This window comes from Leptomonas pyrrhocoris, assembly GCF_001293395.1.
Source record: "Leptomonas pyrrhocoris isolate H10 chromosome Unknown, whole genome shotgun sequence".
Lineage (NCBI taxonomy): Eukaryota > Euglenozoa > Kinetoplastea > Trypanosomatida > Trypanosomatidae > Leptomonas > Leptomonas pyrrhocoris.
In genome coordinates this window covers 574,568-640,049 of record NW_015438373.1, presented here as the reverse complement: position 1 = coordinate 640,049, position 65,482 = coordinate 574,568, and the positions used below count along the sequence as shown (strand labels likewise).

The 65,482-nt window shown below is 60.2% G+C and overlaps 19 protein-coding genes across 21 annotated transcripts; all 19 read right to left on the bottom strand.

Moving 5' to 3' along the window:
* Positions 1–870: 870 nt before the first annotated feature.
* On the bottom strand, positions 871–2,028 carry ABB37_07266 (hypothetical protein; the record flags this gene model as incomplete). The annotated part of the gene is made up of 1 exon (XM_015805837.1): positions 871–2,028. The coding sequence occupies exon 1, from the start codon at positions 1,222–1,224 to the stop codon at positions 871–873; it is 354 nt and encodes a 117-aa protein (XP_015655843.1). The 5' UTR covers positions 1,225–2,028.
* A 1,609-nt stretch (positions 2,029–3,637) lies between these two features.
* ABB37_07265 (putative GP46-like surface antigen) lies at positions 3,638–7,204 on the bottom strand (the record flags this gene model as incomplete). 2 transcript variants are annotated; one of them, XM_015805835.1, is made up of 1 exon in its annotated part: positions 3,638–7,204. In XM_015805835.1, the coding sequence occupies exon 1, from the start codon at positions 6,950–6,952 to the stop codon at positions 3,638–3,640; it is 3,315 nt and encodes a 1,104-aa protein (XP_015655841.1). In that variant the 5' UTR covers positions 6,953–7,204. The 2 variants fall into 2 exon arrangements, with proteins under 2 accessions (XP_015655841.1, XP_015655842.1); XM_015805836.1 differs by having other exon boundaries at positions 3,638–7,197.
* A 1,153-nt stretch (positions 7,205–8,357) lies between these two features.
* Positions 8,358–9,515, bottom strand: ABB37_07264 (hypothetical protein; the record flags this gene model as incomplete). Its single annotated transcript, XM_015805834.1, has 1 exon — positions 8,358–9,515. The coding sequence occupies exon 1, from the start codon at positions 8,709–8,711 to the stop codon at positions 8,358–8,360; it is 354 nt and encodes a 117-aa protein (XP_015655840.1). The 5' UTR covers positions 8,712–9,515.
* Positions 9,516–11,124: 1,609 nt separating this feature from the next.
* ABB37_07263 (putative GP46-like surface antigen) lies at positions 11,125–14,691 on the bottom strand (the record flags this gene model as incomplete). Its single annotated transcript, XM_015805833.1, has 1 exon — positions 11,125–14,691. Exon 1 carries the CDS (start codon positions 14,437–14,439, stop codon positions 11,125–11,127), a length of 3,315 nt encoding a protein of 1,104 aa, XP_015655839.1. The 5' UTR covers positions 14,440–14,691.
* A 1,153-nt stretch (positions 14,692–15,844) lies between these two features.
* Positions 15,845–16,198, bottom strand: ABB37_07262 (hypothetical protein; the record flags this gene model as incomplete). The annotated part of the gene is made up of 1 exon (XM_015805832.1): positions 15,845–16,198. One exon carries the CDS (start codon positions 16,196–16,198, stop codon positions 15,845–15,847), a length of 354 nt encoding a protein of 117 aa, XP_015655838.1.
* A 2,413-nt stretch (positions 16,199–18,611) lies between these two features.
* ABB37_07261 (putative GP46-like surface antigen) lies at positions 18,612–22,178 on the bottom strand (the record flags this gene model as incomplete). The annotated part of the gene is made up of 1 exon (XM_015805831.1): positions 18,612–22,178. Exon 1 carries the CDS (start codon positions 21,924–21,926, stop codon positions 18,612–18,614), a length of 3,315 nt encoding a protein of 1,104 aa, XP_015655837.1. The 5' UTR covers positions 21,927–22,178.
* Positions 22,179–23,331: 1,153 nt separating this feature from the next.
* On the bottom strand, positions 23,332–23,685 carry ABB37_07260 (hypothetical protein; the record flags this gene model as incomplete). Its single annotated transcript, XM_015805830.1, has 1 exon — positions 23,332–23,685. One exon carries the CDS (start codon positions 23,683–23,685, stop codon positions 23,332–23,334), a length of 354 nt encoding a protein of 117 aa, XP_015655836.1.
* Positions 23,686–26,098: 2,413 nt separating this feature from the next.
* ABB37_07259 (putative GP46-like surface antigen) lies at positions 26,099–29,665 on the bottom strand (the record flags this gene model as incomplete). The annotated part of the gene is made up of 1 exon (XM_015805829.1): positions 26,099–29,665. Exon 1 carries the CDS (start codon positions 29,411–29,413, stop codon positions 26,099–26,101), a length of 3,315 nt encoding a protein of 1,104 aa, XP_015655835.1. The 5' UTR covers positions 29,414–29,665.
* A 1,153-nt stretch (positions 29,666–30,818) lies between these two features.
* On the bottom strand, positions 30,819–31,172 carry ABB37_07258 (hypothetical protein; the record flags this gene model as incomplete). The annotated part of the gene is made up of 1 exon (XM_015805828.1): positions 30,819–31,172. One exon carries the CDS (start codon positions 31,170–31,172, stop codon positions 30,819–30,821), a length of 354 nt encoding a protein of 117 aa, XP_015655834.1.
* A 2,413-nt stretch (positions 31,173–33,585) lies between these two features.
* ABB37_07257 (putative GP46-like surface antigen) lies at positions 33,586–37,152 on the bottom strand (the record flags this gene model as incomplete). The annotated part of the gene is made up of 1 exon (XM_015805827.1): positions 33,586–37,152. The coding sequence occupies exon 1, from the start codon at positions 36,898–36,900 to the stop codon at positions 33,586–33,588; it is 3,315 nt and encodes a 1,104-aa protein (XP_015655833.1). The 5' UTR covers positions 36,901–37,152.
* Positions 37,153–38,305: 1,153 nt separating this feature from the next.
* ABB37_07256 (hypothetical protein) lies at positions 38,306–40,131 on the bottom strand (the record flags this gene model as incomplete). Its single annotated transcript, XM_015805826.1, has 1 exon — positions 38,306–40,131. The coding sequence occupies exon 1, from the start codon at positions 38,657–38,659 to the stop codon at positions 38,306–38,308; it is 354 nt and encodes a 117-aa protein (XP_015655832.1). The 5' UTR covers positions 38,660–40,131.
* A 941-nt stretch (positions 40,132–41,072) lies between these two features.
* On the bottom strand, positions 41,073–44,639 carry ABB37_07255 (putative GP46-like surface antigen; the record flags this gene model as incomplete). The annotated part of the gene is made up of 1 exon (XM_015805825.1): positions 41,073–44,639. The coding sequence occupies exon 1, from the start codon at positions 44,385–44,387 to the stop codon at positions 41,073–41,075; it is 3,315 nt and encodes a 1,104-aa protein (XP_015655831.1). The 5' UTR covers positions 44,388–44,639.
* Positions 44,640–45,792: 1,153 nt separating this feature from the next.
* On the bottom strand, positions 45,793–46,146 carry ABB37_07254 (hypothetical protein; the record flags this gene model as incomplete). The annotated part of the gene is made up of 1 exon (XM_015805824.1): positions 45,793–46,146. The coding sequence occupies one exon, from the start codon at positions 46,144–46,146 to the stop codon at positions 45,793–45,795; it is 354 nt and encodes a 117-aa protein (XP_015655830.1).
* Positions 46,147–48,559: 2,413 nt separating this feature from the next.
* On the bottom strand, positions 48,560–52,126 carry ABB37_07253 (putative GP46-like surface antigen; the record flags this gene model as incomplete). Its single annotated transcript, XM_015805823.1, has 1 exon — positions 48,560–52,126. Exon 1 carries the CDS (start codon positions 51,872–51,874, stop codon positions 48,560–48,562), a length of 3,315 nt encoding a protein of 1,104 aa, XP_015655829.1. The 5' UTR covers positions 51,875–52,126.
* Positions 52,127–54,197: 2,071 nt separating this feature from the next.
* On the bottom strand, positions 54,198–54,827 carry ABB37_07252 (hypothetical protein; the record flags this gene model as incomplete). Its single annotated transcript, XM_015805822.1, has 1 exon — positions 54,198–54,827. One exon carries the CDS (start codon positions 54,825–54,827, stop codon positions 54,198–54,200), a length of 630 nt encoding a protein of 209 aa, XP_015655828.1.
* A 1,500-nt stretch (positions 54,828–56,327) lies between these two features.
* Positions 56,328–57,947, bottom strand: ABB37_07251 (hypothetical protein; the record flags this gene model as incomplete). The annotated part of the gene is made up of 1 exon (XM_015805821.1): positions 56,328–57,947. One exon carries the CDS (start codon positions 57,945–57,947, stop codon positions 56,328–56,330), a length of 1,620 nt encoding a protein of 539 aa, XP_015655827.1.
* Positions 57,948–58,623: 676 nt separating this feature from the next.
* Positions 58,624–61,460, bottom strand: ABB37_07250 (putative synaptojanin (N-terminal domain) putativeinositol 5'-phosphatase; the record flags this gene model as incomplete). The annotated part of the gene is made up of 1 exon (XM_015805820.1): positions 58,624–61,460. The coding sequence occupies exon 1, from the start codon at positions 61,183–61,185 to the stop codon at positions 58,624–58,626; it is 2,562 nt and encodes an 853-aa protein (XP_015655826.1). The 5' UTR covers positions 61,186–61,460.
* A 776-nt stretch (positions 61,461–62,236) lies between these two features.
* Positions 62,237–63,266, bottom strand: ABB37_07249 (putative mitochondrial glutathione-S-transferase/glutaredoxin; the record flags this gene model as incomplete). Of its 2 annotated transcripts, none has more annotated exons than XM_015805818.1 (1): positions 62,237–63,266. In XM_015805818.1, exon 1 carries the CDS (start codon positions 63,170–63,172, stop codon positions 62,237–62,239), a length of 936 nt encoding a protein of 311 aa, XP_015655824.1. In that variant the 5' UTR covers positions 63,173–63,266. The 2 variants fall into 2 exon arrangements, with proteins under 2 accessions (XP_015655824.1, XP_015655825.1); XM_015805819.1 differs by having other exon boundaries at positions 62,237–63,263.
* Positions 63,267–63,817: 551 nt separating this feature from the next.
* On the bottom strand, positions 63,818–65,331 carry ABB37_07248 (putative mitochondrial hypothetical protein; the record flags this gene model as incomplete). Its single annotated transcript, XM_015805817.1, has 1 exon — positions 63,818–65,331. Exon 1 carries the CDS (start codon positions 65,273–65,275, stop codon positions 63,818–63,820), a length of 1,458 nt encoding a protein of 485 aa, XP_015655823.1. The 5' UTR covers positions 65,276–65,331.
* Between the last annotated feature and the right edge of the window lie 151 nt (positions 65,332–65,482).

The window sequence follows — 65,482 nt, the reverse complement described above, 5'->3', positions numbered from 1 at the left end:
GCACAGCAGGCGGCACGCAGCAGACTCCGCCCGGTCGGCACAACCCGCTTCGCGTACGTCGCTCAGCATTCATTAGAACTGTTACCGTCAGCGAGTGAGAAAGTGTTTCGCTGACGGGGGCACCCGCCCCCGCGTCTTCACCGGTGCGAGTCGCCCCTCCTTCACAAGCGCTCGGTATGTGCACCGGCAGCACTTGGCCCGTCACAGCCTGCACGGTCCGCCGGTACACACCGGGCAGGCGGCATTCACCCAGCACAGCGCAGCGACCTCGCTCGGCTCCCGCGCCGCCACGCGTGTCCGCCAAACGCCCCGCCCCTCCCGCCCAACGAAGGACCACACACAGCTGAGAGTCAGCGGCGGCGCTCTCGCTCACCGCGTGGACGTGCGCCACCGCCATGCTCGCAGTGAAGGCACAAGGGGGTCATGGTGATCGCATCGTACTCGGTGCGCTACAGGCGCAGGCCAAGACACCAAACGCATTCGCACTCCCCTCCGTCGCGGCCACCACGCCACGACGCGCTGCGGCGGCCTCGCGCGAGAGGGCGTCCGGGTACGCCAGCGAAAAGGGACTGAACGGCCACCAGTGCGGCATGTGGCGTCACGTCTGCTCATCTGCGGGCGCTGAGCAACGCCGATGGTGGCCCTCCGTTCTCCCTCACTGCCGTAGCACCGACTTCCGCCAGCGTCAGCCGGACGTTTTGCACCAGGCATCAAATGCAGCAGGCACAAAGAGTAGCACCGCGCAACACACGAGGGGCGTCAACAAGAAGCCACGAGTCCCGTTGGCGGCTGCAAGCACCAGCGGCACAGCCTCCACGTCCAGCGGTGTCGCCGTCTTTCGATGCAGCAGCCACGCAGCACCAGCCGCCGTCAGTACCGCTCAGTCCTCTCCAGGTGCGTCAGCAGCAGAGAGGTGCGGAGTCGCACGAGGGAGCCGCCGGACGCACAGAAACATCGACAAGACATCGTTGCCCAGCACACTGCCCACACCGCCCCGCGAGTGCCCGGGGCCAAGCCCACCACGGAGCCCCGGACACGAAAGCCGTGCATCACCACTTTGCCAAAGGGCCGTTGGGCACTTCCTTCCTTCCACCTCCCCGCGCGCGGCTTCGACCACCCGATACACCCCACGCCCCGCAGAACAGCAAAGGACGGAAACCGGGAGCGCAATTCGGGTGCGGCGGAAGGAGGGGGCTGGGGGTGCACGGGAAACCGCAGAAGCATCGCGCAAACGCACCTTCGCGTCCTAAGGTGGGACGGTCCGCTTCATGTTACAGCGGAGAGAAGAGAGAAAGGAAGGAAGGAAGGAAAGAGAGGAGAGGAGAGTGAACGGCGCCATCATTCAAAACGCGAGCGCACCCGGCATCCAGCGCAGGGAAACCCGCCCAGCACACCATCATCCCTTCGAGCCTCGTCGCCACAAACGGCGCACCGTGGATGGTGCAGAGAGGGCAGCCAGCGGCACCCTCCATCCACACCACGCCGCACCGCGACACGCTCGTGATGCCGTCGCGGCTCCGACGGCACAGCACGGTCGAGGGACACAAGGCACAGGCGCAGCGGAGTGCGCCGACGGGCGTCGTGTCGGCAGTGAGAAATTCGGAAGGGAGAAGGAACCTACGTGTGGAACCATATAGAAATAGAAATAGAAATAAAAAGTCTCGAAAACAAGAGGGGGGCGGAGGGCCAACACACGCGCACGGGAAGCCAGCGCCCCAGCGCAGACGAGCAGCCGGTCGTGAGAGACGCAACGCTCGCTCCGCAAGCCGCGAAAATGAAGTCAAGCACAGGTGCACCGACGTGCCTGTGCGACGCGCATGAGAAGTCCTCGCCCACACCTCCGCCACACCGATAACCGGGCTGCCACGGCGGACACACCGCCCTGCCCAAGGACGGCTCCGTCGCCCACTCCGGCAAACAGGTGCCACGGTGCGGCGCAGTTCGAGACACAAGAAACAGAATCAGGAAACAAAGGAGTAAAGAAAACTTTGGCCAACGACCGTCGCACTCGCAGAAGCCAGTGCGGCTGCTCGCTTTAAAGAAAAAGAAAAGGTTGTGTGAGAAAATGCTATCTTCATTGTTGATTCAGCGCAGGTCGTGCGGCAGGCAGCGCCTCTGTGTCGTCAGCCATCGACGGCGCTCCAGCACGTGGAACAAGCGCAATGAGGCGTGCTTGCCTACGTGCACGGCTGCGCGCAGGGCAGCGTCGCTCAGCTCCCCAGCTTCGCATTCATTCTGCGAGGGCCCCTAAAGAAAAAGACGGGAGCAAAAGAGGTGCCCTACAGAAAAGAAAGGCGTCGGACGCCAAAAGAAAGTTTTGATGTGAGTTACGGGAATAGCGCCGTTCAAACTGGAAGAGCAGCCGCGACAGCACTTGCGTTGACTGATAAAGTTGAAACACAGCAGCATTAACGATGCCACTGGAGAAGGAAGAGGAGCACAAGGTGACGCCAGGCACCTCTCGCACACGGGTGAGTGTGCAGTGCAGGTTGAACCGGTCGCCGCCACGGAATGAGGTCTCCGCGTGTTTCACCCTCAACGTACTTCACTGCGCCGGACAGCTCCGCAATGGGGAGGTGCGCCGCGGGAAGTAGAAGGCACGGACGTACCAGTGCGAGAGAAAACACACAAGACCAGAAGCCTAAAGGGAAAGAAGGAGTTTGAATTACTAATGTTGAACAAAGCATGAAGACGAGACGCCGCGGTTGAAAAAAAAGAACAGAAAATAAAACAGGGAAGACGCATGTATGTAATCGCGTTGGTGTTATGCAAGCTGCGTGGAGTGCACTCTCCTATGCATGTGGCGGTTGTACTCAACGGCGCGCTCAGCAACGCCTCGCCGCACAGGCAGCAGAGTCACGGGAAACAGGACAATCACAAACACCGCAAAGGCAAGAGAGGCGGCACGCAGTGCAGATGGAAAAGAAAAAAGAAGGAATGAAAAAAAAAAGAAATAAAAAAACGCCGAACGGCTGAGCAGCGAGCAGCGGACGTCTGCACATGTGTGGGTGGGTGGGTTTGTCTCGCAGACGGGAAAGCAAGTAGCCAGGAAAAATACACCGAGTAGAGGAGAGTGAACTCTGTCGCTCTCTGCTCCCCGCACGGCGGCTTCCCTTGGCGGCTCCACACGCACACACGCAGAAACATCTCACAGACGCATATTCACAAGTGCCCACGTCAACCACGGCCCCAGCAACGCAGATTAACTCGTGCAACCACTCCATGGGCACACACCGTTCATCCATATCCACGCAGAGATGCCGGCGTCAATTGAAAGATAAAAGAAAACTACTTTTTAGCAAAAGAGAAAAAGCGGGCGGTCGCGTGAAGAGAGGCTGAAGAAAAACCGATGAATTGGCAAAGGCACTTAAACACACCACTTCACAGAGGAATAAATAGAAAAGGGCCAGCTCAGCTGAGCCTCATTAGAGAATCAAAATCGTTGTCATGTGTGTTCACCGTCTCCGCACTCTGCAGCACGTCGAGTTCAGCGGGAGGAACGGTGAGAAAACAAATCAAGTTAAAAGGGAGAGAGAGAGAACAAGTTAAAAAAAAAATTAACGCGGTCACGCGCATGCGCACCCCCCGCTGTTCCGCAGACGCGACAGCGGCAACGGTGGCGCCTCGCCAGCGACCTTTAATACGGCGAGTCAGGCATCTTTGCAAAAGGCTCCATCTCCGCTTCTTGCACGGTCTGGAATCCACTCACCTCTCTATCACGCTGACGCCGGCGATAGAAGCGCACGCCAAAGCCCACTGCAAGTCCCACCAAGAGCCCACCCACAGCACCCAGCACGCACCACAGTGGGATCAGGTTGCGTCCAGACTTCTTCTTCGGCGGGGCTGATGTGCTCGACACCGCGGGGCACGCATTCGCGCTCGCGCAGTCCCGCGCAGTCAACGCGGCATCCGCAGCCACCGTCTTCGACTTCCACCCCGCGGGCAGGCACCCGCACAGGCCCGTCCCCTTCAGGTCGACGCTCACCAGCTTCGTCATGCCGCCCCAACTATCAGGCACGCCACCGGACAGCGCGTTGCCGCTCACGTTCAGGCTGCGCAGCGACGTCATCTCGCTCCAGGCAGACGGCAGCGTGCCGGTGATGGCGTTGCTCTGCACGCGCACCGTCTGCAGACGCGCCAGGCGGCCCCAGCTCGCAGGCAGCGTCCCCGCGACCCGCGAGCCCTTACCGTACACGCTCAACTCCGTCACCGCAACCTGCTGCCCGTCCACGTCCGCCGCGAGCTCAGGCAGTCGCACGGTCGCCGTCGACGTTACAGTCTTCATCAACGCGGCGACCTTCGTCCGTGACACAGCTGTCGCCAGCGGCAGCGGTGACAGGTCCAGCTGCACCGCACCGTCCGCAGAGCACTTCACGTACGCCCAGTCGCAGTAGCTGCTCCCGGTCCACCGCATCGCCAGACTCGGGTCCATCGTCGAGAACGCCTGCAGGAACTTCAAGGTGTTTCGCTGCTCCTGCGTCGGCGCAGCGGTGGTCGTCGTGGTCGTGTTGTGCACGTCGCACGCGTTCTTATCGCTGCAGTTGGACGAAGACACCGCGGCATCCACGGTAATGTCAATGTTGTAAGTTTTCTTCGACCAACCATCGGGGAGGCATCCGCACAGATGGTTCCTGCTCAGATCAGCAATGATGTACGTCCACTGGGCCGCCCATTGTGCAGGGATCGAGCCTGTAAATTGATTTGCTGCGAGGTATAGGGACCGCAGGTACTCCACGGAGGCCCAGTCTGCAGGCAGCGAGCCAGAGAGGGCGTTGCTCGAAAGGTTGAGTGTACTTAAGCCGGACATCGTCTTCCACTCTGCCGGTAGTGTGCCGGTCAACGCATTGCTCGAAAGCCGAAACCAGCGAAGCTTCGACAGGAACCCCCACTGGCCAGGAAGGCTGCCCTCAAGGCGGTTGCTGCTCAGGTCCAGTGACTGCAGCGCAGCCATCCCGCTCCAGTCCGCAGGCAGTGAGCCTGTCAGTGCGTTGCCGCTCAAGTCCAGCATCCGCAGGCGGGTCAGGCGGCCCCAGCTCGCGGGCAGTTTGCCCGTGACATTCTGGCCAAACTCATTCACGGAGATCTCATTGAAGATGACGGCGGAGCCGTTCACGTCGGCACCCAGCTCAGGCAGCTCCAACGATCCGGTGAACACCGGGGAGTTGAGGGCGCCAAAGTTAAGCACATTCGAGTAGGTGCCGCACCGCACGTACGGCCATTCACAGTAGTAGATGCCGGTCCACCTGCTCGCAAGAAACGGGGTTTTGGCCGCAAAGCCACGCAGGAACTTCAGCGTGCTCTTCTCCTCCTCCGTCATCCCCGCCATGCTGTCAGAGCTGCCGCTGCCGTCGACACACCTGTATGCGGTGCGGCACTTCGGCGATGTCACCGCGTCATCGGCTCGGACGTACGGAGGATATCCCGGCTTCCAGGCGCTCGGCACGCACCCGCAGAAGTCGTTGCCCGCCAGGTAGATGTCCTGCAGTGACTTCATGTTGTTCCATTCTTCAGGAATCGCACCGGCCAGCGAGTTGTTGTTCAGCCGCAACTCGTTCAAGGTCGGCATCGCGGCCCATTCGACGGGCAGCGTGCCCGAGAGCGCATTCGCGGCCAGGTTGAGAGTGTAAAGCTTCGTCATGGCGCTCCAGTTCGCAGGCAGTGACCCGTTCAGTGCGTTGCCGCTCAAGTCCAGCGTCCGCAGGCGGGTCAGGCGGCCCCAGCTCGTGGGCAGTGCGCCCGTCACGCTCGCACCCTTGCCGTGCAGCTCGAAACTCGTCACGTCCACAAGGCTGCCATCGATGTCCGACGTCAGCTCCGGCAGCTGCACCGAGCCAGAGAGCGTGACGTCGTTCAGCGTGACGGATGCAAGTCCGCTGGAACCGCACTTCACGTTCTGCCAGCCGCAGTACCACACGCCACCCCAGAGGCTCCGCAGCTCCCCGCCCACAGCAGCCCGCACCAGCCGCAGGAACTTCAGCGTGTTCTGTTCGTTCGCCGTCAGCATCGCGATCTCCTCGGAGTCGTCCGCCGCGGAGGCCGAGCCGGAGCTGTGCGCCTCGCACACGTTTGCAGTGGTACAGTTAGCAGCGGACACCGCAGGATCAACAGTGGGGGGATAAGAACCGTTCTTCAGTTTGGTAGGAACGCATCCGCACAGCCTGTTGCTGCTCAGCTCCAACGTATACACCCGCAGCTCGCCCCACCGCTCAGGGATCGAGCCCGTTAGCTGGTTATTGGACAGATCCAGAGACCAAAGCGCCGTTAACGCCACCCACGCCGCAGGCAACGTGCCGGAGAGCGCATTGCTGTTGAGGTACAAATCCTTCAGTGAGGACATGCGAATCCACGCAGCAGGCAGCGCGCCGGACAGCGAGTTGTTGTCGAGCCGCAAGTCCTTCAATTCAGACAATAACCTCCACTGACCGGGAAGGCTGCCCTCAAGGCGGTTGCTGTTCAGGTACAGTGACTGCAGCGCAGACATCCCGCTCCAGTCCGCAGGCAGCGGGCCATTCAGTGAGTTGTAGTTCAACCGCAGAGTCCGCAGCTTCCTCAGGCGGCCCCAGCTCGTGGGCAGCGTGCCTGTAACCTGTTGCCCAAACCAACTCGCAGAGATTTCCGTGAAGATCACGGCGGAGCCATTCACGTCCGCACCCAGCTCAGGCAACACCAGCGATCCCGTGAACGCCGGCCGGCTGTAGGCCTTGAAACTCAGCGTGCTCGCTAAATAGCCGCATCTCACGTACGGCCACGAGCAGAAGTCCGTGCCGGTCCAGCTGGTCTCCAGAGTTGAGCCCGCTATCGCAAAGCCCTTCAGGAACGCCAGCGTGTTCTTCTGCTGATCGGCGGTGTAGTCGGTGGTGGAGGCCGCGGAGACAAAGAGGGCGTTCACGCACAGCACCAGCAGCGCACCGGCCACCATCATGCGACGCAGCGGGTACTTGAGACACGCCATAGGTCGCAGTCAGAGAGGTGAGGGAGGAGGTACGGAAGAGGAAGGAAGAGGTCGCGGTGAAGAGCTTCGTACAGCTTGACAGAAACGAGAAAGTCGGTCGTCGCACGTGGGGCTTGCGCTTGTGGAGTGTGCCGCAGTGACGAATGCTGCTGAAACAGCTGATGTATTAAAATTAAACAGAAAAGAGAAAGTGTGTGTTTAGCGAAAAGAGATTATGAAGAGAGGCGTAGTGAAAGAGAAGGCCTTCAAGCTGCGGCGGTCGGCGCCGCGGTGGAGCAGTGCAGGAAGAAAGGGAGGGGAAAAGAGAAGAAGCGCATGGAGCGGCGAGCAAGGCAGCGGACGAGAGAACATTTGTGGCGGCGTGCGTCGGCGTGCACGCAGCAGGCAACGCCGCAGGGCTGCACCACAACCACGCACCCCATCGTGCGCACGCAAACACGCACACCCGCACACCAGTCGCGCTACACCACGGGAGGGCAGCAAGCGATCCCCCTTCACCGCCGCGGCTCGAGAAAAAGACCGCATGGCGGCGCCGGCACAGCAGGCGGCACGCAGCAGACTCCGCCCGGTCGGCACAACCCGCTTCGCGTACGTCGCTCAGCATTCATTAGAACTGTTACCGTCAGCGAGTGAGAAAGTGTTTCGCTGACGGGGGCACCCGCCCCCGCGTCTTCACCGGTGCGAGTCGCCCCTCCTTCACAAGCGCTCGGTATGTGCACCGGCAGCACTTGGCCCGTCACAGCCTGCACGGTCCGCCGGTACACACCGGGCAGGCGGCATTCACCCAGCACAGCGCAGCGACCTCGCTCGGCTCCCGCGCCGCCACGCGTGTCCGCCAAACGCCCCGCCCCTCCCGCCCAACGAAGGACCACACACAGCTGAGAGTCAGCGGCGGCGCTCTCGCTCACCGCGTGGACGTGCGCCACCGCCATGCTCGCAGTGAAGGCACAAGGGGGTCATGGTGATCGCATCGTACTCGGTGCGCTACAGGCGCAGGCCAAGACACCAAACGCATTCGCACTCCCCTCCGTCGCGGCCACCACGCCACGACGCGCTGCGGCGGCCTCGCGCGAGAGGGCGTCCGGGTACGCCAGCGAAAAGGGACTGAACGGCCACCAGTGCGGCATGTGGCGTCACGTCTGCTCATCTGCGGGCGCTGAGCAACGCCGATGGTGGCCCTCCGTTCTCCCTCACTGCCGTAGCACCGACTTCCGCCAGCGTCAGCCGGACGTTTTGCACCAGGCATCAAATGCAGCAGGCACAAAGAGTAGCACCGCGCAACACACGAGGGGCGTCAACAAGAAGCCACGAGTCCCGTTGGCGGCTGCAAGCACCAGCGGCACAGCCTCCACGTCCAGCGGTGTCGCCGTCTTTCGATGCAGCAGCCACGCAGCACCAGCCGCCGTCAGTACCGCTCAGTCCTCTCCAGGTGCGTCAGCAGCAGAGAGGTGCGGAGTCGCACGAGGGAGCCGCCGGACGCACAGAAACATCGACAAGACATCGTTGCCCAGCACACTGCCCACACCGCCCCGCGAGTGCCCGGGGCCAAGCCCACCACGGAGCCCCGGACACGAAAGCCGTGCATCACCACTTTGCCAAAGGGCCGTTGGGCACTTCCTTCCTTCCACCTCCCCGCGCGCGGCTTCGACCACCCGATACACCCCACGCCCCGCAGAACAGCAAAGGACGGAAACCGGGAGCGCAATTCGGGTGCGGCGGAAGGAGGGGGCTGGGGGTGCACGGGAAACCGCAGAAGCATCGCGCAAACGCACCTTCGCGTCCTAAGGTGGGACGGTCCGCTTCATGTTACAGCGGAGAGAAGAGAGAAAGGAAGGAAGGAAGGAAAGAGAGGAGAGGAGAGTGAACGGCGCCATCATTCAAAACGCGAGCGCACCCGGCATCCAGCGCAGGGAAACCCGCCCAGCACACCATCATCCCTTCGAGCCTCGTCGCCACAAACGGCGCACCGTGGATGGTGCAGAGAGGGCAGCCAGCGGCACCCTCCATCCACACCACGCCGCACCGCGACACGCTCGTGATGCCGTCGCGGCTCCGACGGCACAGCACGGTCGAGGGACACAAGGCACAGGCGCAGCGGAGTGCGCCGACGGGCGTCGTGTCGGCAGTGAGAAATTCGGAAGGGAGAAGGAACCTACGTGTGGAACCATATAGAAATAGAAATAGAAATAAAAAGTCTCGAAAACAAGAGGGGGGCGGAGGGCCAACACACGCGCACGGGAAGCCAGCGCCCCAGCGCAGACGAGCAGCCGGTCGTGAGAGACGCAACGCTCGCTCCGCAAGCCGCGAAAATGAAGTCAAGCACAGGTGCACCGACGTGCCTGTGCGACGCGCATGAGAAGTCCTCGCCCACACCTCCGCCACACCGATAACCGGGCTGCCACGGCGGACACACCGCCCTGCCCAAGGACGGCTCCGTCGCCCACTCCGGCAAACAGGTGCCACGGTGCGGCGCAGTTCGAGACACAAGAAACAGAATCAGGAAACAAAGGAGTAAAGAAAACTTTGGCCAACGACCGTCGCACTCGCAGAAGCCAGTGCGGCTGCTCGCTTTAAAGAAAAAGAAAAGGTTGTGTGAGAAAATGCTATCTTCATTGTTGATTCAGCGCAGGTCGTGCGGCAGGCAGCGCCTCTGTGTCGTCAGCCATCGACGGCGCTCCAGCACGTGGAACAAGCGCAATGAGGCGTGCTTGCCTACGTGCACGGCTGCGCGCAGGGCAGCGTCGCTCAGCTCCCCAGCTTCGCATTCATTCTGCGAGGGCCCCTAAAGAAAAAGACGGGAGCAAAAGAGGTGCCCTACAGAAAAGAAAGGCGTCGGACGCCAAAAGAAAGTTTTGATGTGAGTTACGGGAATAGCGCCGTTCAAACTGGAAGAGCAGCCGCGACAGCACTTGCGTTGACTGATAAAGTTGAAACACAGCAGCATTAACGATGCCACTGGAGAAGGAAGAGGAGCACAAGGTGACGCCAGGCACCTCTCGCACACGGGTGAGTGTGCAGTGCAGGTTGAACCGGTCGCCGCCACGGAATGAGGTCTCCGCGTGTTTCACCCTCAACGTACTTCACTGCGCCGGACAGCTCCGCAATGGGGAGGTGCGCCGCGGGAAGTAGAAGGCACGGACGTACCAGTGCGAGAGAAAACACACAAGACCAGAAGCCTAAAGGGAAAGAAGGAGTTTGAATTACTAATGTTGAACAAAGCATGAAGACGAGACGCCGCGGTTGAAAAAAAAGAACAGAAAATAAAACAGGGAAGACGCATGTATGTAATCGCGTTGGTGTTATGCAAGCTGCGTGGAGTGCACTCTCCTATGCATGTGGCGGTTGTACTCAACGGCGCGCTCAGCAACGCCTCGCCGCACAGGCAGCAGAGTCACGGGAAACAGGACAATCACAAACACCGCAAAGGCAAGAGAGGCGGCACGCAGTGCAGATGGAAAAGAAAAAAGAAGGAATGAAAAAAAAAAGAAATAAAAAAACGCCGAACGGCTGAGCAGCGAGCAGCGGACGTCTGCACATGTGTGGGTGGGTGGGTTTGTCTCGCAGACGGGAAAGCAAGTAGCCAGGAAAAATACACCGAGTAGAGGAGAGTGAACTCTGTCGCTCTCTGCTCCCCGCACGGCGGCTTCCCTTGGCGGCTCCACACGCACACACGCAGAAACATCTCACAGACGCATATTCACAAGTGCCCACGTCAACCACGGCCCCAGCAACGCAGATTAACTCGTGCAACCACTCCATGGGCACACACCGTTCATCCATATCCACGCAGAGATGCCGGCGTCAATTGAAAGATAAAAGAAAACTACTTTTTAGCAAAAGAGAAAAAGCGGGCGGTCGCGTGAAGAGAGGCTGAAGAAAAACCGATGAATTGGCAAAGGCACTTAAACACACCACTTCACAGAGGAATAAATAGAAAAGGGCCAGCTCAGCTGAGCCTCATTAGAGAATCAAAATCGTTGTCATGTGTGTTCACCGTCTCCGCACTCTGCAGCACGTCGAGTTCAGCGGGAGGAACGGTGAGAAAACAAATCAAGTTAAAAGGGAGAGAGAGAGAACAAGTTAAAAAAAAAATTAACGCGGTCACGCGCATGCGCACCCCCCGCTGTTCCGCAGACGCGACAGCGGCAACGGTGGCGCCTCGCCAGCGACCTTTAATACGGCGAGTCAGGCATCTTTGCAAAAGGCTCCATCTCCGCTTCTTGCACGGTCTGGAATCCACTCACCTCTCTATCACGCTGACGCCGGCGATAGAAGCGCACGCCAAAGCCCACTGCAAGTCCCACCAAGAGCCCACCCACAGCACCCAGCACGCACCACAGTGGGATCAGGTTGCGTCCAGACTTCTTCTTCGGCGGGGCTGATGTGCTCGACACCGCGGGGCACGCATTCGCGCTCGCGCAGTCCCGCGCAGTCAACGCGGCATCCGCAGCCACCGTCTTCGACTTCCACCCCGCGGGCAGGCACCCGCACAGGCCCGTCCCCTTCAGGTCGACGCTCACCAGCTTCGTCATGCCGCCCCAACTATCAGGCACGCCACCGGACAGCGCGTTGCCGCTCACGTTCAGGCTGCGCAGCGACGTCATCTCGCTCCAGGCAGACGGCAGCGTGCCGGTGATGGCGTTGCTCTGCACGCGCACCGTCTGCAGACGCGCCAGGCGGCCCCAGCTCGCAGGCAGCGTCCCCGCGACCCGCGAGCCCTTACCGTACACGCTCAACTCCGTCACCGCAACCTGCTGCCCGTCCACGTCCGCCGCGAGCTCAGGCAGTCGCACGGTCGCCGTCGACGTTACAGTCTTCATCAACGCGGCGACCTTCGTCCGTGACACAGCTGTCGCCAGCGGCAGCGGTGACAGGTCCAGCTGCACCGCACCGTCCGCAGAGCACTTCACGTACGCCCAGTCGCAGTAGCTGCTCCCGGTCCACCGCATCGCCAGACTCGGGTCCATCGTCGAGAACGCCTGCAGGAACTTCAAGGTGTTTCGCTGCTCCTGCGTCGGCGCAGCGGTGGTCGTCGTGGTCGTGTTGTGCACGTCGCACGCGTTCTTATCGCTGCAGTTGGACGAAGACACCGCGGCATCCACGGTAATGTCAATGTTGTAAGTTTTCTTCGACCAACCATCGGGGAGGCATCCGCACAGATGGTTCCTGCTCAGATCAGCAATGATGTACGTCCACTGGGCCGCCCATTGTGCAGGGATCGAGCCTGTAAATTGATTTGCTGCGAGGTATAGGGACCGCAGGTACTCCACGGAGGCCCAGTCTGCAGGCAGCGAGCCAGAGAGGGCGTTGCTCGAAAGGTTGAGTGTACTTAAGCCGGACATCGTCTTCCACTCTGCCGGTAGTGTGCCGGTCAACGCATTGCTCGAAAGCCGAAACCAGCGAAGCTTCGACAGGAACCCCCACTGGCCAGGAAGGCTGCCCTCAAGGCGGTTGCTGCTCAGGTCCAGTGACTGCAGCGCAGCCATCCCGCTCCAGTCCGCAGGCAGTGAGCCTGTCAGTGCGTTGCCGCTCAAGTCCAGCATCCGCAGGCGGGTCAGGCGGCCCCAGCTCGCGGGCAGTTTGCCCGTGACATTCTGGCCAAACTCATTCACGGAGATCTCATTGAAGATGACGGCGGAGCCGTTCACGTCGGCACCCAGCTCAGGCAGCTCCAACGATCCGGTGAACACCGGGGAGTTGAGGGCGCCAAAGTTAAGCACATTCGAGTAGGTGCCGCACCGCACGTACGGCCATTCACAGTAGTAGATGCCGGTCCACCTGCTCGCAAGAAACGGGGTTTTGGCCGCAAAGCCACGCAGGAACTTCAGCGTGCTCTTCTCCTCCTCCGTCATCCCCGCCATGCTGTCAGAGCTGCCGCTGCCGTCGACACACCTGTATGCGGTGCGGCACTTCGGCGATGTCACCGCGTCATCGGCTCGGACGTACGGAGGATATCCCGGCTTCCAGGCGCTCGGCACGCACCCGCAGAAGTCGTTGCCCGCCAGGTAGATGTCCTGCAGTGACTTCATGTTGTTCCATTCTTCAGGAATCGCACCGGCCAGCGAGTTGTTGTTCAGCCGCAACTCGTTCAAGGTCGGCATCGCGGCCCATTCGACGGGCAGCGTGCCCGAGAGCGCATTCGCGGCCAGGTTGAGAGTGTAAAGCTTCGTCATGGCGCTCCAGTTCGCAGGCAGTGACCCGTTCAGTGCGTTGCCGCTCAAGTCCAGCGTCCGCAGGCGGGTCAGGCGGCCCCAGCTCGTGGGCAGTGCGCCCGTCACGCTCGCACCCTTGCCGTGCAGCTCGAAACTCGTCACGTCCACAAGGCTGCCATCGATGTCCGACGTCAGCTCCGGCAGCTGCACCGAGCCAGAGAGCGTGACGTCGTTCAGCGTGACGGATGCAAGTCCGCTGGAACCGCACTTCACGTTCTGCCAGCCGCAGTACCACACGCCACCCCAGAGGCTCCGCAGCTCCCCGCCCACAGCAGCCCGCACCAGCCGCAGGAACTTCAGCGTGTTCTGTTCGTTCGCCGTCAGCATCGCGATCTCCTCGGAGTCGTCCGCCGCGGAGGCCGAGCCGGAGCTGTGCGCCTCGCACACGTTTGCAGTGGTACAGTTAGCAGCGGACACCGCAGGATCAACAGTGGGGGGATAAGAACCGTTCTTCAGTTTGGTAGGAACGCATCCGCACAGCCTGTTGCTGCTCAGCTCCAACGTATACACCCGCAGCTCGCCCCACCGCTCAGGGATCGAGCCCGTTAGCTGGTTATTGGACAGATCCAGAGACCAAAGCGCCGTTAACGCCACCCACGCCGCAGGCAACGTGCCGGAGAGCGCATTGCTGTTGAGGTACAAATCCTTCAGTGAGGACATGCGAATCCACGCAGCAGGCAGCGCGCCGGACAGCGAGTTGTTGTCGAGCCGCAAGTCCTTCAATTCAGACAATAACCTCCACTGACCGGGAAGGCTGCCCTCAAGGCGGTTGCTGTTCAGGTACAGTGACTGCAGCGCAGACATCCCGCTCCAGTCCGCAGGCAGCGGGCCATTCAGTGAGTTGTAGTTCAACCGCAGAGTCCGCAGCTTCCTCAGGCGGCCCCAGCTCGTGGGCAGCGTGCCTGTAACCTGTTGCCCAAACCAACTCGCAGAGATTTCCGTGAAGATCACGGCGGAGCCATTCACGTCCGCACCCAGCTCAGGCAACACCAGCGATCCCGTGAACGCCGGCCGGCTGTAGGCCTTGAAACTCAGCGTGCTCGCTAAATAGCCGCATCTCACGTACGGCCACGAGCAGAAGTCCGTGCCGGTCCAGCTGGTCTCCAGAGTTGAGCCCGCTATCGCAAAGCCCTTCAGGAACGCCAGCGTGTTCTTCTGCTGATCGGCGGTGTAGTCGGTGGTGGAGGCCGCGGAGACAAAGAGGGCGTTCACGCACAGCACCAGCAGCGCACCGGCCACCATCATGCGACGCAGCGGGTACTTGAGACACGCCATAGGTCGCAGTCAGAGAGGTGAGGGAGGAGGTACGGAAGAGGAAGGAAGAGGTCGCGGTGAAGAGCTTCGTACAGCTTGACAGAAACGAGAAAGTCGGTCGTCGCACGTGGGGCTTGCGCTTGTGGAGTGTGCCGCAGTGACGAATGCTGCTGAAACAGCTGATGTATTAAAATTAAACAGAAAAGAGAAAGTGTGTGTTTAGCGAAAAGAGATTATGAAGAGAGGCGTAGTGAAAGAGAAGGCCTTCAAGCTGCGGCGGTCGGCGCCGCGGTGGAGCAGTGCAGGAAGAAAGGGAGGGGAAAAGAGAAGAAGCGCATGGAGCGGCGAGCAAGGCAGCGGACGAGAGAACATTTGTGGCGGCGTGCGTCGGCGTGCACGCAGCAGGCAACGCCGCAGGGCTGCACCACAACCACGCACCCCATCGTGCGCACGCAAACACGCACACCCGCACACCAGTCGCGCTACACCACGGGAGGGCAGCAAGCGATCCCCCTTCACCGCCGCGGCTCGAGAAAAAGACCGCATGGCGGCGCCGGCACAGCAGGCGGCACGCAGCAGACTCCGCCCGGTCGGCACAACCCGCTTCGCGTACGTCGCTCAGCATTCATTAGAACTGTTACCGTCAGCGAGTGAGAAAGTGTTTCGCTGACGGGGGCACCCGCCCCCGCGTCTTCACCGGTGCGAGTCGCCCCTCCTTCACAAGCGCTCGGTATGTGCACCGGCAGCACTTGGCCCGTCACAGCCTGCACGGTCCGCCGGTACACACCGGGCAGGCGGCATTCACCCAGCACAGCGCAGCGACCTCGCTCGGCTCCCGCGCCGCCACGCGTGTCCGCCAAACGCCCCGCCCCTCCCGCCCAACGAAGGACCACACACAGCTGAGAGTCAGCGGCGGCGCTCTCGCTCACCGCGTGGACGTGCGCCACCGCCATGCTCGCAGTGAAGGCACAAGGGGGTCATGGTGATCGCATCGTACTCGGTGCGCTACAGGCGCAGGCCAAGACACCAAACGCATTCGCACTCCCCTCCGTCGCGGCCACCACGCCACGACGCGCTGCGGCGGCCTCGCGCGAGAGGGCGTCCGGGTACGCCAGCGAAAAGGGACTGAACGGCCACCAGTGCGGCATGTGGCGTCACGTCTGCTCATCTGCGGGCGCTGAGCAACGCCGATGGTGGCCCTCCGTTCTCCCTCACTGCCGTAGCACCGACTTCCGCCAGCGTCAGCCGGACGTTTTGCACCAGGCATCAAATGCAGCAGGCACAAAGAGTAGCACCGCGCAACACACGAGGGGCGTCAACAAGAAGCCACGAGTCCCGTTGGCGGCTGCAAGCACCAGCGGCACAGCCTCCACGTCCAGCGGTGTCGCCGTCTTTCGATGCAGCAGCCACGCAGCACCAGCCGCCGTCAGTACCGCTCAGTCCTCTCCAGGTGCGTCAGCAGCAGAGAGGTGCGGAGTCGCACGAGGGAGCCGCCGGACGCACAGAAACATCGACAAGACATCGTTGCCCAGCACACTGCCCACACCGCCCCGCGAGTGCCCGGGGCCAAGCCCACCACGGAGCCCCGGACACGAAAGCCGTGCATCACCACTTTGCCAAAGGGCCGTTGGGCACTTCCTTCCTTCCACCTCCCCGCGCGCGGCTTCGACCACCCGATACACCCCACGCCCCGCAGAACAGCAAAGGACGGAAACCGGGAGCGCAATTCGGGTGCGGCGGAAGGAGGGGGCTGGGGGTGCACGGGAAACCGCAGAAGCATCGCGCAAACGCACCTTCGCGTCCTAAGGTGGGACGGTCCGCTTCATGTTACAGCGGAGAGAAGAGAGAAAGGAAGGAAGGAAGGAAAGAGAGGAGAGGAGAGTGAACGGCGCCATCATTCAAAACGCGAGCGCACCCGGCATCCAGCGCAGGGAAACCCGCCCAGCACACCATCATCCCTTCGAGCCTCGTCGCCACAAACGGCGCACCGTGGATGGTGCAGAGAGGGCAGCCAGCGGCACCCTCCATCCACACCACGCCGCACCGCGACACGCTCGTGATGCCGTCGCGGCTCCGACGGCACAGCACGGTCGAGGGACACAAGGCACAGGCGCAGCGGAGTGCGCCGACGGGCGTCGTGTCGGCAGTGAGAAATTCGGAAGGGAGAAGGAACCTACGTGTGGAACCATATAGAAATAGAAATAGAAATAAAAAGTCTCGAAAACAAGAGGGGGGCGGAGGGCCAACACACGCGCACGGGAAGCCAGCGCCCCAGCGCAGACGAGCAGCCGGTCGTGAGAGACGCAACGCTCGCTCCGCAAGCCGCGAAAATGAAGTCAAGCACAGGTGCACCGACGTGCCTGTGCGACGCGCATGAGAAGTCCTCGCCCACACCTCCGCCACACCGATAACCGGGCTGCCACGGCGGACACACCGCCCTGCCCAAGGACGGCTCCGTCGCCCACTCCGGCAAACAGGTGCCACGGTGCGGCGCAGTTCGAGACACAAGAAACAGAATCAGGAAACAAAGGAGTAAAGAAAACTTTGGCCAACGACCGTCGCACTCGCAGAAGCCAGTGCGGCTGCTCGCTTTAAAGAAAAAGAAAAGGTTGTGTGAGAAAATGCTATCTTCATTGTTGATTCAGCGCAGGTCGTGCGGCAGGCAGCGCCTCTGTGTCGTCAGCCATCGACGGCGCTCCAGCACGTGGAACAAGCGCAATGAGGCGTGCTTGCCTACGTGCACGGCTGCGCGCAGGGCAGCGTCGCTCAGCTCCCCAGCTTCGCATTCATTCTGCGAGGGCCCCTAAAGAAAAAGACGGGAGCAAAAGAGGTGCCCTACAGAAAAGAAAGGCGTCGGACGCCAAAAGAAAGTTTTGATGTGAGTTACGGGAATAGCGCCGTTCAAACTGGAAGAGCAGCCGCGACAGCACTTGCGTTGACTGATAAAGTTGAAACACAGCAGCATTAACGATGCCACTGGAGAAGGAAGAGGAGCACAAGGTGACGCCAGGCACCTCTCGCACACGGGTGAGTGTGCAGTGCAGGTTGAACCGGTCGCCGCCACGGAATGAGGTCTCCGCGTGTTTCACCCTCAACGTACTTCACTGCGCCGGACAGCTCCGCAATGGGGAGGTGCGCCGCGGGAAGTAGAAGGCACGGACGTACCAGTGCGAGAGAAAACACACAAGACCAGAAGCCTAAAGGGAAAGAAGGAGTTTGAATTACTAATGTTGAACAAAGCATGAAGACGAGACGCCGCGGTTGAAAAAAAAGAACAGAAAATAAAACAGGGAAGACGCATGTATGTAATCGCGTTGGTGTTATGCAAGCTGCGTGGAGTGCACTCTCCTATGCATGTGGCGGTTGTACTCAACGGCGCGCTCAGCAACGCCTCGCCGCACAGGCAGCAGAGTCACGGGAAACAGGACAATCACAAACACCGCAAAGGCAAGAGAGGCGGCACGCAGTGCAGATGGAAAAGAAAAAAGAAGGAATGAAAAAAAAAAGAAATAAAAAAACGCCGAACGGCTGAGCAGCGAGCAGCGGACGTCTGCACATGTGTGGGTGGGTGGGTTTGTCTCGCAGACGGGAAAGCAAGTAGCCAGGAAAAATACACCGAGTAGAGGAGAGTGAACTCTGTCGCTCTCTGCTCCCCGCACGGCGGCTTCCCTTGGCGGCTCCACACGCACACACGCAGAAACATCTCACAGACGCATATTCACAAGTGCCCACGTCAACCACGGCCCCAGCAACGCAGATTAACTCGTGCAACCACTCCATGGGCACACACCGTTCATCCATATCCACGCAGAGATGCCGGCGTCAATTGAAAGATAAAAGAAAACTACTTTTTAGCAAAAGAGAAAAAGCGGGCGGTCGCGTGAAGAGAGGCTGAAGAAAAACCGATGAATTGGCAAAGGCACTTAAACACACCACTTCACAGAGGAATAAATAGAAAAGGGCCAGCTCAGCTGAGCCTCATTAGAGAATCAAAATCGTTGTCATGTGTGTTCACCGTCTCCGCACTCTGCAGCACGTCGAGTTCAGCGGGAGGAACGGTGAGAAAACAAATCAAGTTAAAAGGGAGAGAGAGAGAACAAGTTAAAAAAAAAATTAACGCGGTCACGCGCATGCGCACCCCCCGCTGTTCCGCAGACGCGACAGCGGCAACGGTGGCGCCTCGCCAGCGACCTTTAATACGGCGAGTCAGGCATCTTTGCAAAAGGCTCCATCTCCGCTTCTTGCACGGTCTGGAATCCACTCACCTCTCTATCACGCTGACGCCGGCGATAGAAGCGCACGCCAAAGCCCACTGCAAGTCCCACCAAGAGCCCACCCACAGCACCCAGCACGCACCACAGTGGGATCAGGTTGCGTCCAGACTTCTTCTTCGGCGGGGCTGATGTGCTCGACACCGCGGGGCACGCATTCGCGCTCGCGCAGTCCCGCGCAGTCAACGCGGCATCCGCAGCCACCGTCTTCGACTTCCACCCCGCGGGCAGGCACCCGCACAGGCCCGTCCCCTTCAGGTCGACGCTCACCAGCTTCGTCATGCCGCCCCAACTATCAGGCACGCCACCGGACAGCGCGTTGCCGCTCACGTTCAGGCTGCGCAGCGACGTCATCTCGCTCCAGGCAGACGGCAGCGTGCCGGTGATGGCGTTGCTCTGCACGCGCACCGTCTGCAGACGCGCCAGGCGGCCCCAGCTCGCAGGCAGCGTCCCCGCGACCCGCGAGCCCTTACCGTACACGCTCAACTCCGTCACCGCAACCTGCTGCCCGTCCACGTCCGCCGCGAGCTCAGGCAGTCGCACGGTCGCCGTCGACGTTACAGTCTTCATCAACGCGGCGACCTTCGTCCGTGACACAGCTGTCGCCAGCGGCAGCGGTGACAGGTCCAGCTGCACCGCACCGTCCGCAGAGCACTTCACGTACGCCCAGTCGCAGTAGCTGCTCCCGGTCCACCGCATCGCCAGACTCGGGTCCATCGTCGAGAACGCCTGCAGGAACTTCAAGGTGTTTCGCTGCTCCTGCGTCGGCGCAGCGGTGGTCGTCGTGGTCGTGTTGTGCACGTCGCACGCGTTCTTATCGCTGCAGTTGGACGAAGACACCGCGGCATCCACGGTAATGTCAATGTTGTAAGTTTTCTTCGACCAACCATCGGGGAGGCATCCGCACAGATGGTTCCTGCTCAGATCAGCAATGATGTACGTCCACTGGGCCGCCCATTGTGCAGGGATCGAGCCTGTAAATTGATTTGCTGCGAGGTATAGGGACCGCAGGTACTCCACGGAGGCCCAGTCTGCAGGCAGCGAGCCAGAGAGGGCGTTGCTCGAAAGGTTGAGTGTACTTAAGCCGGACATCGTCTTCCACTCTGCCGGTAGTGTGCCGGTCAACGCATTGCTCGAAAGCCGAAACCAGCGAAGCTTCGACAGGAACCCCCACTGGCCAGGAAGGCTGCCCTCAAGGCGGTTGCTGCTCAGGTCCAGTGACTGCAGCGCAGCCATCCCGCTCCAGTCCGCAGGCAGTGAGCCTGTCAGTGCGTTGCCGCTCAAGTCCAGCATCCGCAGGCGGGTCAGGCGGCCCCAGCTCGCGGGCAGTTTGCCCGTGACATTCTGGCCAAACTCATTCACGGAGATCTCATTGAAGATGACGGCGGAGCCGTTCACGTCGGCACCCAGCTCAGGCAGCTCCAACGATCCGGTGAACACCGGGGAGTTGAGGGCGCCAAAGTTAAGCACATTCGAGTAGGTGCCGCACCGCACGTACGGCCATTCACAGTAGTAGATGCCGGTCCACCTGCTCGCAAGAAACGGGGTTTTGGCCGCAAAGCCACGCAGGAACTTCAGCGTGCTCTTCTCCTCCTCCGTCATCCCCGCCATGCTGTCAGAGCTGCCGCTGCCGTCGACACACCTGTATGCGGTGCGGCACTTCGGCGATGTCACCGCGTCATCGGCTCGGACGTACGGAGGATATCCCGGCTTCCAGGCGCTCGGCACGCACCCGCAGAAGTCGTTGCCCGCCAGGTAGATGTCCTGCAGTGACTTCATGTTGTTCCATTCTTCAGGAATCGCACCGGCCAGCGAGTTGTTGTTCAGCCGCAACTCGTTCAAGGTCGGCATCGCGGCCCATTCGACGGGCAGCGTGCCCGAGAGCGCATTCGCGGCCAGGTTGAGAGTGTAAAGCTTCGTCATGGCGCTCCAGTTCGCAGGCAGTGACCCGTTCAGTGCGTTGCCGCTCAAGTCCAGCGTCCGCAGGCGGGTCAGGCGGCCCCAGCTCGTGGGCAGTGCGCCCGTCACGCTCGCACCCTTGCCGTGCAGCTCGAAACTCGTCACGTCCACAAGGCTGCCATCGATGTCCGACGTCAGCTCCGGCAGCTGCACCGAGCCAGAGAGCGTGACGTCGTTCAGCGTGACGGATGCAAGTCCGCTGGAACCGCACTTCACGTTCTGCCAGCCGCAGTACCACACGCCACCCCAGAGGCTCCGCAGCTCCCCGCCCACAGCAGCCCGCACCAGCCGCAGGAACTTCAGCGTGTTCTGTTCGTTCGCCGTCAGCATCGCGATCTCCTCGGAGTCGTCCGCCGCGGAGGCCGAGCCGGAGCTGTGCGCCTCGCACACGTTTGCAGTGGTACAGTTAGCAGCGGACACCGCAGGATCAACAGTGGGGGGATAAGAACCGTTCTTCAGTTTGGTAGGAACGCATCCGCACAGCCTGTTGCTGCTCAGCTCCAACGTATACACCCGCAGCTCGCCCCACCGCTCAGGGATCGAGCCCGTTAGCTGGTTATTGGACAGATCCAGAGACCAAAGCGCCGTTAACGCCACCCACGCCGCAGGCAACGTGCCGGAGAGCGCATTGCTGTTGAGGTACAAATCCTTCAGTGAGGACATGCGAATCCACGCAGCAGGCAGCGCGCCGGACAGCGAGTTGTTGTCGAGCCGCAAGTCCTTCAATTCAGACAATAACCTCCACTGACCGGGAAGGCTGCCCTCAAGGCGGTTGCTGTTCAGGTACAGTGACTGCAGCGCAGACATCCCGCTCCAGTCCGCAGGCAGCGGGCCATTCAGTGAGTTGTAGTTCAACCGCAGAGTCCGCAGCTTCCTCAGGCGGCCCCAGCTCGTGGGCAGCGTGCCTGTAACCTGTTGCCCAAACCAACTCGCAGAGATTTCCGTGAAGATCACGGCGGAGCCATTCACGTCCGCACCCAGCTCAGGCAACACCAGCGATCCCGTGAACGCCGGCCGGCTGTAGGCCTTGAAACTCAGCGTGCTCGCTAAATAGCCGCATCTCACGTACGGCCACGAGCAGAAGTCCGTGCCGGTCCAGCTGGTCTCCAGAGTTGAGCCCGCTATCGCAAAGCCCTTCAGGAACGCCAGCGTGTTCTTCTGCTGATCGGCGGTGTAGTCGGTGGTGGAGGCCGCGGAGACAAAGAGGGCGTTCACGCACAGCACCAGCAGCGCACCGGCCACCATCATGCGACGCAGCGGGTACTTGAGACACGCCATAGGTCGCAGTCAGAGAGGTGAGGGAGGAGGTACGGAAGAGGAAGGAAGAGGTCGCGGTGAAGAGCTTCGTACAGCTTGACAGAAACGAGAAAGTCGGTCGTCGCACGTGGGGCTTGCGCTTGTGGAGTGTGCCGCAGTGACGAATGCTGCTGAAACAGCTGATGTATTAAAATTAAACAGAAAAGAGAAAGTGTGTGTTTAGCGAAAAGAGATTATGAAGAGAGGCGTAGTGAAAGAGAAGGCCTTCAAGCTGCGGCGGTCGGCGCCGCGGTGGAGCAGTGCAGGAAGAAAGGGAGGGGAAAAGAGAAGAAGCGCATGGAGCGGCGAGCAAGGCAGCGGACGAGAGAACATTTGTGGCGGCGTGCGTCGGCGTGCACGCAGCAGGCAACGCCGCAGGGCTGCACCACAACCACGCACCCCATCGTGCGCACGCAAACACGCACACCCGCACACCAGTCGCGCTACACCACGGGAGGGCAGCAAGCGATCCCCCTTCACCGCCGCGGCTCGAGAAAAAGACCGCATGGCGGCGCCGGCACAGCAGGCGGCACGCAGCAGACTCCGCCCGGTCGGCACAACCCGCTTCGCGTACGTCGCTCAGCATTCATTAGAACTGTTACCGTCAGCGAGTGAGAAAGTGTTTCGCTGACGGGGGCACCCGCCCCCGCGTCTTCACCGGTGCGAGTCGCCCCTCCTTCACAAGCGCTCGGTATGTGCACCGGCAGCACTTGGCCCGTCACAGCCTGCACGGTCCGCCGGTACACACCGGGCAGGCGGCATTCACCCAGCACAGCGCAGCGACCTCGCTCGGCTCCCGCGCCGCCACGCGTGTCCGCCAAACGCCCCGCCCCTCCCGCCCAACGAAGGACCACACACAGCTGAGAGTCAGCGGCGGCGCTCTCGCTCACCGCGTGGACGTGCGCCACCGCCATGCTCGCAGTGAAGGCACAAGGGGGTCATGGTGATCGCATCGTACTCGGTGCGCTACAGGCGCAGGCCAAGACACCAAACGCATTCGCACTCCCCTCCGTCGCGGCCACCACGCCACGACGCGCTGCGGCGGCCTCGCGCGAGAGGGCGTCCGGGTACGCCAGCGAAAAGGGACTGAACGGCCACCAGTGCGGCATGTGGCGTCACGTCTGCTCATCTGCGGGCGCTGAGCAACGCCGATGGTGGCCCTCCGTTCTCCCTCACTGCCGTAGCACCGACTTCCGCCAGCGTCAGCCGGACGTTTTGCACCAGGCATCAAATGCAGCAGGCACAAAGAGTAGCACCGCGCAACACACGAGGGGCGTCAACAAGAAGCCACGAGTCCCGTTGGCGGCTGCAAGCACCAGCGGCACAGCCTCCACGTCCAGCGGTGTCGCCGTCTTTCGATGCAGCAGCCACGCAGCACCAGCCGCCGTCAGTACCGCTCAGTCCTCTCCAGGTGCGTCAGCAGCAGAGAGGTGCGGAGTCGCACGAGGGAGCCGCCGGACGCACAGAAACATCGACAAGACATCGTTGCCCAGCACACTGCCCACACCGCCCCGCGAGTGCCCGGGGCCAAGCCCACCACGGAGCCCCGGACACGAAAGCCGTGCATCACCACTTTGCCAAAGGGCCGTTGGGCACTTCCTTCCTTCCACCTCCCCGCGCGCGGCTTCGACCACCCGATACACCCCACGCCCCGCAGAACAGCAAAGGACGGAAACCGGGAGCGCAATTCGGGTGCGGCGGAAGGAGGGGGCTGGGGGTGCACGGGAAACCGCAGAAGCATCGCGCAAACGCACCTTCGCGTCCTAAGGTGGGACGGTCCGCTTCATGTTACAGCGGAGAGAAGAGAGAAAGGAAGGAAGGAAGGAAAGAGAGGAGAGGAGAGTGAACGGCGCCATCATTCAAAACGCGAGCGCACCCGGCATCCAGCGCAGGGAAACCCGCCCAGCACACCATCATCCCTTCGAGCCTCGTCGCCACAAACGGCGCACCGTGGATGGTGCAGAGAGGGCAGCCAGCGGCACCCTCCATCCACACCACGCCGCACCGCGACACGCTCGTGATGCCGTCGCGGCTCCGACGGCACAGCACGGTCGAGGGACACAAGGCACAGGCGCAGCGGAGTGCGCCGACGGGCGTCGTGTCGGCAGTGAGAAATTCGGAAGGGAGAAGGAACCTACGTGTGGAACCATATAGAAATAGAAATAGAAATAAAAAGTCTCGAAAACAAGAGGGGGGCGGAGGGCCAACACACGCGCACGGGAAGCCAGCGCCCCAGCGCAGACGAGCAGCCGGTCGTGAGAGACGCAACGCTCGCTCCGCAAGCCGCGAAAATGAAGTCAAGCACAGGTGCACCGACGTGCCTGTGCGACGCGCATGAGAAGTCCTCGCCCACACCTCCGCCACACCGATAACCGGGCTGCCACGGCGGACACACCGCCCTGCCCAAGGACGGCTCCGTCGCCCACTCCGGCAAACAGGTGCCACGGTGCGGCGCAGTTCGAGACACAAGAAACAGAATCAGGAAACAAAGGAGTAAAGAAAACTTTGGCCAACGACCGTCGCACTCGCAGAAGCCAGTGCGGCTGCTCGCTTTAAAGAAAAAGAAAAGGTTGTGTGAGAAAATGCTATCTTCATTGTTGATTCAGCGCAGGTCGTGCGGCAGGCAGCGCCTCTGTGTCGTCAGCCATCGACGGCGCTCCAGCACGTGGAACAAGCGCAATGAGGCGTGCTTGCCTACGTGCACGGCTGCGCGCAGGGCAGCGTCGCTCAGCTCCCCAGCTTCGCATTCATTCTGCGAGGGCCCCTAAAGAAAAAGACGGGAGCAAAAGAGGTGCCCTACAGAAAAGAAAGGCGTCGGACGCCAAAAGAAAGTTTTGATGTGAGTTACGGGAATAGCGCCGTTCAAACTGGAAGAGCAGCCGCGACAGCACTTGCGTTGACTGATAAAGTTGAAACACAGCAGCATTAACGATGCCACTGGAGAAGGAAGAGGAGCACAAGGTGACGCCAGGCACCTCTCGCACACGGGTGAGTGTGCAGTGCAGGTTGAACCGGTCGCCGCCACGGAATGAGGTCTCCGCGTGTTTCACCCTCAACGTACTTCACTGCGCCGGACAGCTCCGCAATGGGGAGGTGCGCCGCGGGAAGTAGAAGGCACGGACGTACCAGTGCGAGAGAAAACACACAAGACCAGAAGCCTAAAGGGAAAGAAGGAGTTTGAATTACTAATGTTGAACAAAGCATGAAGACGAGACGCCGCGGTTGAAAAAAAAGAACAGAAAATAAAACAGGGAAGACGCATGTATGTAATCGCGTTGGTGTTATGCAAGCTGCGTGGAGTGCACTCTCCTATGCATGTGGCGGTTGTACTCAACGGCGCGCTCAGCAACGCCTCGCCGCACAGGCAGCAGAGTCACGGGAAACAGGACAATCACAAACACCGCAAAGGCAAGAGAGGCGGCACGCAGTGCAGATGGAAAAGAAAAAAGAAGGAATGAAAAAAAAAAGAAATAAAAAAACGCCGAACGGCTGAGCAGCGAGCAGCGGACGTCTGCACATGTGTGGGTGGGTGGGTTTGTCTCGCAGACGGGAAAGCAAGTAGCCAGGAAAAATACACCGAGTAGAGGAGAGTGAACTCTGTCGCTCTCTGCTCCCCGCACGGCGGCTTCCCTTGGCGGCTCCACACGCACACACGCAGAAACATCTCACAGACGCATATTCACAAGTGCCCACGTCAACCACGGCCCCAGCAACGCAGATTAACTCGTGCAACCACTCCATGGGCACACACCGTTCATCCATATCCACGCAGAGATGCCGGCGTCAATTGAAAGATAAAAGAAAACTACTTTTTAGCAAAAGAGAAAAAGCGGGCGGTCGCGTGAAGAGAGGCTGAAGAAAAACCGATGAATTGGCAAAGGCACTTAAACACACCACTTCACAGAGGAATAAATAGAAAAGGGCCAGCTCAGCTGAGCCTCATTAGAGAATCAAAATCGTTGTCATGTGTGTTCACCGTCTCCGCACTCTGCAGCACGTCGAGTTCAGCGGGAGGAACGGTGAGAAAACAAATCAAGTTAAAAGGGAGAGAGAGAGAACAAGTTAAAAAAAAAATTAACGCGGTCACGCGCATGCGCACCCCCCGCTGTTCCGCAGACGCGACAGCGGCAACGGTGGCGCCTCGCCAGCGACCTTTAATACGGCGAGTCAGGCATCTTTGCAAAAGGCTCCATCTCCGCTTCTTGCACGGTCTGGAATCCACTCACCTCTCTATCACGCTGACGCCGGCGATAGAAGCGCACGCCAAAGCCCACTGCAAGTCCCACCAAGAGCCCACCCACAGCACCCAGCACGCACCACAGTGGGATCAGGTTGCGTCCAGACTTCTTCTTCGGCGGGGCTGATGTGCTCGACACCGCGGGGCACGCATTCGCGCTCGCGCAGTCCCGCGCAGTCAACGCGGCATCCGCAGCCACCGTCTTCGACTTCCACCCCGCGGGCAGGCACCCGCACAGGCCCGTCCCCTTCAGGTCGACGCTCACCAGCTTCGTCATGCCGCCCCAACTATCAGGCACGCCACCGGACAGCGCGTTGCCGCTCACGTTCAGGCTGCGCAGCGACGTCATCTCGCTCCAGGCAGACGGCAGCGTGCCGGTGATGGCGTTGCTCTGCACGCGCACCGTCTGCAGACGCGCCAGGCGGCCCCAGCTCGCAGGCAGCGTCCCCGCGACCCGCGAGCCCTTACCGTACACGCTCAACTCCGTCACCGCAACCTGCTGCCCGTCCACGTCCGCCGCGAGCTCAGGCAGTCGCACGGTCGCCGTCGACGTTACAGTCTTCATCAACGCGGCGACCTTCGTCCGTGACACAGCTGTCGCCAGCGGCAGCGGTGACAGGTCCAGCTGCACCGCACCGTCCGCAGAGCACTTCACGTACGCCCAGTCGCAGTAGCTGCTCCCGGTCCACCGCATCGCCAGACTCGGGTCCATCGTCGAGAACGCCTGCAGGAACTTCAAGGTGTTTCGCTGCTCCTGCGTCGGCGCAGCGGTGGTCGTCGTGGTCGTGTTGTGCACGTCGCACGCGTTCTTATCGCTGCAGTTGGACGAAGACACCGCGGCATCCACGGTAATGTCAATGTTGTAAGTTTTCTTCGACCAACCATCGGGGAGGCATCCGCACAGATGGTTCCTGCTCAGATCAGCAATGATGTACGTCCACTGGGCCGCCCATTGTGCAGGGATCGAGCCTGTAAATTGATTTGCTGCGAGGTATAGGGACCGCAGGTACTCCACGGAGGCCCAGTCTGCAGGCAGCGAGCCAGAGAGGGCGTTGCTCGAAAGGTTGAGTGTACTTAAGCCGGACATCGTCTTCCACTCTGCCGGTAGTGTGCCGGTCAACGCATTGCTCGAAAGCCGAAACCAGCGAAGCTTCGACAGGAACCCCCACTGGCCAGGAAGGCTGCCCTCAAGGCGGTTGCTGCTCAGGTCCAGTGACTGCAGCGCAGCCATCCCGCTCCAGTCCGCAGGCAGTGAGCCTGTCAGTGCGTTGCCGCTCAAGTCCAGCATCCGCAGGCGGGTCAGGCGGCCCCAGCTCGCGGGCAGTTTGCCCGTGACATTCTGGCCAAACTCATTCACGGAGATCTCATTGAAGATGACGGCGGAGCCGTTCACGTCGGCACCCAGCTCAGGCAGCTCCAACGATCCGGTGAACACCGGGGAGTTGAGGGCGCCAAAGTTAAGCACATTCGAGTAGGTGCCGCACCGCACGTACGGCCATTCACAGTAGTAGATGCCGGTCCACCTGCTCGCAAGAAACGGGGTTTTGGCCGCAAAGCCACGCAGGAACTTCAGCGTGCTCTTCTCCTCCTCCGTCATCCCCGCCATGCTGTCAGAGCTGCCGCTGCCGTCGACACACCTGTATGCGGTGCGGCACTTCGGCGATGTCACCGCGTCATCGGCTCGGACGTACGGAGGATATCCCGGCTTCCAGGCGCTCGGCACGCACCCGCAGAAGTCGTTGCCCGCCAGGTAGATGTCCTGCAGTGACTTCATGTTGTTCCATTCTTCAGGAATCGCACCGGCCAGCGAGTTGTTGTTCAGCCGCAACTCGTTCAAGGTCGGCATCGCGGCCCATTCGACGGGCAGCGTGCCCGAGAGCGCATTCGCGGCCAGGTTGAGAGTGTAAAGCTTCGTCATGGCGCTCCAGTTCGCAGGCAGTGACCCGTTCAGTGCGTTGCCGCTCAAGTCCAGCGTCCGCAGGCGGGTCAGGCGGCCCCAGCTCGTGGGCAGTGCGCCCGTCACGCTCGCACCCTTGCCGTGCAGCTCGAAACTCGTCACGTCCACAAGGCTGCCATCGATGTCCGACGTCAGCTCCGGCAGCTGCACCGAGCCAGAGAGCGTGACGTCGTTCAGCGTGACGGATGCAAGTCCGCTGGAACCGCACTTCACGTTCTGCCAGCCGCAGTACCACACGCCACCCCAGAGGCTCCGCAGCTCCCCGCCCACAGCAGCCCGCACCAGCCGCAGGAACTTCAGCGTGTTCTGTTCGTTCGCCGTCAGCATCGCGATCTCCTCGGAGTCGTCCGCCGCGGAGGCCGAGCCGGAGCTGTGCGCCTCGCACACGTTTGCAGTGGTACAGTTAGCAGCGGACACCGCAGGATCAACAGTGGGGGGATAAGAACCGTTCTTCAGTTTGGTAGGAACGCATCCGCACAGCCTGTTGCTGCTCAGCTCCAACGTATACACCCGCAGCTCGCCCCACCGCTCAGGGATCGAGCCCGTTAGCTGGTTATTGGACAGATCCAGAGACCAAAGCGCCGTTAACGCCACCCACGCCGCAGGCAACGTGCCGGAGAGCGCATTGCTGTTGAGGTACAAATCCTTCAGTGAGGACATGCGAATCCACGCAGCAGGCAGCGCGCCGGACAGCGAGTTGTTGTCGAGCCGCAAGTCCTTCAATTCAGACAATAACCTCCACTGACCGGGAAGGCTGCCCTCAAGGCGGTTGCTGTTCAGGTACAGTGACTGCAGCGCAGACATCCCGCTCCAGTCCGCAGGCAGCGGGCCATTCAGTGAGTTGTAGTTCAACCGCAGAGTCCGCAGCTTCCTCAGGCGGCCCCAGCTCGTGGGCAGCGTGCCTGTAACCTGTTGCCCAAACCAACTCGCAGAGATTTCCGTGAAGATCACGGCGGAGCCATTCACGTCCGCACCCAGCTCAGGCAACACCAGCGATCCCGTGAACGCCGGCCGGCTGTAGGCCTTGAAACTCAGCGTGCTCGCTAAATAGCCGCATCTCACGTACGGCCACGAGCAGAAGTCCGTGCCGGTCCAGCTGGTCTCCAGAGTTGAGCCCGCTATCGCAAAGCCCTTCAGGAACGCCAGCGTGTTCTTCTGCTGATCGGCGGTGTAGTCGGTGGTGGAGGCCGCGGAGACAAAGAGGGCGTTCACGCACAGCACCAGCAGCGCACCGGCCACCATCATGCGACGCAGCGGGTACTTGAGACACGCCATAGGTCGCAGTCAGAGAGGTGAGGGAGGAGGTACGGAAGAGGAAGGAAGAGGTCGCGGTGAAGAGCTTCGTACAGCTTGACAGAAACGAGAAAGTCGGTCGTCGCACGTGGGGCTTGCGCTTGTGGAGTGTGCCGCAGTGACGAATGCTGCTGAAACAGCTGATGTATTAAAATTAAACAGAAAAGAGAAAGTGTGTGTTTAGCGAAAAGAGATTATGAAGAGAGGCGTAGTGAAAGAGAAGGCCTTCAAGCTGCGGCGGTCGGCGCCGCGGTGGAGCAGTGCAGGAAGAAAGGGAGGGGAAAAGAGAAGAAGCGCATGGAGCGGCGAGCAAGGCAGCGGACGAGAGAACATTTGTGGCGGCGTGCGTCGGCGTGCACGCAGCAGGCAACGCCGCAGGGCTGCACCACAACCACGCACCCCATCGTGCGCACGCAAACACGCACACCCGCACACCAGTCGCGCTACACCACGGGAGGGCAGCAAGCGATCCCCCTTCACCGCCGCGGCTCGAGAAAAAGACCGCATGGCGGCGCCGGCACAGCAGGCGGCACGCAGCAGACTCCGCCCGGTCGGCACAACCCGCTTCGCGTACGTCGCTCAGCATTCATTAGAACTGTTACCGTCAGCGAGTGAGAAAGTGTTTCGCTGACGGGGGCACCCGCCCCCGCGTCTTCACCGGTGCGAGTCGCCCCTCCTTCACAAGCGCTCGGTATGTGCACCGGCAGCACTTGGCCCGTCACAGCCTGCACGGTCCGCCGGTACACACCGGGCAGGCGGCATTCACCCAGCACAGCGCAGCGACCTCGCTCGGCTCCCGCGCCGCCACGCGTGTCCGCCAAACGCCCCGCCCCTCCCGCCCAACGAAGGACCACACACAGCTGAGAGTCAGCGGCGGCGCTCTCGCTCACCGCGTGGACGTGCGCCACCGCCATGCTCGCAGTGAAGGCACAAGGGGGTCATGGTGATCGCATCGTACTCGGTGCGCTACAGGCGCAGGCCAAGACACCAAACGCATTCGCACTCCCCTCCGTCGCGGCCACCACGCCACGACGCGCTGCGGCGGCCTCGCGCGAGAGGGCGTCCGGGTACGCCAGCGAAAAGGGACTGAACGGCCACCAGTGCGGCATGTGGCGTCACGTCTGCTCATCTGCGGGCGCTGAGCAACGCCGATGGTGGCCCTCCGTTCTCCCTCACTGCCGTAGCACCGACTTCCGCCAGCGTCAGCCGGACGTTTTGCACCAGGCATCAAATGCAGCAGGCACAAAGAGTAGCACCGCGCAACACACGAGGGGCGTCAACAAGAAGCCACGAGTCCCGTTGGCGGCTGCAAGCACCAGCGGCACAGCCTCCACGTCCAGCGGTGTCGCCGTCTTTCGATGCAGCAGCCACGCAGCACCAGCCGCCGTCAGTACCGCTCAGTCCTCTCCAGGTGCGTCAGCAGCAGAGAGGTGCGGAGTCGCACGAGGGAGCCGCCGGACGCACAGAAACATCGACAAGACATCGTTGCCCAGCACACTGCCCACACCGCCCCGCGAGTGCCCGGGGCCAAGCCCACCACGGAGCCCCGGACACGAAAGCCGTGCATCACCACTTTGCCAAAGGGCCGTTGGGCACTTCCTTCCTTCCACCTCCCCGCGCGCGGCTTCGACCACCCGATACACCCCACGCCCCGCAGAACAGCAAAGGACGGAAACCGGGAGCGCAATTCGGGTGCGGCGGAAGGAGGGGGCTGGGGGTGCACGGGAAACCGCAGAAGCATCGCGCAAACGCACCTTCGCGTCCTAAGGTGGGACGGTCCGCTTCATGTTACAGCGGAGAGAAGAGAGAAAGGAAGGAAGGAAGGAAAGAGAGGAGAGGAGAGTGAACGGCGCCATCATTCAAAACGCGAGCGCACCCGGCATCCAGCGCAGGGAAACCCGCCCAGCACACCATCATCCCTTCGAGCCTCGTCGCCACAAACGGCGCACCGTGGATGGTGCAGAGAGGGCAGCCAGCGGCACCCTCCATCCACACCACGCCGCACCGCGACACGCTCGTGATGCCGTCGCGGCTCCGACGGCACAGCACGGTCGAGGGACACAAGGCACAGGCGCAGCGGAGTGCGCCGACGGGCGTCGTGTCGGCAGTGAGAAATTCGGAAGGGAGAAGGAACCTACGTGTGGAACCATATAGAAATAGAAATAGAAATAAAAAGTCTCGAAAACAAGAGGGGGGCGGAGGGCCAACACACGCGCACGGGAAGCCAGCGCCCCAGCGCAGACGAGCAGCCGGTCGTGAGAGACGCAACGCTCGCTCCGCAAGCCGCGAAAATGAAGTCAAGCACAGGTGCACCGACGTGCCTGTGCGACGCGCATGAGAAGTCCTCGCCCACACCTCCGCCACACCGATAACCGGGCTGCCACGGCGGACACACCGCCCTGCCCAAGGACGGCTCCGTCGCCCACTCCGGCAAACAGGTGCCACGGTGCGGCGCAGTTCGAGACACAAGAAACAGAATCAGGAAACAAAGGAGTAAAGAAAACTTTGGCCAACGACCGTCGCACTCGCAGAAGCCAGTGCGGCTGCTCGCTTTAAAGAAAAAGAAAAGGTTGTGTGAGAAAATGCTATCTTCATTGTTGATTCAGCGCAGGTCGTGCGGCAGGCAGCGCCTCTGTGTCGTCAGCCATCGACGGCGCTCCAGCACGTGGAACAAGCGCAATGAGGCGTGCTTGCCTACGTGCACGGCTGCGCGCAGGGCAGCGTCGCTCAGCTCCCCAGCTTCGCATTCATTCTGCGAGGGCCCCTAAAGAAAAAGACGGGAGCAAAAGAGGTGCCCTACAGAAAAGAAAGGCGTCGGACGCCAAAAGAAAGTTTTGATGTGAGTTACGGGAATAGCGCCGTTCAAACTGGAAGAGCAGCCGCGACAGCACTTGCGTTGACTGATAAAGTTGAAACACAGCAGCATTAACGATGCCACTGGAGAAGGAAGAGGAGCACAAGGTGACGCCAGGCACCTCTCGCACACGGGTGAGTGTGCAGTGCAGGTTGAACCGGTCGCCGCCACGGAATGAGGTCTCCGCGTGTTTCACCCTCAACGTACTTCACTGCGCCGGACAGCTCCGCAATGGGGAGGTGCGCCGCGGGAAGTAGAAGGCACGGACGTACCAGTGCGAGAGAAAACACACAAGACCAGAAGCCTAAAGGGAAAGAAGGAGTTTGAATTACTAATGTTGAACAAAGCATGAAGACGAGACGCCGCGGTTGAAAAAAAAGAACAGAAAATAAAACAGGGAAGACGCATGTATGTAATCGCGTTGGTGTTATGCAAGCTGCGTGGAGTGCACTCTCCTATGCATGTGGCGGTTGTACTCAACGGCGCGCTCAGCAACGCCTCGCCGCACAGGCAGCAGAGTCACGGGAAACAGGACAATCACAAACACCGCAAAGGCAAGAGAGGCGGCACGCAGTGCAGATGGAAAAGAAAAAAGAAGGAATGAAAAAAAAAAGAAATAAAAAAACGCCGAACGGCTGAGCAGCGAGCAGCGGACGTCTGCACATGTGTGGGTGGGTGGGTTTGTCTCGCAGACGGGAAAGCAAGTAGCCAGGAAAAATACACCGAGTAGAGGAGAGTGAACTCTGTCGCTCTCTGCTCCCCGCACGGCGGCTTCCCTTGGCGGCTCCACACGCACACACGCAGAAACATCTCACAGACGCATATTCACAAGTGCCCACGTCAACCACGGCCCCAGCAACGCAGATTAACTCGTGCAACCACTCCATGGGCACACACCGTTCATCCATATCCACGCAGAGATGCCGGCGTCAATTGAAAGATAAAAGAAAACTACTTTTTAGCAAAAGAGAAAAAGCGGGCGGTCGCGTGAAGAGAGGCTGAAGAAAAACCGATGAATTGGCAAAGGCACTTAAACACACCACTTCACAGAGGAATAAATAGAAAAGGGCCAGCTCAGCTGAGCCTCATTAGAGAATCAAAATCGTTGTCATGTGTGTTCACCGTCTCCGCACTCTGCAGCACGTCGAGTTCAGCGGGAGGAACGGTGAGAAAACAAATCAAGTTAAAAGGGAGAGAGAGAGAACAAGTTAAAAAAAAAATTAACGCGGTCACGCGCATGCGCACCCCCCGCTGTTCCGCAGACGCGACAGCGGCAACGGTGGCGCCTCGCCAGCGACCTTTAATACGGCGAGTCAGGCATCTTTGCAAAAGGCTCCATCTCCGCTTCTTGCACGGTCTGGAATCCACTCACCTCTCTATCACGCTGACGCCGGCGATAGAAGCGCACGCCAAAGCCCACTGCAAGTCCCACCAAGAGCCCACCCACAGCACCCAGCACGCACCACAGTGGGATCAGGTTGCGTCCAGACTTCTTCTTCGGCGGGGCTGATGTGCTCGACACCGCGGGGCACGCATTCGCGCTCGCGCAGTCCCGCGCAGTCAACGCGGCATCCGCAGCCACCGTCTTCGACTTCCACCCCGCGGGCAGGCACCCGCACAGGCCCGTCCCCTTCAGGTCGACGCTCACCAGCTTCGTCATGCCGCCCCAACTATCAGGCACGCCACCGGACAGCGCGTTGCCGCTCACGTTCAGGCTGCGCAGCGACGTCATCTCGCTCCAGGCAGACGGCAGCGTGCCGGTGATGGCGTTGCTCTGCACGCGCACCGTCTGCAGACGCGCCAGGCGGCCCCAGCTCGCAGGCAGCGTCCCCGCGACCCGCGAGCCCTTACCGTACACGCTCAACTCCGTCACCGCAACCTGCTGCCCGTCCACGTCCGCCGCGAGCTCAGGCAGTCGCACGGTCGCCGTCGACGTTACAGTCTTCATCAACGCGGCGACCTTCGTCCGTGACACAGCTGTCGCCAGCGGCAGCGGTGACAGGTCCAGCTGCACCGCACCGTCCGCAGAGCACTTCACGTACGCCCAGTCGCAGTAGCTGCTCCCGGTCCACCGCATCGCCAGACTCGGGTCCATCGTCGAGAACGCCTGCAGGAACTTCAAGGTGTTTCGCTGCTCCTGCGTCGGCGCAGCGGTGGTCGTCGTGGTCGTGTTGTGCACGTCGCACGCGTTCTTATCGCTGCAGTTGGACGAAGACACCGCGGCATCCACGGTAATGTCAATGTTGTAAGTTTTCTTCGACCAACCATCGGGGAGGCATCCGCACAGATGGTTCCTGCTCAGATCAGCAATGATGTACGTCCACTGGGCCGCCCATTGTGCAGGGATCGAGCCTGTAAATTGATTTGCTGCGAGGTATAGGGACCGCAGGTACTCCACGGAGGCCCAGTCTGCAGGCAGCGAGCCAGAGAGGGCGTTGCTCGAAAGGTTGAGTGTACTTAAGCCGGACATCGTCTTCCACTCTGCCGGTAGTGTGCCGGTCAACGCATTGCTCGAAAGCCGAAACCAGCGAAGCTTCGACAGGAACCCCCACTGGCCAGGAAGGCTGCCCTCAAGGCGGTTGCTGCTCAGGTCCAGTGACTGCAGCGCAGCCATCCCGCTCCAGTCCGCAGGCAGTGAGCCTGTCAGTGCGTTGCCGCTCAAGTCCAGCATCCGCAGGCGGGTCAGGCGGCCCCAGCTCGCGGGCAGTTTGCCCGTGACATTCTGGCCAAACTCATTCACGGAGATCTCATTGAAGATGACGGCGGAGCCGTTCACGTCGGCACCCAGCTCAGGCAGCTCCAACGATCCGGTGAACACCGGGGAGTTGAGGGCGCCAAAGTTAAGCACATTCGAGTAGGTGCCGCACCGCACGTACGGCCATTCACAGTAGTAGATGCCGGTCCACCTGCTCGCAAGAAACGGGGTTTTGGCCGCAAAGCCACGCAGGAACTTCAGCGTGCTCTTCTCCTCCTCCGTCATCCCCGCCATGCTGTCAGAGCTGCCGCTGCCGTCGACACACCTGTATGCGGTGCGGCACTTCGGCGATGTCACCGCGTCATCGGCTCGGACGTACGGAGGATATCCCGGCTTCCAGGCGCTCGGCACGCACCCGCAGAAGTCGTTGCCCGCCAGGTAGATGTCCTGCAGTGACTTCATGTTGTTCCATTCTTCAGGAATCGCACCGGCCAGCGAGTTGTTGTTCAGCCGCAACTCGTTCAAGGTCGGCATCGCGGCCCATTCGACGGGCAGCGTGCCCGAGAGCGCATTCGCGGCCAGGTTGAGAGTGTAAAGCTTCGTCATGGCGCTCCAGTTCGCAGGCAGTGACCCGTTCAGTGCGTTGCCGCTCAAGTCCAGCGTCCGCAGGCGGGTCAGGCGGCCCCAGCTCGTGGGCAGTGCGCCCGTCACGCTCGCACCCTTGCCGTGCAGCTCGAAACTCGTCACGTCCACAAGGCTGCCATCGATGTCCGACGTCAGCTCCGGCAGCTGCACCGAGCCAGAGAGCGTGACGTCGTTCAGCGTGACGGATGCAAGTCCGCTGGAACCGCACTTCACGTTCTGCCAGCCGCAGTACCACACGCCACCCCAGAGGCTCCGCAGCTCCCCGCCCACAGCAGCCCGCACCAGCCGCAGGAACTTCAGCGTGTTCTGTTCGTTCGCCGTCAGCATCGCGATCTCCTCGGAGTCGTCCGCCGCGGAGGCCGAGCCGGAGCTGTGCGCCTCGCACACGTTTGCAGTGGTACAGTTAGCAGCGGACACCGCAGGATCAACAGTGGGGGGATAAGAACCGTTCTTCAGTTTGGTAGGAACGCATCCGCACAGCCTGTTGCTGCTCAGCTCCAACGTATACACCCGCAGCTCGCCCCACCGCTCAGGGATCGAGCCCGTTAGCTGGTTATTGGACAGATCCAGAGACCAAAGCGCCGTTAACGCCACCCACGCCGCAGGCAACGTGCCGGAGAGCGCATTGCTGTTGAGGTACAAATCCTTCAGTGAGGACATGCGAATCCACGCAGCAGGCAGCGCGCCGGACAGCGAGTTGTTGTCGAGCCGCAAGTCCTTCAATTCAGACAATAACCTCCACTGACCGGGAAGGCTGCCCTCAAGGCGGTTGCTGTTCAGGTACAGTGACTGCAGCGCAGACATCCCGCTCCAGTCCGCAGGCAGCGGGCCATTCAGTGAGTTGTAGTTCAACCGCAGAGTCCGCAGCTTCCTCAGGCGGCCCCAGCTCGTGGGCAGCGTGCCTGTAACCTGTTGCCCAAACCAACTCGCAGAGATTTCCGTGAAGATCACGGCGGAGCCATTCACGTCCGCACCCAGCTCAGGCAACACCAGCGATCCCGTGAACGCCGGCCGGCTGTAGGCCTTGAAACTCAGCGTGCTCGCTAAATAGCCGCATCTCACGTACGGCCACGAGCAGAAGTCCGTGCCGGTCCAGCTGGTCTCCAGAGTTGAGCCCGCTATCGCAAAGCCCTTCAGGAACGCCAGCGTGTTCTTCTGCTGATCGGCGGTGTAGTCGGTGGTGGAGGCCGCGGAGACAAAGAGGGCGTTCACGCACAGCACCAGCAGCGCACCGGCCACCATCATGCGACGCAGCGGGTACTTGAGACACGCCATAGGTCGCAGTCAGAGAGGTGAGGGAGGAGGTACGGAAGAGGAAGGAAGAGGTCGCGGTGAAGAGCTTCGTACAGCTTGACAGAAACGAGAAAGTCGGTCGTCGCACGTGGGGCTTGCGCTTGTGGAGTGTGCCGCAGTGACGAATGCTGCTGAAACAGCTGATGTATTAAAATTAAACAGAAAAGAGAAAGTGTGTGTTTAGCGAAAAGAGATTATGAAGAGAGGCGTAGTGAAAGAGAAGGCCTTCAAGCTGCGGCGGTCGGCGCCGCGGTGGAGCAGTGCAGGAAGAAAGGGAGGGGAAAAGAGAAGAAGCGCATGGAGCGGCGAGCAAGGCAGCGGACGAGAGAACATTTGTGGCGGCGTGCGTCGGCGTGCACGCAGCAGGCAACGCCGCAGGGCTGCACCACAACCACGCACCCCATCGTGCGCACGCAAACACGCACACCCGCACACCAGTCGCGCTACACCACGGGAGGGCAGCAAGCGATCCCCCTTCACCGCCGCGGCTCGAGAAAAAGACCGCATGGCGGCGCCGGCACAGCAGGCGGCACGCAGCAGACTCCGCCCGGTCGGCACAACCCGCTTCGCGTACGTCGCTCAGCATTCATTAGAACTGTTACCGTCAGCGAGTGAGAAAGTGTTTCGCTGACGGGGGCACCCGCCCCCGCGTCTTCACCGGTGCGAGTCGCCCCTCCTTCACAAGCGCTCGGTATGTGCACCGGCAGCACTTGGCCCGTCACAGCCTGCACGGTCCGCCGGTACACACCGGGCAGGCGGCATTCACCCAGCACAGCGCAGCGACCTCGCTCGGCTCCCGCGCCGCCACGCGTGTCCGCCAAACGCCCCGCCCCTCCCGCCCAACGAAGGACCACACACAGCTGAGAGTCAGCGGCGGCGCTCTCGCTCACCGCGTGGACGTGCGCCACCGCCATGCTCGCAGTGAAGGCACAAGGGGGTCATGGTGATCGCATCGTACTCGGTGCGCTACAGGCGCAGGCCAAGACACCAAACGCATTCGCACTCCCCTCCGTCGCGGCCACCACGCCACGACGCGCTGCGGCGGCCTCGCGCGAGAGGGCGTCCGGGTACGCCAGCGAAAAGGGACTGAACGGCCACCAGTGCGGCATGTGGCGTCACGTCTGCTCATCTGCGGGCGCTGAGCAACGCCGATGGTGGCCCTCCGTTCTCCCTCACTGCCGTAGCACCGACTTCCGCCAGCGTCAGCCGGACGTTTTGCACCAGGCATCAAATGCAGCAGGCACAAAGAGTAGCACCGCGCAACACACGAGGGGCGTCAACAAGAAGCCACGAGTCCCGTTGGCGGCTGCAAGCACCAGCGGCACAGCCTCCACGTCCAGCGGTGTCGCCGTCTTTCGATGCAGCAGCCACGCAGCACCAGCCGCCGTCAGTACCGCTCAGTCCTCTCCAGGTGCGTCAGCAGCAGAGAGGTGCGGAGTCGCACGAGGGAGCCGCCGGACGCACAGAAACATCGACAAGACATCGTTGCCCAGCACACTGCCCACACCGCCCCGCGAGTGCCCGGGGCCAAGCCCACCACGGAGCCCCGGACACGAAAGCCGTGCATCACCACTTTGCCAAAGGGCCGTTGGGCACTTCCTTCCTTCCACCTCCCCGCGCGCGGCTTCGACCACCCGATACACCCCACGCCCCGCAGAACAGCAAAGGACGGAAACCGGGAGCGCAATTCGGGTGCGGCGGAAGGAGGGGGCTGGGGGTGCACGGGAAACCGCAGAAGCATCGCGCAAACGCACCTTCGCGTCCTAAGGTGGGACGGTCCGCTTCATGTTACAGCGGAGAGAAGAGAGAAAGGAAGGAAGGAAGGAAAGAGAGGAGAGGAGAGTGAACGGCGCCATCATTCAAAACGCGAGCGCACCCGGCATCCAGCGCAGGGAAACCCGCCCAGCACACCATCATCCCTTCGAGCCTCGTCGCCACAAACGGCGCACCGTGGATGGTGCAGAGAGGGCAGCCAGCGGCACCCTCCATCCACACCACGCCGCACCGCGACACGCTCGTGATGCCGTCGCGGCTCCGACGGCACAGCACGGTCGAGGGACACAAGGCACAGGCGCAGCGGAGTGCGCCGACGGGCGTCGTGTCGGCAGTGAGAAATTCGGAAGGGAGAAGGAACCTACGTGTGGAACCATATAGAAATAGAAATAGAAATAAAAAGTCTCGAAAACAAGAGGGGGGCGGAGGGCCAACACACGCGCACGGGAAGCCAGCGCCCCAGCGCAGACGAGCAGCCGGTCGTGAGAGACGCAACGCTCGCTCCGCAAGCCGCGAAAATGAAGTCAAGCACAGGTGCACCGACGTGCCTGTGCGACGCGCATGAGAAGTCCTCGCCCACACCTCCGCCACACCGATAACCGGGCTGCCACGGCGGACACACCGCCCTGCCCAAGGACGGCTCCGTCGCCCACTCCGGCAAACAGGTGCCACGGTGCGGCGCAGTTCGAGACACAAGAAACAGAATCAGGAAACAAAGGAGTAAAGAAAACTTTGGCCAACGACCGTCGCACTCGCAGAAGCCAGTGCGGCTGCTCGCTTTAAAGAAAAAGAAAAGGTTGTGTGAGAAAATGCTATCTTCATTGTTGATTCAGCGCAGGTCGTGCGGCAGGCAGCGCCTCTGTGTCGTCAGCCATCGACGGCGCTCCAGCACGTGGAACAAGCGCAATGAGGCGTGCTTGCCTACGTGCACGGCTGCGCGCAGGGCAGCGTCGCTCAGCTCCCCAGCTTCGCATTCATTCTGCGAGGGCCCCTAAAGAAAAAGACGGGAGCAAAAGAGGTGCCCTACAGAAAAGAAAGGCGTCGGACGCCAAAAGAAAGTTTTGATGTGAGTTACGGGAATAGCGCCGTTCAAACTGGAAGAGCAGCCGCGACAGCACTTGCGTTGACTGATAAAGTTGAAACACAGCAGCATTAACGATGCCACTGGAGAAGGAAGAGGAGCACAAGGTGACGCCAGGCACCTCTCGCACACGGGTGAGTGTGCAGTGCAGGTTGAACCGGTCGCCGCCACGGAATGAGGTCTCCGCGTGTTTCACCCTCAACGTACTTCACTGCGCCGGACAGCTCCGCAATGGGGAGGTGCGCCGCGGGAAGTAGAAGGCACGGACGTACCAGTGCGAGAGAAAACACACAAGACCAGAAGCCTAAAGGGAAAGAAGGAGTTTGAATTACTAATGTTGAACAAAGCATGAAGACGAGACGCCGCGGTTGAAAAAAAAGAACAGAAAATAAAACAGGGAAGACGCATGTATGTAATCGCGTTGGTGTTATGCAAGCTGCGTGGAGTGCACTCTCCTATGCATGTGGCGGTTGTACTCAACGGCGCGCTCAGCAACGCCTCGCCGCACAGGCAGCAGAGTCACGGGAAACAGGACAATCACAAACACCGCAAAGGCAAGAGAGGCGGCACGCAGTGCAGATGGAAAAGAAAAAAGAAGGAATGAAAAAAAAAAGAAATAAAAAAACGCCGAACGGCTGAGCAGCGAGCAGCGGACGTCTGCACATGTGTGGGTGGGTGGGTTTGTCTCGCAGACGGGAAAGCAAGTAGCCAGGAAAAATACACCGAGTAGAGGAGAGTGAACTCTGTCGCTCTCTGCTCCCCGCACGGCGGCTTCCCTTGGCGGCTCCACACGCACACACGCAGAAACATCTCACAGACGCATATTCACAAGTGCCCACGTCAACCACGGCCCCAGCAACGCAGATTAACTCGTGCAACCACTCCATGGGCACACACCGTTCATCCATATCCACGCAGAGATGCCGGCGTCAATTGAAAGATAAAAGAAAACTACTTTTTAGCAAAAGAGAAAAAGCGGGCGGTCGCGTGAAGAGAGGCTGAAGAAAAACCGATGAATTGGCAAAGGCACTTAAACACACCACTTCACAGAGGAATAAATAGAAAAGGGCCAGCTCAGCTGAGCCTCATTAGAGAATCAAAATCGTTGTCATGTGTGTTCACCGTCTCCGCACTCTGCAGCACGTCGAGTTCAGCGGGAGGAACGGTGAGAAAACAAATCAAGTTAAAAGGGAGAGAGAGAGAACAAGTTAAAAAAAAAATTAACGCGGTCACGCGCATGCGCACCCCCCGCTGTTCCGCAGACGCGACAGCGGCAACGGTGGCGCCTCGCCAGCGACCTTTAATACGGCGAGTCAGGCATCTTTGCAAAAGGCTCCATCTCCGCTTCTTGCACGGTCTGGAATCCACTCACCTCTCTATCACGCTGACGCCGGCGATAGAAGCGCACGCCAAAGCCCACTGCAAGTCCCACCAAGAGCCCACCCACAGCACCCAGCACGCACCACAGTGGGATCAGGTTGCGTCCAGACTTCTTCTTCGGCGGGGCTGATGTGCTCGACACCGCGGGGCACGCATTCGCGCTCGCGCAGTCCCGCGCAGTCAACGCGGCATCCGCAGCCACCGTCTTCGACTTCCACCCCGCGGGCAGGCACCCGCACAGGCCCGTCCCCTTCAGGTCGACGCTCACCAGCTTCGTCATGCCGCCCCAACTATCAGGCACGCCACCGGACAGCGCGTTGCCGCTCACGTTCAGGCTGCGCAGCGACGTCATCTCGCTCCAGGCAGACGGCAGCGTGCCGGTGATGGCGTTGCTCTGCACGCGCACCGTCTGCAGACGCGCCAGGCGGCCCCAGCTCGCAGGCAGCGTCCCCGCGACCCGCGAGCCCTTACCGTACACGCTCAACTCCGTCACCGCAACCTGCTGCCCGTCCACGTCCGCCGCGAGCTCAGGCAGTCGCACGGTCGCCGTCGACGTTACAGTCTTCATCAACGCGGCGACCTTCGTCCGTGACACAGCTGTCGCCAGCGGCAGCGGTGACAGGTCCAGCTGCACCGCACCGTCCGCAGAGCACTTCACGTACGCCCAGTCGCAGTAGCTGCTCCCGGTCCACCGCATCGCCAGACTCGGGTCCATCGTCGAGAACGCCTGCAGGAACTTCAAGGTGTTTCGCTGCTCCTGCGTCGGCGCAGCGGTGGTCGTCGTGGTCGTGTTGTGCACGTCGCACGCGTTCTTATCGCTGCAGTTGGACGAAGACACCGCGGCATCCACGGTAATGTCAATGTTGTAAGTTTTCTTCGACCAACCATCGGGGAGGCATCCGCACAGATGGTTCCTGCTCAGATCAGCAATGATGTACGTCCACTGGGCCGCCCATTGTGCAGGGATCGAGCCTGTAAATTGATTTGCTGCGAGGTATAGGGACCGCAGGTACTCCACGGAGGCCCAGTCTGCAGGCAGCGAGCCAGAGAGGGCGTTGCTCGAAAGGTTGAGTGTACTTAAGCCGGACATCGTCTTCCACTCTGCCGGTAGTGTGCCGGTCAACGCATTGCTCGAAAGCCGAAACCAGCGAAGCTTCGACAGGAACCCCCACTGGCCAGGAAGGCTGCCCTCAAGGCGGTTGCTGCTCAGGTCCAGTGACTGCAGCGCAGCCATCCCGCTCCAGTCCGCAGGCAGTGAGCCTGTCAGTGCGTTGCCGCTCAAGTCCAGCATCCGCAGGCGGGTCAGGCGGCCCCAGCTCGCGGGCAGTTTGCCCGTGACATTCTGGCCAAACTCATTCACGGAGATCTCATTGAAGATGACGGCGGAGCCGTTCACGTCGGCACCCAGCTCAGGCAGCTCCAACGATCCGGTGAACACCGGGGAGTTGAGGGCGCCAAAGTTAAGCACATTCGAGTAGGTGCCGCACCGCACGTACGGCCATTCACAGTAGTAGATGCCGGTCCACCTGCTCGCAAGAAACGGGGTTTTGGCCGCAAAGCCACGCAGGAACTTCAGCGTGCTCTTCTCCTCCTCCGTCATCCCCGCCATGCTGTCAGAGCTGCCGCTGCCGTCGACACACCTGTATGCGGTGCGGCACTTCGGCGATGTCACCGCGTCATCGGCTCGGACGTACGGAGGATATCCCGGCTTCCAGGCGCTCGGCACGCACCCGCAGAAGTCGTTGCCCGCCAGGTAGATGTCCTGCAGTGACTTCATGTTGTTCCATTCTTCAGGAATCGCACCGGCCAGCGAGTTGTTGTTCAGCCGCAACTCGTTCAAGGTCGGCATCGCGGCCCATTCGACGGGCAGCGTGCCCGAGAGCGCATTCGCGGCCAGGTTGAGAGTGTAAAGCTTCGTCATGGCGCTCCAGTTCGCAGGCAGTGACCCGTTCAGTGCGTTGCCGCTCAAGTCCAGCGTCCGCAGGCGGGTCAGGCGGCCCCAGCTCGTGGGCAGTGCGCCCGTCACGCTCGCACCCTTGCCGTGCAGCTCGAAACTCGTCACGTCCACAAGGCTGCCATCGATGTCCGACGTCAGCTCCGGCAGCTGCACCGAGCCAGAGAGCGTGACGTCGTTCAGCGTGACGGATGCAAGTCCGCTGGAACCGCACTTCACGTTCTGCCAGCCGCAGTACCACACGCCACCCCAGAGGCTCCGCAGCTCCCCGCCCACAGCAGCCCGCACCAGCCGCAGGAACTTCAGCGTGTTCTGTTCGTTCGCCGTCAGCATCGCGATCTCCTCGGAGTCGTCCGCCGCGGAGGCCGAGCCGGAGCTGTGCGCCTCGCACACGTTTGCAGTGGTACAGTTAGCAGCGGACACCGCAGGATCAACAGTGGGGGGATAAGAACCGTTCTTCAGTTTGGTAGGAACGCATCCGCACAGCCTGTTGCTGCTCAGCTCCAACGTATACACCCGCAGCTCGCCCCACCGCTCAGGGATCGAGCCCGTTAGCTGGTTATTGGACAGATCCAGAGACCAAAGCGCCGTTAACGCCACCCACGCCGCAGGCAACGTGCCGGAGAGCGCATTGCTGTTGAGGTACAAATCCTTCAGTGAGGACATGCGAATCCACGCAGCAGGCAGCGCGCCGGACAGCGAGTTGTTGTCGAGCCGCAAGTCCTTCAATTCAGACAATAACCTCCACTGACCGGGAAGGCTGCCCTCAAGGCGGTTGCTGTTCAGGTACAGTGACTGCAGCGCAGACATCCCGCTCCAGTCCGCAGGCAGCGGGCCATTCAGTGAGTTGTAGTTCAACCGCAGAGTCCGCAGCTTCCTCAGGCGGCCCCAGCTCGTGGGCAGCGTGCCTGTAACCTGTTGCCCAAACCAACTCGCAGAGATTTCCGTGAAGATCACGGCGGAGCCATTCACGTCCGCACCCAGCTCAGGCAACACCAGCGATCCCGTGAACGCCGGCCGGCTGTAGGCCTTGAAACTCAGCGTGCTCGCTAAATAGCCGCATCTCACGTACGGCCACGAGCAGAAGTCCGTGCCGGTCCAGCTGGTCTCCAGAGTTGAGCCCGCTATCGCAAAGCCCTTCAGGAACGCCAGCGTGTTCTTCTGCTGATCGGCGGTGTAGTCGGTGGTGGAGGCCGCGGAGACAAAGAGGGCGTTCACGCACAGCACCAGCAGCGCACCGGCCACCATCATGCGACGCAGCGGGTACTTGAGACACGCCATAGGTCGCAGTCAGAGAGGTGAGGGAGGAGGTACGGAAGAGGAAGGAAGAGGTCGCGGTGAAGAGCTTCGTACAGCTTGACAGAAACGAGAAAGTCGGTCGTCGCACGTGGGGCTTGCGCTTGTGGAGTGTGCCGCAGTGACGAATGCTGCTGAAACAGCTGATGTATTAAAATTAAACAGAAAAGAGAAAGTGTGTGTTTAGCGAAAAGAGATTATGAAGAGAGGCGTAGTGAAAGAGAAGGCCTTCAAGCTGCGGCGGTCGGCGCCGCGGTGGAGCAGTGCAGGAAGAAAGGGAGGGGAAAAGAGAAGAAGCGCATGGAGCGGCGAGCAAGGCAGCGGACGAGAGAACATTTGTGGCGGCGTGCGTCGGCGTGCACGCAGCAGGCAACGCCGCAGGGCTGCACCACAACCACGCACCCCATCGTGCGCACGCAAACACGCACACCCGCACACCAGTCGCGCTACACCACGGGAGGGCAGCAAGCGATCCCCCTTCACCGCCGCGGCTCGAGAAAAAGACCGCATGGCGGCGCCGGCACAGCAGGCGGCACGCAGCAGACTCCGCCCGGTCGGCACAACCCGCTTCGCGTACGTCGCTCAGCATTCATTAGAACTGTTACCGTCAGCGAGTGAGAAAGTGTTTCGCTGACGGGGGCACCCGCCCCCGCGTCTTCACCGGTGCGAGTCGCCCCTCCTTCACAAGCGCTCGGTATGTGCACCGGCAGCACTTGGCCCGTCACAGCCTGCACGGTCCGCCGGTACACACCGGGCAGGCGGCATTCACCCAGCACAGCGCAGCGACCTCGCTCGGCTCCCGCGCCGCCACGCGTGTCCGCCAAACGCCCCGCCCCTCCCGCCCAACGAAGGACCACACACAGCTGAGAGTCAGCGGCGGCGCTCTCGCTCACCGCGTGGACGTGCGCCACCGCCATGCTCGCAGTGAAGGCACAAGGGGGTCATGGTGATCGCATCGTACTCGGTGCGCTACAGGCGCAGGCCAAGACACCAAACGCATTCGCACTCCCCTCCGTCGCGGCCACCACGCCACGACGCGCTGCGGCGGCCTCGCGCGAGAGGGCGTCCGGGTACGCCAGCGAAAAGGGACTGAACGGCCACCAGTGCGGCATGTGGCGTCACGTCTGCTCATCTGCGGGCGCTGAGCAACGCCGATGGTGGCCCTCCGTTCTCCCTCACTGCCGTAGCACCGACTTCCGCCAGCGTCAGCCGGACGTTTTGCACCAGGCATCAAATGCAGCAGGCACAAAGAGTAGCACCGCGCAACACACGAGGGGCGTCAACAAGAAGCCACGAGTCCCGTTGGCGGCTGCAAGCACCAGCGGCACAGCCTCCACGTCCAGCGGTGTCGCCGTCTTTCGATGCAGCAGCCACGCAGCACCAGCCGCCGTCAGTACCGCTCAGTCCTCTCCAGGTGCGTCAGCAGCAGAGAGGTGCGGAGTCGCACGAGGGAGCCGCCGGACGCACAGAAACATCGACAAGACATCGTTGCCCAGCACACTGCCCACACCGCCCCGCGAGTGCCCGGGGCCAAGCCCACCACGGAGCCCCGGACACGAAAGCCGTGCATCACCACTTTGCCAAAGGGCCGTTGGGCACTTCCTTCCTTCCACCTCCCCGCGCGCGGCTTCGACCACCCGATACACCCCACGCCCCGCAGAACAGCAAAGGACGGAAACCGGGAGCGCAATTCGGGTGCGGCGGAAGGAGGGGGCTGGGGGTGCACGGGAAACCGCAGAAGCATCGCGCAAACGCACCTTCGCGTCCTAAGGTGGGACGGTCCGCTTCATGTTACAGCGGAGAGAAGAGAGAAAGGAAGGAAGGAAGGAAAGAGAGGAGAGGAGAGTGAACGGCGCCATCATTCAAAACGCGAGCGCACCCGGCATCCAGCGCAGGGAAACCCGCCCAGCACACCATCATCCCTTCGAGCCTCGTCGCCACAAACGGCGCACCGTGGATGGTGCAGAGAGGGCAGCCAGCGGCACCCTCCATCCACACCACGCCGCACCGCGACACGCTCGTGATGCCGTCGCGGCTCCGACGGCACAGCACGGTCGAGGGACACAAGGCACAGGCGCAGCGGAGTGCGCCGACGGGCGTCGTGTCGGCAGTGAGAAATTCGGAAGGGAGAAGGAACCTACGTGTGGAACCATATAGAAATAGAAATAGAAATAAAAAGTCTCGAAAACAAGAGGGGGGCGGAGGGCCAACACACGCGCACGGGAAGCCAGCGCCCCAGCGCAGACGAGCAGCCGGTCGTGAGAGACGCAACGCTCGCTCCGCAAGCCGCGAAAATGAAGTCAAGCACAGGTGCACCGACGTGCCTGTGCGACGCGCATGAGAAGTCCTCGCCCACACCTCCGCCACACCGATAACCGGGCTGCCACGGCGGACACACCGCCCTGCCCAAGGACGGCTCCGTCGCCCACTCCGGCAAACAGGTGCCACGGTGCGGCGCAGTTCGAGACACAAGAAACAGAATCAGGAAACAAAGGAGTAAAGAAAACTTTGGCCAACGACCGTCGCACTCGCAGAAGCCAGTGCGGCTGCTCGCTTTAAAGAAAAAGAAAAGGTTGTGTGAGAAAATGCTATCTTCATTGTTGATTCAGCGCAGGTCGTGCGGCAGGCAGCGCCTCTGTGTCGTCAGCCATCGACGGCGCTCCAGCACGTGGAACAAGCGCAATGAGGCGTGCTTGCCTACGTGCACGGCTGCGCGCAGGGCAGCGTCGCTCAGCTCCCCAGCTTCGCATTCATTCTGCGAGGGCCCCTAAAGAAAAAGACGGGAGCAAAAGAGGTGCCCTACAGAAAAGAAAGGCGTCGGACGCCAAAAGAAAGTTTTGATGTGAGTTACGGGAATAGCGCCGTTCAAACTGGAAGAGCAGCCGCGACAGCACTTGCGTTGACTGATAAAGTTGAAACACAGCAGCATTAACGATGCCACTGGAGAAGGAAGAGGAGCACAAGGTGACGCCAGGCACCTCTCGCACACGGGTGAGTGTGCAGTGCAGGTTGAACCGGTCGCCGCCACGGAATGAGGTCTCCGCGTGTTTCACCCTCAACGTACTTCACTGCGCCGGACAGCTCCGCAATGGGGAGGTGCGCCGCGGGAAGTAGAAGGCACGGACGTACCAGTGCGAGAGAAAACACACAAGACCAGAAGCCTAAAGGGAAAGAAGGAGTTTGAATTACTAATGTTGAACAAAGCATGAAGACGAGACGCCGCGGTTGAAAAAAAAGAACAGAAAATAAAACAGGGAAGACGCATGTATGTAATCGCGTTGGTGTTATGCAAGCTGCGTGGAGTGCACTCTCCTATGCATGTGGCGGTTGTACTCAACGGCGCGCTCAGCAACGCCTCGCCGCACAGGCAGCAGAGTCACGGGAAACAGGACAATCACAAACACCGCAAAGGCAAGAGAGGCGGCACGCAGTGCAGATGGAAAAGAAAAAAGAAGGAATGAAAAAAAAAAGAAATAAAAAAACGCCGAACGGCTGAGCAGCGAGCAGCGGACGTCTGCACATGTGTGGGTGGGTGGGTTTGTCTCGCAGACGGGAAAGCAAGTAGCCAGGAAAAATACACCGAGTAGAGGAGAGTGAACTCTGTCGCTCTCTGCTCCCCGCACGGCGGCTTCCCTTGGCGGCTCCACACGCACACACGCAGAAACATCTCACAGACGCATATTCACAAGTGCCCACGTCAACCACGGCCCCAGCAACGCAGATTAACTCGTGCAACCACTCCATGGGCACACACCGTTCATCCATATCCACGCAGAGATGCCGGCGTCAATTGAAAGATAAAAGAAAACTACTTTTTAGCAAAAGAGAAAAAGCGGGCGGTCGCGTGAAGAGAGGCTGAAGAAAAACCGATGAATTGGCAAAGGCACTTAAACACACCACTTCACAGAGGAATAAATAGAAAAGGGCCAGCTCAGCTGAGCCTCATTAGAGAATCAAAATCGTTGTCATGTGTGTTCACCGTCTCCGCACTCTGCAGCACGTCGAGTTCAGCGGGAGGAACGGTGAGAAAACAAATCAAGTTAAAAGGGAGAGAGAGAGAACAAGTTAAAAAAAAAATTAACGCGGTCACGCGCATGCGCACCCCCCGCTGTTCCGCAGACGCGACAGCGGCAACGGTGGCGCCTCGCCAGCGACCTTTAATACGGCGAGTCAGGCATCTTTGCAAAAGGCTCCATCTCCGCTTCTTGCACGGTCTGGAATCCACTCACCTCTCTATCACGCTGACGCCGGCGATAGAAGCGCACGCCAAAGCCCACTGCAAGTCCCACCAAGAGCCCACCCACAGCACCCAGCACGCACCACAGTGGGATCAGGTTGCGTCCAGACTTCTTCTTCGGCGGGGCTGATGTGCTCGACACCGCGGGGCACGCATTCGCGCTCGCGCAGTCCCGCGCAGTCAACGCGGCATCCGCAGCCACCGTCTTCGACTTCCACCCCGCGGGCAGGCACCCGCACAGGCCCGTCCCCTTCAGGTCGACGCTCACCAGCTTCGTCATGCCGCCCCAACTATCAGGCACGCCACCGGACAGCGCGTTGCCGCTCACGTTCAGGCTGCGCAGCGACGTCATCTCGCTCCAGGCAGACGGCAGCGTGCCGGTGATGGCGTTGCTCTGCACGCGCACCGTCTGCAGACGCGCCAGGCGGCCCCAGCTCGCAGGCAGCGTCCCCGCGACCCGCGAGCCCTTACCGTACACGCTCAACTCCGTCACCGCAACCTGCTGCCCGTCCACGTCCGCCGCGAGCTCAGGCAGTCGCACGGTCGCCGTCGACGTTACAGTCTTCATCAACGCGGCGACCTTCGTCCGTGACACAGCTGTCGCCAGCGGCAGCGGTGACAGGTCCAGCTGCACCGCACCGTCCGCAGAGCACTTCACGTACGCCCAGTCGCAGTAGCTGCTCCCGGTCCACCGCATCGCCAGACTCGGGTCCATCGTCGAGAACGCCTGCAGGAACTTCAAGGTGTTTCGCTGCTCCTGCGTCGGCGCAGCGGTGGTCGTCGTGGTCGTGTTGTGCACGTCGCACGCGTTCTTATCGCTGCAGTTGGACGAAGACACCGCGGCATCCACGGTAATGTCAATGTTGTAAGTTTTCTTCGACCAACCATCGGGGAGGCATCCGCACAGATGGTTCCTGCTCAGATCAGCAATGATGTACGTCCACTGGGCCGCCCATTGTGCAGGGATCGAGCCTGTAAATTGATTTGCTGCGAGGTATAGGGACCGCAGGTACTCCACGGAGGCCCAGTCTGCAGGCAGCGAGCCAGAGAGGGCGTTGCTCGAAAGGTTGAGTGTACTTAAGCCGGACATCGTCTTCCACTCTGCCGGTAGTGTGCCGGTCAACGCATTGCTCGAAAGCCGAAACCAGCGAAGCTTCGACAGGAACCCCCACTGGCCAGGAAGGCTGCCCTCAAGGCGGTTGCTGCTCAGGTCCAGTGACTGCAGCGCAGCCATCCCGCTCCAGTCCGCAGGCAGTGAGCCTGTCAGTGCGTTGCCGCTCAAGTCCAGCATCCGCAGGCGGGTCAGGCGGCCCCAGCTCGCGGGCAGTTTGCCCGTGACATTCTGGCCAAACTCATTCACGGAGATCTCATTGAAGATGACGGCGGAGCCGTTCACGTCGGCACCCAGCTCAGGCAGCTCCAACGATCCGGTGAACACCGGGGAGTTGAGGGCGCCAAAGTTAAGCACATTCGAGTAGGTGCCGCACCGCACGTACGGCCATTCACAGTAGTAGATGCCGGTCCACCTGCTCGCAAGAAACGGGGTTTTGGCCGCAAAGCCACGCAGGAACTTCAGCGTGCTCTTCTCCTCCTCCGTCATCCCCGCCATGCTGTCAGAGCTGCCGCTGCCGTCGACACACCTGTATGCGGTGCGGCACTTCGGCGATGTCACCGCGTCATCGGCTCGGACGTACGGAGGATATCCCGGCTTCCAGGCGCTCGGCACGCACCCGCAGAAGTCGTTGCCCGCCAGGTAGATGTCCTGCAGTGACTTCATGTTGTTCCATTCTTCAGGAATCGCACCGGCCAGCGAGTTGTTGTTCAGCCGCAACTCGTTCAAGGTCGGCATCGCGGCCCATTCGACGGGCAGCGTGCCCGAGAGCGCATTCGCGGCCAGGTTGAGAGTGTAAAGCTTCGTCATGGCGCTCCAGTTCGCAGGCAGTGACCCGTTCAGTGCGTTGCCGCTCAAGTCCAGCGTCCGCAGGCGGGTCAGGCGGCCCCAGCTCGTGGGCAGTGCGCCCGTCACGCTCGCACCCTTGCCGTGCAGCTCGAAACTCGTCACGTCCACAAGGCTGCCATCGATGTCCGACGTCAGCTCCGGCAGCTGCACCGAGCCAGAGAGCGTGACGTCGTTCAGCGTGACGGATGCAAGTCCGCTGGAACCGCACTTCACGTTCTGCCAGCCGCAGTACCACACGCCACCCCAGAGGCTCCGCAGCTCCCCGCCCACAGCAGCCCGCACCAGCCGCAGGAACTTCAGCGTGTTCTGTTCGTTCGCCGTCAGCATCGCGATCTCCTCGGAGTCGTCCGCCGCGGAGGCCGAGCCGGAGCTGTGCGCCTCGCACACGTTTGCAGTGGTACAGTTAGCAGCGGACACCGCAGGATCAACAGTGGGGGGATAAGAACCGTTCTTCAGTTTGGTAGGAACGCATCCGCACAGCCTGTTGCTGCTCAGCTCCAACGTATACACCCGCAGCTCGCCCCACCGCTCAGGGATCGAGCCCGTTAGCTGGTTATTGGACAGATCCAGAGACCAAAGCGCCGTTAACGCCACCCACGCCGCAGGCAACGTGCCGGAGAGCGCATTGCTGTTGAGGTACAAATCCTTCAGTGAGGACATGCGAATCCACGCAGCAGGCAGCGCGCCGGACAGCGAGTTGTTGTCGAGCCGCAAGTCCTTCAATTCAGACAATAACCTCCACTGACCGGGAAGGCTGCCCTCAAGGCGGTTGCTGTTCAGGTACAGTGACTGCAGCGCAGACATCCCGCTCCAGTCCGCAGGCAGCGGGCCATTCAGTGAGTTGTAGTTCAACCGCAGAGTCCGCAGCTTCCTCAGGCGGCCCCAGCTCGTGGGCAGCGTGCCTGTAACCTGTTGCCCAAACCAACTCGCAGAGATTTCCGTGAAGATCACGGCGGAGCCATTCACGTCCGCACCCAGCTCAGGCAACACCAGCGATCCCGTGAACGCCGGCCGGCTGTAGGCCTTGAAACTCAGCGTGCTCGCTAAATAGCCGCATCTCACGTACGGCCACGAGCAGAAGTCCGTGCCGGTCCAGCTGGTCTCCAGAGTTGAGCCCGCTATCGCAAAGCCCTTCAGGAACGCCAGCGTGTTCTTCTGCTGATCGGCGGTGTAGTCGGTGGTGGAGGCCGCGGAGACAAAGAGGGCGTTCACGCACAGCACCAGCAGCGCACCGGCCACCATCATGCGACGCAGCGGGTACTTGAGACACGCCATAGGTCGCAGTCAGAGAGGTGAGGGAGGAGGTACGGAAGAGGAAGGAAGAGGTCGCGGTGAAGAGCTTCGTACAGCTTGACAGAAACGAGAAAGTCGGTCGTCGCACGTGGGGCTTGCGCTTGTGGAGTGTGCCGCAGTGACGAATGCTGCTGAAACAGCTGATGTATTAAAATTAAACAGAAAAGAGAAAGTGTGTGTTTAGCGAAAAGAGATTATGAAGAGAGGCGTAGTGAAAGAGAAGGCCTTCAAGCTGCGGCGGTCGGCGCCGCGGTGGAGCAGTGCAGGAAGAAAGGGAGGGGAAAAGAGAAGAAGCGCATGGAGCGGCGAGCAAGGCAGCGGACGAGAGAACATTTGTGGCGGCGTGCGTCGGCGTGCACGCAGCAGGCAACGCCGCAGGGCTGCACCACAACCACGCACCCCATCGTGCTACAGAATGAGGTCTCAGTGGAGTTTTCCACCCAAAATGAGAGAAATCGCTCTATTCTGAAATGCGAGGGTCTTGCAGAGGAAGAGACATGTCGAATAAAAAATGTGCTGTCGAAGGACAATCGGGTTTGTGCACTGCACGCGCGACATCGCCGTCACACTGTGCGCGTTGGGGGTGCGAAGCACGTTAAGTTTTTAGCTCATCGGAGAAGTGGGGAACAGCGGCAGCGAGACCGGGAAACACATCTGTGCACAACTGTGTGCCAGTGGTCGGCCGCGAGCGTTCAATATACCGGCCCCTTCTTTGTTATGGGCTGCAAATAATCACTGAAAGTAAAGAAACAGAAAAATGAGAAGGACCCTTCGGAGCTAAAGATGGACGTGCGTCACCTCCGCGCCGTCTGTAGCTCCGCTTTGTGGGCCATCACACGTACCCTTCGGCCCTTGTTGAGCGTAGCTTCACATCTCGTCGAAGACAGTCTCCTGTCATTCACGGAAATGATGTGCATTCCAATGGTAAAACCGACAGGGCAGAATACCTTAGCTCTAAACATCCAAATACGAATGCGCCGTGGCAAGGCGATGGCCCCGCGTTAGTCAAAATGAAAAAGCAATAATAAATTAGATGTATCAGATAAAGCGAACATAAAAGGAAAATATTTTGTCTGGTTAACACGGCACAGGGTGTCCTTGCTGGTTACACAACACAGGCCTTACATATCTCTACTCCTCAGTTTTGGGAAAAACAGTATGAAAATAGAACTAATAGCAAGCAGTAACACCACCACAGAAAAAGGAAAGAGAGAACACTCACCCCTTGGCTCCGCACCACTGTCGCCCATTTTATTCGCTGGTGTTGCTTCGTTGCCCTTTACTGTGGCTTTAAGAAGCCGACCGCCTTCCCCCGGAGGATGCGGCCGGGCTTCGGGTCAAACCAGACTCAATGGAAAACACACGGGTTATCACAAGAAAGACACCGGAGGCGCAGGGCTCGTTCAACGAGAGTCACTATCGCGGGCATGTCAGCGCGCGACCGAAGGCGACAACCGGGCCGGCAGCGAAGAGCTCAGCCGGAATGTGTACAGCGGGTCGAGGTACCCAAACAAGGAAAAATACACACGCGTCCCGGCGCACTCGTACTAGATGAAGCAGTGCTCTGAGGCTTTGATAGAAGAAAACCACGAAAGAGACACAGAAAGAGAGAGTGCGTGTGTGCGAGAGAGAACACCAACTCAGCAATGGGAAAGCGGATATGTGTACTTATTTGCAAAAGGCATGATAAAAAGAGGAAGAGAAAAAACAATTGTAGCGCTCTCGAGGAAGACAATACATCAAGCAAGTGAAGAGAAGAACGATTGTTTTATTTTGATGTGCGATCACAGCGAGAGAAAATAACTACCGTCCTCCCCAATAAAATAATGGAAAAGAAAAAATAAACATGTTCACTGCAGATCACATAAGGAGCGTAGACCAACCTGAGGCTACCAATCCAGCCTCATGCGCACAGAGATTGTCTCCCTTAAAAAAAAAAAACTATTCTAAATTACTACAGCAATACAAAACGAACCTCCCTTTCTTAAAAAGGAGGAATAAAAACAATATTAGCAGTAGTGATTGCCCCTAGGTGCGTGCAGGCGTTTTCGTGTTTGCTTTGCGAAGAGAAAGTGCGCTAGAGAAAAAAAAAGGAATAGCTATAGTGTGACCAGTGGACAGCCAATGACGCGCGTCAAGTAGCGTGTTCGCGTAGTCGACACAAACACACACACACAAATGGTAACAGAAGAGCAACGAGGAGAGACGCTAGAAGGCCTTCCATCGATTCTATAAGCTTCTTCTCTCTCTCGCTACGGTCTTAACTCATTCAATATGTGCGGTCCAATGAGCTTCGCAGGCCTTTTCATGTGAGTGCACTTGCAGCAGTCCCAAGCCATGCAACCGCAAAGGCTCCAATAAAGAGTGGAGCGGCTGCAGGGGCCATCGCGATGGCCACGAGCGCACCAGTCCATGACGCGATACCGGCTGCCCGAAAGCCATGAGCGAACTGTGCATGCGTCACGTCGTGGTAATACTTCAACATATCAGCGTTTCCCACTCTCTTTGCCACGTAGCCGGCGAATCCCTGGCAATTATCGTTGAGTGCGTTGTAGTGGTCGTGGTACGTATTGTGATAGCCACGGTCCTCTGCAATTGTGTACAAGGCCAAGATTTCATCATCGTTGAGGTCACAATTCACCGTGTCATACGCCTCGTCCATCGCCGCACCCAGCGGCTGCACGTGCACACCGTCCTGGAACTTGTGAAGTGCGAAGGTCCAGAGTGGGTGCTCCATCATACTTTTATAGAGGCATGGAAATGTGTCGGCCGCTGACGGGCACACACGCTTGAGATCCTCGGAGTAGCCGAGAGAAATGCCCACGTGTATTACAACTGCCTTGGTGAAGTGAACCAGAAACGACCCCGGTCGCACCCTGCGGGTTGACTTCGATTCATCACAACGCGCTGTAGACACGGAGGAGCCGCTGGACATGGGGGGGGGGGAGGTAGGGGGGCTCAGGAAGGACTCTGATGAGGGAGGAGAGAAAACCCACGTGACAAGAAAAGTGGTGAGGAATAATTGTGGACGATCTCACGATAAAGAGGGGGAACAGACAGAAGATCAAAGGAAAGAAGGCAGACGATGACAAGTATTTCCATTCGCACCAAAGTTCGAGCACCGTACAGCAAATCATCGAACTCTTAAACATTAGTGAGTACGTGTGGGAGATACACGCTTTACATTGCACTGTTCTGTTTCAACCGTACCATAAATGAACACAGCGGCAGGCTTTCGCTCGAATCCGCCTCCAAAGCGGGGCGGTGCGGGCTCGGGGTGGGCGGGACAGGCACGACAGATGGAGAGATATTTGAGAGCGGAAAGACGTCAGAGGAGAGAGAGAAGAAAGACCGAAACGGTGCGGAACGTGTATGACGGTGAGGCCGGCGCATCTCAGCCACTCCACCATCCAACCATTCCACGCTCCGGTTCTAGAGTAGTGAGTGGTTCTCACGTTTGCACAGCACATGGCCACGTTCATTCGACTGGGGTGCCTCGCTAGATCACCCCCGTCCTTTACATGCACGTTTCCACCCAGGAAGAGTTCTGCAAGTCGTGGGCAGTTCCTCGGATCACTTGCGTTGCGAACATCACAGCTCCACACCGAGATCGGTGAGTCTCGAACAGTCCTCCTAGTCCGCTACAGACTGTATTCCAGAGTGGGCAGCTGTCAAGGGGTCAAAGATGTTGCAATGGACGTCGCTCGCAGGTCCGCCATTCGGACTCCCTCAACCTCTCCATGCGATGCGCCAGTGCATCGCTGCAGGTGTTGAGAACTACGAGCACCAGCAGCAGTCCCCACTGACCCACCCACGTCAGCGAGTGTGCGGCAGCTCCCTCTGCCTCCTCGTCCGCCCAGTCACTTTGACTGGAGAAGTTAGTTTACTGCCTCCCAACCGCGCGCAGCTCGCCGCCCTCACAGATTGGAATGGTTCAAGTTTCTCTGAATTTCACTCCACTTGCGGACTTACAGTACTCGTCGTGTCGAACTGGTACAAGACTACTATCCGAGAAATACTCCTCAACACCGGCGAAAGGGAATCAGCATTCGGACGCGACGGTGCCGCACAAGCGCTATTGAGATTTCTCCACGTAGCAGACAGAAAGATGACCGGATGCGGGGTGATTTGACATGCGAGCTCGGCGCATACGCTGAGAAAGGATTGCATCACGGAAGAGCAACGACGAAACGGGAGAGAAAGTTGGCACGTGTGTGCGCGTGTTGACGTTCGCCGTCTTTAGTTGTTCTACGTTGACCACTTGCCGCAACGCAGTCGCATTTGCTGAGGCGTCTCAGTTAACGTTCTTTCTTTGCCGCATTGTCTAGGTCCATTTCTGGCGCGCGTGTACCGCAGTATGGCGTAGGAAATGACAAGAGAAGACAGTGGCGGTGTGCGAAAATGGAAGCGGCAGCAGTGAAACAGGGAGAGCGGGCTACAGCAACGTTAGCGGGGAACGTTCGTGCCCCTTAAATTCCGTCTTCACCCCCTCCTGGAGTTCGTGACACAGCAGGAGCTCCACCGTTCGCAGAGCCGAACACGTGTGGAGACCAGCTATCGTCTGCACCCCGCTGTGGGATGCGATGATGGTGTGCAGCCGTGGCGCACCAGCCAGGGGCGACAAGCTCTCCAAATTCTTGCAGCAGTCAAAATCGACAACGGCGAGCATCGCGCACGAGTTCAGGCCGTTGATGTTGCGCACAGTTGATTCGCACGCAATCATGCGTGTGAGCTGCGGCGCGCCAGCCAGCGGAGAGATGTCGTGGAGCGACGTGCAGTGGAGAAAATTCACCGCGCGCAGCTCCGGGCACCGGCCGAGGCCACTCACGTCGCTGACGCCGCTCCCACCTGCGGCGACGATGCGCAGACGCGGGGCGCCGGCGAGTGGGGCCAAACTGCGTAAACGGACGCAACGAACGAAGTTGACGGCTTCCAGCAGAGGGCAGCGTGACAGGCCGCTGATGTCCTCGACGGTGCTGCACCGCGCATCGATGATCTTCAGCTGCGGTGCCCCCTCCAACCCGCCCAGCGAATGCAACTCCTTGCAGTCGGCGACGCACATCATCTCGAGGGCACGCCAGCCGCCTCTCCCGCCAACATCACGTACACCACAGTGATGGGCTTTTACCTCGCTCAGAAATGGAAGCTGCGACAGCGACGCGATGTCGGTAATATCGAGGCAATAGGAAATGTCAAGCTTCTCCAACGCGACACAGTTGCTCAGCTCGCTGATGGAGCGCACATCCCCATCGCTGATATCGAGTACTTTCAGGAGCGTTAAGTCACGCAGATAAAACAAGTTGGTGAAGGCGGTGGAGGCGAGTTTCAGCTCCTCCAACTGGTGGCACTCCGAAAGCCAAGTAAAGCAGGTCGCGTCACTCCCGCTCGCGTTAAACGACCTCAGCTGGGGTAGATGCGCAACTGCGGAAAGGTCGAAGAGAGCGTGGCAGCCAACAAAAGCGAGCGCCTCAAAGGCAGCGCAGCGCTCCAGACCAACGAGATTGGTCAGCGCGTGGCTCTCCACCGCCAAACGCTCCAACGTGGCAGCGGCGGCAAACTGCCGCATGTCCAGCGATGCGATATCACCACCGGATAGCCGGACATCCGTCACGGAGGCAATTTGAGACGCGAAATCAAAGTCCTCCCCTGAGAAGTTGTGAACCATCAGCGCCTGCAGCGCCTTGAAGTCGTTCCTGTGTCTGTGTAAGTCTCTCAAGATGCTGCTGTGCACGTCCAGTTCCTCAAGCCCCGCGAGGACGTTGAGGGAGAGATAGAGCTGTGTCACCGCCGCGGAGAGACGCAAGGAGACCAAATCGTGGAACACCGTGTCCGTTAAGTTGACCGTCCTTGACAAGTTCTCTCCATCCAGCTCAAGAGGGAAGCGGAATTTCTGTCGCCACCACGCAGAGAGCTGTGCGTGGACCACGGGCGCGGTCAAGTTCGCGGTGCCTGGAGAAGGGTGAAGAACATGCACGAGGCAGTTCCGGCGAACCACAAGAGTCGAATCCGCCGAAGTCGTGGTGTGGCTGCGCAGCTCCGCGTACACGCGTGCCATGGGGCTGACGGCGGCAAAGGCCAGTGGACAGGTGCGGCTGGCGCATGCACAGACAACCGCTAGCGGACCGCCGTGTACCGGCAGAGGTGGTGGTGGTGATGATGCGGGCAGTTCGGCCGGGGCGTCTTCACCATCGTCTTCGTCCACGATTTCGAGCGGTGGGGGAGCGTTACAAGATTCGATAAACGCCAGGTACCACGAGATGGGAATGCTGCGTGGCCCTGTCGCGTACGGAGAGTGATAATGACGAGGGGGCGATCGAATGGGAGCGGGTCTGTGTGTGTGTGTGTGTGTGTGTGTGTCGGTAAACAAAGAATCATGAAAATCAAACACGAGAGACCTGGATAGTACGTCAATCGTCACTCAACACGAGGAGGGCAAGGAAGCATCAAAAAACAGCAAAGAAATTCTGAGATTTAAAGTACAAACAGGGGAAGAAACCGTCCAGATGGCACACAGATATCAAAGGCGCTGACCAAGAATGTGTTCGCTGCATCTAGAAATTGTTCCATTCTTCTGCTGCGTTCTTTCTCTTGTTTTCGGGTTGTGGTGGTGGCAGTAAGTTCTAGAGATAGCTGCGGTTTACCGTTTATGTCATTGTACAACTCAACACGTTCAGCACACCCAGCCGTTCCCTTTCTCCGATCCGTTGCCTTTTCCCCTTCGCTAGCCGCGTTTAATTCAGCCCACGGACAAAGTTTTTGAAGCCGCGCTTGAGAGACGTACCGACATTCTTGACGGCCCCACCCATGCCGACAGAGTCGCTGCCTGTTTGTATTGGGTAGGCGTAAGGCGCGAGGATGCAGTTGCGGCCGCCGAGAGAGAGAAAACCCTGCTGCCGTACCATCGTGGCCGCATCGACGACGCTGCATAAGTCCGGGTCGAACTCTACCACTGCAAGACGCTCGCTGAGGGTGCGCACAGCGCCGTTTTCCTGCGTCGCTTGCTCCAACGGGTCGTTCGCCGGCGGGGCGTTGTCAAAGGAGACTTGCTTCATGGACTGCGCCAGCTCATCGTGCTCCTGCTTCTCCGACGGCTTGGGCAGGGTGACGGTGAAGCACAGGGCGGTACTTTCGATGGGCGGGAGCTGGCGGCGGGCGAGTTGCGGGGTGACGCCCGTCTCCCACGCGCGCCGCACCGCCGCGTCGATGTCGGCTACCGTGACACCGTCGGGCACGCCGACCACCACCATCGCGCAGGCCCACTGCGTGTACGGGACGGGACGCAAGAGAAAGATGTCACTGATACTCGGGAAGTGATCGCCTTGATTTCGGCCCAGGAGCAGTTCAATGCTGCGAAACTTATTGCGGTCCTCGAAGACGTTCTCGTATTTGCGCTGGGTCGCGATGACTGCGTTGTAGCCCTGCAGGCGCATGCCGCACACCCCGCGAAGGATGTTGCCGTGCATGGCCGCCGAGTTCGTGTAGAGCATCGCGACGGAGTCGCCGTTGAGCACGAAGAGCTCCGCCAAGGCGCGCACGATGACCGGCGGGATGCGCTTCGGGTCGCGTACGTCGTTCCACGTGTTCACAAACGGCTTCGGCACCGTCTGCTTCGCCCCCGAGACCGGCGCGTAAGCCCCGGCGTAGGTGCTCTCCTGCCCAATCTCCTCCGACGCATCCAGCGCCGGCACCAGGGGACTCTCCGCGAAGCTCGAAAAGGGGATGCGCTGCGTGACCAGCATGGCGATGGAGAGCTGCAGACACGTGAAGAAGCAACCGAGGTTGGTGCGGTCGAGGGAGTCGGCGCAGTTGATGCGGACAAACCGGGACTGCGTGATGAGGCGGTCCACCTCGCCGGTGCGGCGCATCATGCCCACCGTCATCATCGAGTCCTCCGGGGTGGTGGTGGTGCCGAGGAAGCCCATCGAGGCCTCCCAGAACGTCGAGGTCGCGACCTGAATCCCGTACTCCTTGATGAGGTTGAGCCAGTCCACGTGGACAAGGTCGAGGCCGCCGCCGGCGAACTTGCCCCTGATCACCGGGTCGGCCGCCCGCACGGCGTCGAGGAAGTAGCGCGCCAGCACGTCCTCACCGTTTTGCGGGTTGAGCCGCAGCAGGCTAATGCAGCGCACCTGCGGGTTCGCTGTGGTCGCGCCGCGCGTGTCGAGCAGCATCACCTGCCTCAGTTTCTGGAAGGTGTTCTCGAAGTACGGTGTGCTGCCGTGGATGACCTCCGCCTTGTCGGGACTAAAGATCATCGCCGGCTCGGAGATGGACATGCTGACTTGCGTGGTCCAATGCACCGGAATCGTCCCACGGAGAATGGAGTGGCGGGTGAAGGTGACCGTGTCCGGGCCGTAGTGCTTCCACAGAATATACTCGTAGTAGTGGTCGTTGCCGGCGCCGTTGGCCGAGTTGAGACCGCGGCCGAGGTAGCGCGGACCAGGGTTGACGTTGCTCTGCCGGCCCAGGAGCACAAGGTGGAGCTCCACACCGTCCTTCAGGGTGCACACCCGCTCCCCAGCAAAGCCGCGAATAAGCTTCGAGCACGCAGCGGGGAGTGAGCAGGCGGCGAACGGCTCGCGCAGGTGGGCGGACCAGTCGCATGCCAGGCCCGGAGCCGCGCACGCATCCGGCTTCGTGAAGGGAAACGGGAGCATTACATCCGCGTCGTCGCTGTAGTAATAGCCTTTGTAGTACGTGTACTCCCGAAACTCGCTCAGCCGCGTGCGGTCGGCTGGGCTTACGCGCACCGGCGCCACACCCCGCAGCTCGAAGGGCACCCACGCCGTCCCCTCCACCTTGTGAATGACGCCAGCAAATGGCAGGCGGACGGCAGTCGTGATGGACGTGGCGACGAGCATGTACACCTTGTCGATGCGCAGGCACCCAAACAGAGCGGGGAACTCCTGGAAGCTCGTGAACGGCCCGCACTGCTGCCGCGCCTGAGCGAGGGAGGCGAACTCCGTTGCAGGGAAGACAACAGATCGCTGCAGCTGCCCCCTGCTCGTGACCTCGAGCGGGATGGTGACGGACCCGCCCAGCCATTCCTTCATCGGGCAGTACAAGTCGTCGGTCGGCGGCGGCGGCGGCTTGGGGGCAGGCGGCGGGGCAGCCGGTGTTTCAAAAAACAGCAAGTCCTCTAGCTCCACCTTGGGCGGCGGTTTCGGCTTCGGCACCACCACAAAGAGGTACTGCACGTCGCCCTTCACAGCGATGGCGCATCGATTGCGGCTGGCAGGCGGCGCAGCTGCGTCTCCCGCAGCGCTGCTCTGCGTACTACGCGGCGACTCCATCGAAGGAGAGAAAAGCGGTTTCTGCTAGATACTGAATAGCGAAAGTGAAAGGAAAAACAAAGGTGCGGCAAAGCGGGAATAGAGATCCAGAGTAAAGGAAGGGAGGAAAAGGAGTCGCTGAGCAACTTACGTGGTGCAGCTGCGGTTTATTAGTAGCAGTTGACCCGCTTCAAGAAAGAAGACGACGGCTTCACCGTCGTAGGGTTGATTGGATGCAGCGGCTGCGGTAAAGAAACGAATGAGACGACTAATGCGGAGTTGCGCTCCAGGTTGCTTGTGCCGACAAACCCAAACCAGAGAACGAGAAAGTAGAATGGATCCGCGTTAAGAAACAAGAGTGCAGGAGAAGGAGGACGAGAGGAGGACTGTGAACGCAACTAAATGAAGACATTTGGGGAGGAAAAGCAAAATACAAGTGAGCCTTGAAACCGCGCACTTCTGGGGCTGTGGGCTTTCACGGAGCTACACAGTACGAATGCCAGAAGATGACCCACCTCATGTCGGAAAACAAAACATAGATATCCCACACCAAACAGTTTTGGGTCGTTAAGCTCGGACTCTCCACCACTGTCTTTTCTTTCACATCCTACCCGGGCAACACTGGAGGCGGATGAAAACGCCCTCTTCGTTTTCCTGTTTGGTTTGTTGATGTTTCTTAACTAGAGAGTTACGCACGACAGTAAACAAATATGTGAACACTTTCTTATTTTTGAGATTTGGCATGCCAAGGCTTCGTTGCACCGGTCGGTGGTCACTTTTGGTTGAGAGCGAGTTGATCAGAGAGAAGAGGAAAAAGAGGAGAAAAAAGCGCGTGCAAATACACGAACTGACAAAAATCACTGCTACAGAGAACAGCGGACGTGAGTAGAAGAAACACACACACCAGACAGAATCAAAAAGGAGGGGCTTTTTCTTCTTGTCTGCGTTGACTCACGTCGGTGTGAGCAAAGAGGGAAAAACGGCCTGCGTTTTCGCGACGGCGGTTTTTGTCCGCTAAAAAAAGCTAAAAAGAAAAGTTCGTTCCTCCGTTACCGATGCTCCTCTTATCCGACTACGCCTTTCCCAGGAGTGTGTCCATCGCCGTCAGCCAGGGACCGATTTTTGTCTCGTTGATCATCTCCGTGTATACGCGGTGTCCGCGCACGGACTGGAGAACGCCGTAGGTGTCGAGATCCACCAAGTCCGGTTTGCTGCCACCGTGGAAGGCCTTGGGTTTCTGCGACTTGATGTCCATGAGGGCCTCCGAGGTGAAGCGGTTCACCTCGGCGTGCAGACGTACCTTCGGGTCGTCGTCGGGCTTCATGAGACCGTCCTTCACGAGGCGCGTCTTTGTCACCTTCATTGCCACAATGTACATGACCGGCGCACCGATCACCTTCAAAAAGAGCTTGTTCACGTAAGGAATGGTGTCGCAAGAGTCGATGTAGGAGTAGCCGGACCACGCCGCGGGGAGACTGCGGTTGAACTCCAGCGTAACGAAGCGGACGAGGGAGCTGCGGGCCCACGAGCGCCACTTGGCGATCTCATCGTCTTTCAACTGGCCAGCGAAGCCCATCTTGTCGGCGAGGGTGTCAACGATGATCTGCGAGTCCACCAAGTACGGGCCAGGGCCCTCCTTGGTGTCAAAGCGCAGCTGAGGCACCTTTTTGTACTGGCTATCCCTGAGCTCGCCCTTGAACATCGGCTCGACCTCCACACACTCGTGGGGGACGCGGTGGTAGTCGAGGAACGCCTTGACAGTGCCGCACCACGGGCAGGTCGTGTAGCGGTACAGCTTCGTGAGGGGGTGGTCCTGCGTGTCGCACAGTTTCTTGAAGGCCTCCTTCAGCTTCGCGGCGTCCTGGGCGGCGTTGAAGCTCTCCGCCGACACGCTGCGGTTCTCCTTCAACCGGCGCTGGTACATCGCGTAGCCACCGCCCAGCCCAGCCACGCCAGCCAACGCCGTGCCTAAGAGCACCTTCCTACCGAGCGATCCTTTGCTGAACATACTGTATGTGTACGCGTATGTCCGTGTCTCTGATTTACGAAAGAAAGAGATGGCGAAATAAACGAGAAATAAATCTGCTAAAGTGCAAACTGCTGCGAGGCAGAGGTCCGGAGACAAGCGCGTAGTTGCGGACATTGAGGAAGGAGAAGAAGAGGAAGGGAGATAGAGAGCTAGCGAGGCAAGGAGCGTTGAACATGAGCGCGCATCACGGTGGCGGAGCAGCAGAAAGGCATGCGATGAGTTACGGGAACCTGAGCTCCCGAAGGGACTCATAGATACGTGTCGAAGACCAGGCACATCAAGAGCGAGGGCACTCCGCACATTCATGCCTCATATGGGCAGCGTCCTGGCGCGTAGTGAAGCGGTCCGTTCTTCGCTGCTCAAGGCGCCAAAGCGCAGAATACACTCCGTTAACAAAGAGTCAAGAGGAGCACACTTCATTTCGCACGTCCTCCGCGACGCTACGAAGGCGGCCCAATGCGTCCGTAGGGAACTATGCTTTGTTAAACGGCTGAGAGGACGGGGAAAGGTAAAAAAACGGGCAAAGATCCAGCTATACTCCGTGTGTGGAGGTGTTTGTGGGTGTGGGTGTGTGTGAAGAGCAAGAACAAGAAAGAAGACAAAGGGAAGGGGCACGAGTATCAATTACGTGCCGTAGCGCGTAGAGGGCATTCCATCTACCCACGACTTCTGGTGCTGGCCCCAGTGCTCGTCGTCGGTGTGATGGAGACCGCTGACGTTGACGAGCGGCTCCTTGCGCACCTCCTTCTCTAGTGCCATTTCAGCGAGTGAGTCGTAGGGGCGGGCACGGCGGGTGGCTAAGTTGTGCAGCTTGCGGTACTTCCGCCCGTGTTCGTCCTGGTCGCCGTGGACGATGGCGTTGACCCGATTCGCGTAGGCTTTGCGAGAGAGCCTCTTGTACCGCTTTTCAGGACTGTCCAAAGCATGCAGGAGTTCGTGCATTCCGCCGTGCATGTTGCCGCCACTCCCGGCGGTGCGCGACAGCTTCTTCTCCTCCGCCGTCATCAAGAAGGTGCGCTGCGCCTCATCCTGGCGACGCTGTATCTTTGCCTTGGTGAGGGCATCCTGACTCAGCGGCCACTGCCCGCGCGTCTGCAGTCCGTTCTCCACGTGCTGGGCAATAAAGGCGATACGTTGGCTGAAATCCGTGACGGAGGATGGCCACTGCTCGTAGCCTTCCGGCTTCCGCATCGCCATGCGCCGCAGCGTCGCGGCACGCTTTTGCCGCTTGCGCTGCAGCCAGTGGAAGCGCCGTTTGCCCTGACGGATGTCGCGCAGTTCGGCCAACGTCAGCGTCTCCTCAGCTGCGGCGCGGTATTCCTTCGCCTTTTTCAGGCGCGTCCAGTCTCGCAGTCGCGCATCACGCGGCATTCGGGCCAGGCGCACGCGCAGCGCCTCGTCCTCCTCCGTCAAGCCGAGCGAGCCGTACTTCACGCGGTCGCGAATGTTGTAGGGCAACGCGTGCACCCAATCGGGGAAGTACGTGTCATCATCCAGCATAAACGCGTCCATCCGCGATGTCGGGTACACGCCGTGCTCCTCCACCAGCCGCTTGTGGTGCGCCTCAATCGTCTCCTCGTCGTCGTCGTTGGCCCGCAGCCGGCGAAAAAGCTGATAGAACTCACGTGAGGTCGGCGGCTGGGCGAATTTGTCCGCCACGTGGTCGCGACGGTCCACCTCGCGCCGCATCAGGTTGCGCATCGTGGTGCTGTAGTCTCCCGTATCGCTGGCGGCGGCAGCGACCGCGTCGTCAGACGAGCGAACCGCCTGCATCTCCGCAGCGGTTTGCGGCAGTCGACGACCGCTGCGCAGCGCCTCTTCGGTGTTCGCATCCAGCTTCAACGTCTCCATTAAGTTGCGCTGGTGCTCCTCGTTAAGGAGGCGGCGCTCCTTCCTGTGCGTCTTCAGCACCGCCGTGACGTTTGACCTGTTGCGATACACCCCCGGCTCCGTGAAGCTGTCTCCCAACTCGTGCTTCGTCAACGCGCCTTTGTTCACGTTGACACCGCCCCCCTGCGTCCGCTTTGAGAACGCCACCTGTTGATAGGGTCGCTGCAGTATGGTGGTCCTCTTGAAAAACATAGTGCCGTGTTCTTTGCTTCGTCTGTGCAGATTTCCTGCGGAAGCGAAAGCGTACTTCGTCGCCGGAGCATCAATCAATGAATGGTGAAAAGATGAAGTCGCACGCCAACACGTGCCGAAGGAAGGGGGAGACAGGGGAAAAAATGAAGGGGGAGAGACGAGTGGGGAGACACCGTAAAAGCACCGCAGTGCTGTAGGGGACGTTCG